Raw genomic sequence first — 72,089 nt, 5'->3', positions numbered from 1 at the left:
TATTGAGCGGTCTGCCTCTTATCATCTGATCCCTGGCAAATCCATGGTACCTTGGATCAGGTCGAATTTCTGGATGACTTGGATACCACATATATTTTACAAAATTCAAAGTGTGCGAAAATACCTATTTCTGTTTACTATATGCTTTCAATGCTAGTGCTTCTTTTATTTTCTCCAACCAATCAAAAATGTGGTTTCAAATATCCTCAAACAATAGTTGCGCGGCTTTTCCCGTGAGACGAGTTCCCACGCTCCTGCGCTCAACCCTCCTTCACAATGCTATCTCAGCTAGACGCCCGCTGTCTCGACCAATACGAGCACGTCTCTGAGTGACGTCAGCGCAGCTCCGCAACTGACTCCCTCCTTCTCAAGGTATTGAGAAAACGAATTTCTTTTTAATTTAAAGTGCGTTTCTCTTTTAATTAACAACGTAAAACATTCGCCACTGTACCCGAGTGACTAGATAGGAAAGATATGTTTCACTACAAGTAAATCCCTTCCGTTTACTTTACATATACTACGAGTAGATCCCTTCCGCCTACCCTTCACACAAGCATTAGAGAACCTGCTACTCCTTCAGACTTTATCCACTCTGGGATATACACTAAGACCGAAGTTTCACCAGCGAACCCCTTTGCTATCAATCAAGCTCAGACGAACCTGCTACTCCTTTCCTGTGACCCTTACTAGGTGATATCACAACAAAAGTTTTGCCAGCGAACTCCTTGCTATCATTTATTCACACATTCATACAGGAAAACACTAAATAGTGCTTCCGGTTCTGCCCAACCATGCACTAACTTCCTGCGGGTAAGCGACCTCACTGCGGCTTCTATTTACCACCCGCTATTCTGCCCCCGGGGATTCCAGACAAACATATAACAGGTATGAACAATTTTGGTTAATACATAAAATCAATATAGCAGCAATGAAAAAATTCAAAACATTTCAAATAACATCACATTTGATTGATCAGCGAAGTATGAATCATAACCAACTAACTAACTACCTATCTTAACTAATCCCTAACCATACCTCTGCTACCAAAGAAATATACTGATAGAGCGCGAAGGTCACCTGACTACAATTTTACCAATACTCACCTAGGCCATAATTCAATTCACCATATTTATTCAATCAGGTAACCCACACTCTGCCATCAGTCTATTTTATTTCCACTAATTCCTATACCATTGACTTACCAATCCTTGTCACTGGTACCTGTGACCACAATGGATCAGGGAGTTTAGAATAATAGGCAAGCAGTCAAAATTACCATAACATTTGCACTCATATAATAACCACAGACTCGGGGAAGTTTTAAATTCTTTATCTAATCTTCATCAAAAGTCATAAGCCATAAATTGAAAGCAATTAGACTATCAATAACCAAAATTAGAAACAGTGTATAACTATGCAAAAGATATATTATGCCAACCATTTAGTAAGTTGAAATAAAGGAAAGGAAAAACAAGGACCATGCTATTTTGAGAACAGACCCATCTGGCCCATCTGGAAGATCAACGTTGGTACCTCGAGAGCAAGAAGACCTCTGTTATTCACCATCATTTTCTGCTGCAAAACACTGGGCTTCCACTTTACTTATCACCGGACCAGACTAGCTATAGCAGAATGCTTTTAGCACGTCTGAGAATTGGAAGCTTCTTCAGGATGATAACTTTTCCTGTCCAAAATGACTGGTCGTCACAGTTACCAACTTGTCCGTGCGACGATCATTCCACTCAATCAACTATTTATTTTGGTTTATTTTGCAAATTTTCGAGTGGGGGCGGAAAATATATTTACTACCTCTTCTTAAAGTTTGGAACTTAAGACAAAGCAGACCTGCGTTATTTAAATTAATGACCCTAGTCGATGAAATGACTATTATTGCTATGTCCAGGTACCTGAAATATGTTATTAGATGCAGATTGACTATGGTATGATTGCATTTTTATTAACTGTTGATCTATTTTTGTATTTTGGTGTAAGGGGAGTTTTGATATCTGATATTCATGAATTATATATAGTTTACAGCTTCCCTCAAATCAATTGTCATCATTTTATTGTATGTAATCTTTCTATCTGCTTTTATGATTTTAACGTAAAATCGAATAAAGCTATCTTTGATTTGATTTGATTTGAGAACAGACCTTAATCACTTAACTAAAGGAGGGTAAAGAAAGGGAACATACTAAACCTAACAGCCGTTGCAATTATTGACAGTTTGGAAAACGGAACCTAATATGCAATATCGAAATTCAGTTTAGCACATAACTAACGGAAGGTAAGAAAAGGAGCACACTAGTAAATCGGATAATCAAACTTAATCACTTTGAGGGAGGGTAGAGAGAAATAGGACACAATTTATGCAATTAATTAGGCGTTTAGCATTTAACTAAAAAGGAGGGTAAGAAATGGAACATGCTAATAAACAAGGGATCACAAAGTTTCGTTTACCGAGGGAAGGGTAGGAAAAGGAACATATGCAATCAAAACTTTTGCAAATTAGGGAGGGGAAAAAAAGGACGCAAAGTATAATGACAATTACCCACACAGATTTATATTTACCTAGAATGGTGTGAAGACCAACCCTGGCCACGGGTCAGTTGAAAGGACAAAGGAACCCCAAAGAATGCAGTCGCCAGTAGGCCAGCAGGTGCAGATTAGAATCAGGACAGGATAAGCCAGATTTGGATCAGGAGAGGACCACCAAAGGCTAAGACCAGCACCCGCAGTTCAGTTGCAGCGCCTGCGCTACTCGTTCTCTGCAAGGAATCAGCCAAAACCCCGACTGGGTTACAGCATATACCAGCAAAGTGCTTCGCCAGCACTTCACCTCCCCAGAACCCCGATTGGATCAGCGAGTCTCTCGGACAGAGCGCTCCGCAGCCCTCTGCTCTTAGTCACCTATTGAGTGCGTTGGGTCAGTGTCAGGTCAGCTATTCGGACAAGTCGGACAATTTCTCTAGCTAAACCTACGCTAGTTTTACCATTTTTCAGGGAATGTACCAACCCCAAATGTTGCAAGTGTAAGGATCCCCAATTTCGATTAGACAAAGGAAGAGGACAGGTCATCACACCACCTAAATGTTAGACTTTCACCGTCTCCTTATTCAAATTTATGTCCACGCCCTTCAAATTCAGGTTCTCATGCCGATTTCCTCTTCCTAACAATGCATGTTCTATTGACAAATACATTTTAGACTTTTGCCTTTTTCTAGTGGGGTCAGGAGTGAACTTCCCAGGCACATCTTGGCTGCGACTGCCATCTGGCTTGAGTTCAATAACACAGAGTTCATCCTCTCGCTGCAGAGTGTCATGCACGGAAAGGACTTCCAAGATGGAGTAAATAGCACCTCCCAGGCCCAAAGATTACAATACATGAAAAGTAAAGGAAACAATTTTAGAACACAAAATAAAATGAATACACTGTATACCATGGATTGCTACACTATACCCATTACTTTACAATAAACTATAGCATTAGGATTAAGCAGAACGAACAGTTTAGCAAAAGCAGCGGTGCAAGCTTCTCGCATGTGAGAACACAGAGCAGCCATATTAGCACTAGTGCGCAGATGCGACAGAGTTCCCTCCAAAGTTGCGAGTACGTCATGCCACGTGGGTATGACAGACGCATGCACAGGAGAAATTCCCGCGTAGCAGCAGCCATTTTATTTGCAAGCATATTAGGATTAGAAGACACATAAGCAAGCTTCGCTCGGATACCCAATGATGAAGAAAAAGGGGCAAATTAGTAAAACAAACATATTGTTTAGTTAGTTAACAATATTCAAGGTTCTTGAATACAAGCAAGTCGCTATTCGTGCGAAACATTGCTCCATCAGCATGATATGGTCATTATGACATTTTATGATAAAGACAATAGTCCTGACTTATTTATTGTGAAAAGCATATGTTTAAGTCTGTTAGCATTTGGGAATGGATTGACTTTTTACTCTGTATTAAAGACCACAGATAGATGTTGTGTTGTGTGGAATATCAAAGATTACATTAGTAAGCAAGGGTTTTTTCTTCAGGTTACCCTCATGACAAACCACAAGTATAGAAGATTTGCATTGTGAGAATTCGTGTTAAGCCCTGTTAACAGAGATAGTATTTTGCTTTGCTAACTGTAATTTTGTGTACATTTCTTACTTTATACCTGTAGGGCAAATGATTTACTTGTGGAAAAGCCTATACACAGTACAATAGCGCTGAGTGGGTCATACTGACAAGCCAATGATAAAAAATGTAGGCTTGATTGGTGTACACGAAAATCTTATGTTGATGCCATTGGTCTTGGCTGCTTATTATAAAAAGTTATTACAAAGGCAGTAGGCCTGGCATATGTATTGAGAACAAGCAATTCGTAAAGTTAATAGGTCTCTAACAGTGGATTGTTATAACTTTATGTTATAGGCGATTGAAGGTTATAGATTACTATAGTAGAAAAAGGTTCTGCTGGTGGTCACCCACTCTGACAAACCGTGGGAGTCAAATAACTCTTATTAGGCTCTATTGAGAGAGGTTGTATATAGTTTTTCCAGTTTGCAATTTTGTACATATTTATAATTTTAAACATTTCATGCTTCACTTACCTATTGTGAAAAGCATATATTCTTTTAATTTATCCTGCATATGTTCTTGAATTTGTGTATGTTTTATTGTGGTTCTGCTAGAGAGTGAATGAAAGTAGGAGATGTATCTGTCAGACCACTTTGTGGGGAGGCTCTTCTCCTGTCCATTTTCCAAAAGCCAGTCTGATGCATTCTGAGATCCTGCATGGTGTGGAAGGTGGCAAGGTCAGACTGGACAAAAAAAATAGGCTGGGTATCAAAATAAAAGTGGCCCACATTAGCGAAGCATATACATAAATGACTGTATCCTCACGTAACGAAACTGTTGCTTATGTAATGTGCTCTGAATCCCAATGTCTTGGGTCTAGTTCAAGCTATGTAAAACTCTAATATATATATATATATATATATATATATATATATATATATCAAACAAGTGCAATCTCCCAGGCTCCGACCACAGCGACCCAGTAAATTACGCGGATCCAGTAATTATAAAGCACAGATTTTTTATTTAAAAGCTGAACCAAGCAATCTGACGCGTTTCGGGCATCCGCCCTTGCTCACAGACAGTCAGAGTTGGAAATGATATATATATATTCACTGAAACGTTATAGTTAGAAATTAGTATTTAAGAAACCTTAGAAATTCACAGAAAAAAACATAGGTTTCAGGGGTGTTATAGTTAGCTGGCCATTTCCCTCGTACAAAACCATAGAAATTCCTCCGTTATAGTTAGTTCTGCTAACTATAACTTGCGCGCCCGCAATGCACTGCTGATGATGTCACATATTGCATTATTCATGACATGGTCAGTGACATCACTGATGACATTATCCAGTGACTGTGGTTTAGTTTGAAATTTAAAAATGTATTTTATATCAATCTGTATTGAAGATTGAGTGGATATATAGCTGTCTGGATGGAGGATTTAGTAGCTGTTTGACTGTCTGTTTAAATGAGTAATTAAAAGTGTCTCACTTAATACATAGATTAGTAACTAAACTATATGAATGTGTGCATCACTGTCTCTGTTGTTGTATAACATGCTGCATCAGTTGGTCACTAAGTACAAGAGTGTGTATATTAGTTATTTGATTAGTTGGTTGAGTATTTGTATGGGAAACTGAGTTTGTGTGTGGTTGGATGGGGTGTATGTAACTCTATGCATAGATGTGTGAATGGTTGATTGACTAGGTGTATAGGTTTAAGAGTGTACATGGAAACAGTTGTTTGGGTGACTGAGTGTATTTATTTGTGTGTTTGTGAGCAAATATCTGTTTTAGTTGTACATCTTCAACAAAGTAAAAACATAAAAGGCATTGTATGTGAGAGTTACTGTATATAAATAAGTGTATGTAAGAGTCAGTGATTGTGAGAGTAACTATATGAATGAGTGTATAATTGTAATGGTGATGTTTTAACATACGAGCTATGAGTTGCTATGTGTTTGAATAAATGAGGTGTTGGATAATTGTATAAGTGAGAATGTAAGTGTGATGATTTTTTCATGAGTGAGTAGGATGACTGCATAACCGACTAAGATGACTGATGATGTGTCAATGTCTATATATGTGTATAAGTGCATTTTGATAGTGTTCTATTAATTAGGGACTGCATGTATAAATGATTCTGTTGTTGAATGGGTAGTTGTGTATGTAGACTTAGGAATCAGTGAGTGGGTAGGTAGTAACTGGTATTGGTGTGTCAATGGTTTCAAATATGGTACTCCGTATTTTACAGTGAGTGATGAAAGGTTATACTAGTGTATGATGAGGTGTATCAGATTGTCACGTGGATGTTGTCATCGGTGATGTCCTTTGAGATGTCATCAGTGATGCCATCAGTGATGTCACTGACCATGTCATGAATGATACAATATGTGACATCATCAGCAGTGCATTGCGGGCGCACGAGTTATAGTTATCAGAACTAACTATAACGGAGGAATTTCTATAGTTTTGTACGAGGGAAATGGCCAGCTAACTATAACACCCCTGAAACCTACGGTTTTATTCTTTGGATTTTTAAGGTTTTTTTAAATGCTAATTTCTAACTATAACGTCTCTGAAACCTCTGTTTTTTTCAGTGAATTTCAAAGCTTTTTTAAATGCTAATTTCTAACTATAATGTCTCTGAAACCTATGTTTTTTTTCAGTGAATTTCAAAGGTTTTTTAAATGCAAATTTTTACGTGTGATAGTAGTTATACCTTTTTGTTTTTACTGATTTTCTACAGTTTTTTAACAGTTTATTATAAATATTTTATTCATTAAATAACATTATATATTTTTATGAAAATTGCAAAAAAAAAATTTTTTTATTCATACTGAAATATTGATTGATATTTCATTTTATTTTAGTATATTTATATTATTTTCTTTAAAAACAAAATGTTTCCCAATTTTTTTGTTTGGGGTTGCGCACTCAAAGCGTACACATCACGGTAGGTGCGTGCATTCTAGCCGCCATTTTAGAAAAGTCGTGAAGGATCCGCGTACGGTGTGTGACGGCTGCGTGTTTTGCAGTTACATCATATACATTTCATATTACGTGATGTGCAAGATTAGTATGCGACCAGTCCGCGACTCCTGCTCCCGCACATTGACGATACATGCGCATTACGGTACAAAACGCTTGCCCAGTGGCGGGTCACGTGTGACGTCATATACGTGCTGGCGCGCGCTGGGTGCGTGACTCCCGCAAAAAAAACATGTGTGTTCCAAAATGATATATATGTGTCTTTAATATACATGTTAGGGCAAGAGATTACCTAAAATATTCATAAAAATAATATATTTGTACCTAAAATAAACATATATTATTTTTAAATATTTTTCCGCGAAGTCGGGTGCATGCATCGTGAGCGTAGAGAACCAGGTCAGCAGAGCTGCTGGAGAATCAGCAGAGCTGTTCTAGAGCCAGAGAACCAGGACAGCATACCTGCTCTAGAGCCTAAGAAGCAAATCAGCAGAGCTGCTCTAGAACCAGAGACCCACTTCAGAAGAACTGCTCTATAGCCAGAGACCCAGATCAGCAAAGCTGCTCTAGAGGCTGAGAACCAGGTCAGCAGAGCTGCTGTAGAGCTAGAGAAACTATGTCAGCAGAGCTGCTTTAGAGGGAGAGAACCAGGTCAGCAGAACTGCTTTAGAGACAGAGAACCAGGTCAGCAGAGCTGCTTTAGAGCCATAGAACTAGGTCAGCAGAGGTGCTTTAGAGCCATAGAACCAGGTCAGCAGAGTTGCTTTAGAGCCAGAGAACTAGATCAGCAGAGCTGCTCTAGAGGCAGAGAACCAGGTAAGCAGAGCTTTTTTAGAGGCAGAGAACCAGGTCAGCAGATCTGCTTTAGAGGGAGAGAACCAGGTCAGAAGAGCTGCTTTAGAGCCAGAGAACAAGGTCAGCAGAGCTGCTCTAGAGCCAGAGAAACCAGGTCAGCAGAGCTGATTTAGAGGGAGAGAACCAGGTCAGCAGAGTTGCTTTAGAGCCAGAGAACCAGGTCAGCAGAGCTGCTCTAGAGAAAGAAAACCAGGCCAGCAGAGCTGCTTTAGAACCATAGAACCAGGTCAGCAGAGCTGCTTTAGAGCAAGAGAACCAGGTCAGCAGAGCTGCTCTAGAGCCTAAGAACCAGGTCAGCAGAGCTGCTCTAGAGCCTAAAAACCAGGTCAGCAGAGCTGCTGTAGAGCCAGATAAACCAGGTCAGTAGATCTGCTTTAGAGCAAGAGAACCAGGTCAGCAGAGCTGCTTTAGAGGGTGAGAACCAGGTCAGCTGTGCTGCTTTAGAGCCAAGGGACCAGGTCAGCAGAGCTGCTCTAGAGCCAGAGAAGTAGGTCAGCAGAACTGCTTTAGAGCCATAGAACCAGGTCAGCAGAGCTGCTTTAGAGCCAGAGAACCAGGTCAGCAGAGCTTTTGTAGAGCTAGAGAACCAGGTCAGCAGAGCTGCTTTAGAGCCTAAGCACTAGGTCAGCAGAGCTGCTCTAGAGCCAGAGAACCAGGTCAGCAGAGCTGCTGCAGAGCCAGATAAACTAGGTCAGGAGAGCTGTTTAGAGGAAGAGAATTAGGTCAGCAGAGCTGCTTTAGAGCCAGAGAACCAGGCCAGCAGAGCTGCTTTAGAGCCAGAGAACCAGGTCAGCAGAGCTGCTTTAGATCCAGAGAACCAGGTCAGCAGAGCTGCTTTAGAGCAAGAGAACCGAGTCTGCAGAGCTGCTTTAGAGCCATAGAACCAGGTCAGCAGAGCTGCTTTAGAGCCACAGAACCAGGTCAGCAGAGATGCTCTAGAGCATAAGAACCAGGGCAGCAGAGCTGCTCTAGAGCCAGAGAACAAGGTCAGCAGAGCTGCCGTAGAGCCAGAGAAACCAGGTCAGTAGAGCTGTTTTAAAGGTAGAGAACCTGGTCAGTAGAGCTGTTTTTCAGTTACATCATATACATTTCATATTACGTGATGTGCGCGATTGGTTTGCGACCAGTCCACGGCTCCTGCGCCTTCGCATTGACGACACATACGCATTATGGTACAAATGCTTGCGCGGTGGCGGGTCCGGTGTGATGTCATATACGTGCTGGGGCGCGCTGGGTGCGCGACTCCCGCAAAACAAATGCATGTTCCAAAATTATATATATGTGTCTTTAATATACATGTTAGGGCAAGAGATTAACTAAGATATTCCTAAAAATATTATATTTGTACTTATAATAAGCTTATATTATTTTTAAATATTTTTTCGCGAATTCAGGTGCATGCATCGTGAGCGCAGAGAACCAGTTCAGCAGAGCTGCTGGAGAGCCAGAGAAACAGGTCAGCAGAGCCGCTCTAGAGCCTAAGAAGCAGGTCAGCAGAGCTGCTCTAGAACCAGAGACCCAGGTCAGAAGAGCTATTCTAGAGCCAGAGACCCAGATCGGCAGAGCTGCTCTAGAGGCCGAGAACCAGGTCAGTAGAGCTGCTGTAGAGCCAGAGAAACCAGGTCAGCAGAGCTGCTTTAGAGGGAGAGAACCAGGTCAGCAGAACTGCTTTAGAGCCAGAGAACCAGGTCAGCAGAGCTGCTTTAGAGCCATAGAACTAGGACTAATTAGGGACTGCATGTATAAATGATTCTGTTGTTGAATGGGCAGTTGTGTGTGTAGACTTAGGAATCAGTGAGTGGGTATGTAGTAACTGGTATTGGTGTGTCAATGGTTTCAAATATGGTACTCTGTATTTTACAGTGAGTGATGACAGGTTATACTAGTGTATGATGAGGTCTATCAGATTGTCACGTGGATGTTGTCATCGGTGATGTCATCAGTGATGTCATTTGAGATGTCATCAGCGATGCCATCAGTGATGTCACTGACCATGTCATGAATGATGCAATATGTGACATCATCAGCAGTGCATTGTGGGTGCACGATTTATAGATAGCAGAACTAACTATAACGGAGGAATTTCTATGGTTTTGAATGAGGGATATAGCCAGCTAACTATAACACCCCTGAAACCTATGTTTTTTCCTTGGATTTCTAAGGTTTTTTAAATGCTAATTTCTAGATATAACGTCTCTGAAACCTAGGTTTTTTTCAGTGAATTTCAAAGCTTTTTAAATGCTAATTTCTAACTATAACGTCTCTGAAACCTATGGTATTTTTCAGTGAATTTCAAAGGTTTTTTAAATGCTAATTTTTAAGTGTGATAGTAGTTATACCTTTTTTTACTGATTTTCTACAGTTTTTTTAACTGTTTATTTATAAATATTTTATTCATTAAATAACAATATATTTTTCTGAAAATTGCAACAACTTTTTTTTATTTCAAACTGAAATATTGATTCATTTTTTTCTTTTAATTTTTTATTTTAATACATTTATATTATTTTCTCTTTTTTTTTTAAATGTTTCCCAATTTTTTTTCGGAGTCGCACACTCAAAGCGTACACATCATGGTGGGTGCGTGGATTCTAGCCGCCATTTTAGAAAAGTCGTGAAGGACCCGCGTACGGTGTGTGACGGCTGCGTGTTTTTCAGTTAAATCATATACATTTCAAATTACATGATGTGCGCGATTGGTATGCGACCAGACCGCAACTCCTGCGCCCGCGCATTCACAACACATGCGCATTACAGTACGAAACGCTTGCGCAGTGGCGGGTCACGTGTGACATCATATACGTGCTGGGGCGCGCTGAGTGTGTGACTCCTGCAAAAAAAAATGTATGTTCCAAAATGATATGTATGTGTCTTTAATATACATGTTAGGGCAAGAGATTATCTAAGATATTCATAAAAATAATATATTTGTACTTTTAATAAACTTATATTATTTTTAAATATTTTTTCGTGAAGTCGGGTGCATGCATCGTGAGCGCAGAGAACCAGGTCAGCAGAGCTGCTGGAGAGCCAGAGAAACCAGGTCAGCAGAGCTGTTGTAGAGCCAGAGAACCAGGTCAGCAGAGCTATTCTGTTAATGTTAATGTTAATGTTAGTAAGTATTTGTTGAGCCCACTGCCACCGGTTGGTTTCCTGGCGCTAGAGTAGACAGAGAACAGATCCTGAGGAAAGCGGGAGGGGGGAGAGGATCAGTGATAAGCTTGCTTAAAAAGCCATGTGTTTAAGGCTCTAGAGCCTAAGAAGCAGGTCAGCAGAGCTGCTCTAGAACCAGAGACCCAAGTCAGAAGAGCTGCTCTTGAGCCAGAGACCCAGATCAGCAGAGCTGCTGTAGAGCCAGAGAAACAGGTCAGCAGAGCTGGTTTAGAGGGAGAGAACCAGGTCAGCAGATCTGCTTTAGAACCAGATAACCAAGTCAGCTGAGCTGCTTTAGAGCCATAGAACTAGGCCAGCAGAGCTGCTTTAGAGCCACAGAACCAGGTCAGCAGAGCTGCTTTAGAACCAGAGAACCAGATCAGCAGAGCTGCTCTAGAGGCAGAGAACCAGGTCAGCAGAGCTGCTTTAGAACCAGAGAACCAGGACAGCAGAGCTGCTCTAGAGCCAGAGAAACCAGGTCAGCAGAGCTGATTTATAGGGAGAGAACCAGATCAGCAGAGCTGCTTTAGAGCCAGAGAACCAGGTCAGCAGAGCTTCTCTAAAGAAAGAGAACCAGGTCAGCAGAGCTGCTTTAGAGCCATAGAACCAGGTCAGGAGAGCTGCTTTAGAGCCAGAGAACCAGGTGAGCAGAGCTGCTCTAGAGCCTAAGAACAAGGTCAGCAGAGCTGCTCTAGAGCCAGAGAGCCAGGTCAGCAGAGCTGCTTTAGAGCCAAGAGGCCAGGTCAGCAGAGCTGCTCTAGATCCAGGGAAGCAGTTCAGCAGAACTGCTTTAGAGTCATAGAACCGGGTCAGCAGAGCTGCTTTAGAGCCAGAGAACCAGGTCAGCAGAGCTTTTGTAGAGCCAGAGAACTAGGTCAGCAGAGCTGCTCTAAAGCCAGAGAACCAGGTCAGCAGAGCTGCTGTAGAGCCAGTGAAACCAGGTCAGCAGAGCTGCTTTAGAGGGAGGGAACCTGGTCAGCAGAGCTGCTTTAGAGCCAGAGGACCAGGCCAGCAGAGCTGCTTTAGAGCCAGAGAACCAGGTCAGCAGAGCTGCTTTAGAGCCAGAAAACCAGGTCAGCAGAGCTGCTCTAGAGCATAAGAACCAGGTCAGCAGAGCTGCTCTAGAGCCAGAGAACAAGGTCAGCAGAGCTGCTTTAGAGGGAGAGAACCAGGTCAACAGAGCTGCTCTAGAGCCAGAGAGCCATGTCAGCAGAACTGCTTTAGAGCCAGAGAACCAGGTCAGCAGAGCTGTTGTAGAGCCAGGGAACCAAATCAGCAGAGCTGCTCTGTAGCCTGAGAACTAGGTCAGCAGAGCTGCTCTAGAACCAGAGAACCATGTCAGCAGACCTGCTGTAGAGCCAGAGAAACCAGGCCAGCAGAGCTTCTTTAGAGGGAGAGACCCAGGTCAGCAGAGCTAATTTAGAGCCAGAGAACCAGGTCAGCAGAGCTGCTTTAGAGCCAGAGAACCAGATCAGCAGAGCTGCTCTAGCTAACACTGGCTGACACTGGCTGACTGACACTGACTGATTGACACTGACTGACACTGATTGACTGACACTGACACTGACTGACACTGACAATGACTGACACTGATTGACTGACACTGACTGACTGACACTGATTGATTGACACTGACTGACACTGATGATTGACTGATACTGATTGACTGACACTGTCTGACACTGACTGACTGACACTGACTGACACTAACTGACATTGACTGACTACTCTCTACTACTCACTCTCTACTACTCTCTACCACTCACTCTCTACTACTCCTTACTACTCACTCTATACTACTCTACTACTCTCTCTCTGCTACTCACTCTCTACTACTCACTCTCTACTAGTCACTTGCTACTACTCTCTACTACTTACTTTCTACTACTATCTACTACTCACTCTCTACTACTCACACTACTACTCACTCTTTACTACTCACTCTACTACTCTGTACTACTCACCCTCTGCTACTCTTTCTACTACCCTCTACTACTCTCTACTACACACTACCTACTCTATATTACTCTATTACTCACTCTCTACTCTCTACCTCTCTTTCTCTCTCTACTACTCTCTACCTCTTTACCTCTCTACCTCTACCTCTCTACCTCTACATCTCTACATCTCTACCTCTCTACCTCTCTCTACACGCACACGTATGCACATATATATATGCATATATATGCATATATATATGTATGTGGATTACCTACTGGCGGTCGCCAGTGGGTAGTTATAGTTAGGACCTAGTTTCCATAGGAAATCCTCAACATTCTATTTGGATTAACTTAGGCCCTGGTGGATGAATCTTTGCGAATTTCTCAAAGAAGATGGCTCGGTCCGCTGCGCTCCTTCCCTGAAAGTTTGGGGGGGATTGGTGAAGTGGGGGCTGAGATAAAAGGGGGGTCCCAAAACGTGTTTTCTCCATGTTATTTTCCATAGGACGTTTAGACACGGCTACAGGTCGAACGGCTGAATGGATTTATAAGAAATTTGGCAAAACTGTAGAGTCCGGCTCGCAGATTACGCTTTTTTTGGAATGGTGTAAATCCGTTCAGTAGTTGCTGAGAAAATTAAAGTTAAAGTCAATTATATATCTATACGCGCGCACTGGTGCGCGCACTCAAGCGGCTGCGCGCGAGCGGAATATTTTTTTTGCTGCGTGACGTCTGTTAACGTTCGATTCGAAGGAAATTAGGAAGTGTTGACCGCCATTTTGTCACTGCGAGTAAATATATTGTTCATTTCAAAGCGTTGGAACATGGAAAGGGGAGAAGGTAGAGATTGTTTTGCTGCGTAGGTTTTCTCAGGGTGTGCAGTAAGGTCCTTAAAGGCGAAAATATATATATATTTTTTTTTTTAAGTTGCGGGGTGCGCGCACTCGGGCGCGCACACCTATTTACAAGAGTGTGAAAATGGAGATAAATCAGAAGTTTCAGTGCTTTGATATAAGGTGGCTCTGAAAAGAGCCCTTGTGTTAATTGAGTTTTTTCTGCATTTATAAGTAAGTAGCGATGCAGAGCCAGATGTTGCAGAGGAAGATTCTGTTTCTGCCTTCCTTCTTACTTAGTTATGGTTTTTTCACTCCCACTCCAGGCTTTTAGTATGTGGATGGAAATCCATGAACCTAGACTCACCTATGAAAATCATACTATTGATGCTTGACTGAGGCCAAGGAGATCAGAGTGGATGTGTGTGTAAGGTGATGTAACTCTGGGGAGATGATGTTACGTTTAAACGTAGCCCCTGAGTGCTTAGTTCGGTTCTGTTCTCTGTCACTGTTGTTGATTTAGAGCCCCAAATACAAAGGCTTGTTGTTGCTTGTGAATCCCCAAGTGTATATTAGCTCATACTGATCCATAACGCCCCGGCGTATCCATGTCGTAGGCCGCAAGAGTGGGCGAAACTCAGCTGGCCGAGCAAGACTTGGGGAGGGGGCAGGAGCCAAGAGGAAACAAGGAGGGGTTTTCATCATTTGGGACAAAAAATATTTCTAAACCAATGAAAAGTTTTATTAACAAGTCACATGACCTGTTATGCTTACGTTACGCGCTCCGCGCCGCGCCCCGGATTGCTTCCGGGAAGCTGCGCTTCGCGCCTCGCGCACCGGAGCACTTCCGGGTACGCTAACGCGGCGTGTCATATGACGCATTATGCAACAACGCGATACGTCGTTGGGGCTCCACCGGAACTGATTGAATTGGTAGTCTACAGTGTTTCTGGAAGTTTCAGACTGAAGCTGGCGTCAGCATGAGAGCACCCCGTGGCTACGTCGTGGCCATTCTGCGAGCAATCATGGCAGAAGCTCCCCACCGAAACTCTGCGGGAGTCGGGGGCCCCGGTGACTCTTGTAGAATCTTCAAGGCTGATGGGACGCTTTTGGGAATGGGGCCCATGCCGTAGCAGTCAAGCGTCCGAGTTCCAGGGTTGTCCAGAGCCATCCTTGCAGGCCAGGCCCAAGTCTGTGGAGCCGACCGCCATTTCCTGAGCTCCGTGGCAGCCGCCTGTCGCTGTACCGCAAGAGTGGGTGCAATTCAGCCGGATGGCGGGTGAGACGCTGTAATAGCAAGAGCAGGCATTCCATCTTGCTGCAGTGTCTGAACAAAGCCGGGGTCACCCAGGAAGCACTGGGCTGGTTGAAAGCTTTCCTTACCAACCGCTGATTCCAGGTCCAGAGAGGCATGTACCTCTCTGATAGCATAGCCTTAGAACAGGGGGTACCTCAGGGCTCTGCCCTGAGCCCCACCCTGTTGAATCTGTACATGGCTCCTCTGGCTGAAGTGGTTCAATCGTTCGGCATTGAATTAGTTTCATATGCCGACGATACCCAACTTCTCATCTCCCTATCCCAAGCCCCCTCCATTGCCGCGGATAACTTTAAAACCTGCATGCAGGCTCTTGCAGGTTGGATGACCCAACACTGCCTGAAGCTAAATGGTTCAAAAACGGAGGTTCTGGTAATTGGAGGCAGGGATACGAGCTGGACCAAGGAGTGGTGGCCATCATGTCTGGGGCCGTTACCCACTCCCTGCAAAGCAGCCAAGAACCTAGGGATCTGGGTTGATCCCAAACTCTCTTATGACAGCCATGTGCACAAAGTGGTAGGGAAATGCTTCGGGGTAATGAAGACCCTTAACCGTACCCTAGACCTCCTCCCTCTTGAAGCCAGGCGCACTATGACTCAAGCTCTAGTGACCTCGAGGATAGACTATGGCAATGTGCTTCTCCTCGGAACAACGCAAAAAAACATCAGGAGACTCCAAGTACTCCAAAATACGGCAGCACGCCTAGTCCTTAGACTCCCAAAAAGAGCAGCCTCTAAACCTGCCCTAGCCACTCTACATTGGCTTCCCATAAAAAAGAGAGTCCTATTTAAAGCACTTCTCATGTGCTACAGGATCGTCTCACACAAAGCCCCCCCCCTACATGACCGATCTGGCTATCCCCTATGAGCCTATGAGAACTCTTCGCTCTGGGGGAACCGGATTGCTTAAAATTCCCCGTATCAAGAAAGCCAGAATGGGTGGTTGCTCTTTTCGTGTAGTGGCTGCCAAAGAATGGAACTCTCTCCCCATGAGCATCAGACAAGCGGATACTGAGACCATGTTTAGAAAACGTCTGAAAACCCATCTGTTTTCTCTATAACTTCCTCTCCTGGCCCTGACCTTCTCCACAGCGCGGGGACACGCCGGGATGGCGTCACCATGCGCTTTACAAGCCCCTTTATTATTATTATTATTATTAATTGAGCTGGCCGAGCGAGGCAATGTGCCGCAGGAGCGGGCGCAACTCATCTTGTCGAGTGAAGCGCTGGGGTGCAGCTGAGAAACCTCCACCTGGGGAGGTGGGGGAGGCTCGTTCGCGCCGCCTCTCCCTTCCAGTGCACCCCACGCCGTCTCCTGGCGCAGGTATATGTGATGGTTGGACCAGGGCACCGCAGGACGTGTCTTTAGGGGTGTAGCTGAGAAACCTCCACCTTGGGAGGTGGGGGAGGCTCGTTCGCGCCGCCTCTCCCTTCCAGTGCACCCCACGCCGTCTCCTGGTGCAGGTATATGTGATGGTTGGACCAGGGCACCGCAGGACGTGTCTTTAGGTGAAACCCTCAACTATGGCACCCAACATCCAGGACTTATGCCATTTGTGGAAGGTAGTGACATCGAAGCATCTCAGGGACTAAGCATATCCAGAGTCCTTCCTACAGCCTCTGCGTTCCTTCTTACCTAGTTATGGTTTTTTCACTCCCACTCCAGGCTTTTAGTCTGTGGATGGCAAACTATGAACCTACACTCACCTATGAAAATCTTACTATTGATGCTTGACTGAGGACAAGGAGATCAGTGAAGCGCTGGGGTGTAGCTGAGAAACCTCCACCTGGGGAGGTGGGGGAGGCTCGTTCGCGCCGCCTCTCCCTTCCAGTGCACCCCACGCCGTCTCCTGGCGCAGGTATATGTGATGGTTGGACCAGGGCACCGCAGGACGTGTCTTTAGGGGTGTAGCTGAGAAACCTCCACCTGGGGAGGTGGGGGAGGCTCGTTCGCGCCACCTCTCCCTTCCAGTGCACCCCACGCCGTCTCCTGGCGCAGGTATATGTGATGGTTGGACCAGGGCACCGCAGGACGTGTCTTTAAGTCAAACCCTCAACTATGGCACCCAACATCCATGACTCTGGATATGCTTGGTCCCTGAAATTCTTCGATGTCACTGCCTTCCACAAATGGCATAAGTCGTGGATGTTGCCGTCTCCTGGCGCAGGTATATGTGATGGTTGGACCAGGGCACCGCAGGACGTGTCTTTAGGGGTGTAGCTGAGAAACCTCCACCTGGGGAGGTGGGGGAGGCTCGTTCACGCCGCCTCTCCCTTCCAGTGCACCCCACGCCGTCTCCTGGCGCAGGTATATGTGATGGTTGGACCAGGGCACCGCAGGACGTGTCTTTAGGTCAAACCCTCAAGTATGGCACCGAACATCCAGGACTTATGCCATTTGTGGAAGGCAGTGACATCGAAGAATCTCAGGGACCAAGCATATCCAGAGTCCTCCCCGGGGTATTTGCACAACGGTCCTCTACCCCTAGGCCGCCAGCTATGCTACCTTGACAGGAACAGTGTCATGCATTTGGATCAATGTTGCAGCAGGCTGCCATGTAAATAGTTATTTAATGAAACGTTTTACCCTGTTACTTTGTTGGTGTGTTGTATATATTTATAATATTTGCATAGGGTTTGTCGTTATTTTGGGCGGGGTGGGCGGCGGAGCAAATTCACTGAAAAAACCATAGGTTATAGACCATATATAGTTAAATATCTCAAGTCCATCTGTGCACTCGATGGAGATACAGGTCGTCAATCAGAAAATGTGCTGGCCACCTCTAATGGTAATAGCGTGGCCAGGGCTTTTGTCGATGCCTCTGCAAATTGCACAGGGTGCACTTGTTTGACATGCCGCACCATGGTATGTATGGAAAAGGAATATTTTTTTGTTGGATTTCCTCTTGAGAGAAACAAGTCACATATCGTGCAGGTTACTTTTGGTGCATTTACTTTCTTTTGATCTTCAGGATAAGTGAAAAATTGCCAGATGAAAGATTCTTTTTTTCTTCTTAAAGGTAGTCGATCATTTTGTTCAGATTCGGAAGATGAATGAGATACGGTAGCCATTTCACCAAAGTCTTCCGAAAAATGTAGGACGTTGTTCTCTCTTGAGCGTAGAAAAGATAGTGAGAGAAGTGGGTGGAGTGCTGCGTATAAATTCCAGAATAGAAACTAGTAAGAACCAATTAGAAGTGTTGTTTTCATGTTGCAGCAGGCTGCCATGTAAATAGTTATTTAATAAAACGTTTTACCCTGTTACTTTGCTGGTGTGTTGTATTTATTTATAATATTTGCATAGGGTTTGTCGTTATTTTGGGCGGGGTGGGCGGCGGAGCCGAGCTATGTTGCAGCCATCATGGCGTCGAGCTCGGTTTCTCTTACTAGTTTCATATTTCTCATGAGGGGTTGTTCCTAATGTTTCTATTTTAGCGAGGTCAAAAAGAGATCCTATCAGTGGCCTACTGATTTTGCTCGATTCCTTTTGTTTTTTCTAACGATTTTTAAGTTAAAGTTTGCTAGCACGATACAGCGACTAGTCCGCATTTTATATATATGTCTTTTTTATTAGGGGTGTCCTCCGGTGGAGTCGGACGATCTACCTCTAATAAACGGTAAGTGTTCCTCTGAAGGAATGCGTCTTGAAAGTGGCTGACTGTAATGTATGATATTTCACTCAGTGACTTTCAGGCCCATGCTGTTTCAAAACTGTGCATGTGCTTGAAGCAGGCGTAGGTATTGACGCAGCATTGTGAATATAGTGCATTGGTGAGCCTTGCTGGAGCTGCATCACAGTTGCGATGCAACTCTAGCAATGTATTACTTTTTCAGCACAGATGTGTTACGCATGTATGGTGTTTTTGTACCATGGTGCGCCACATTTCAAATGTGGCACACCATGGGTAACGGAGCACTAGCATACTGTGGTGCACATTAACTGGTGCATATCTGGGTATGAAGTAGTTAACATAAATCTGCCCCATAGGTTACAAATCCGCGTTTAGTAGACTGTTTGGCCTTTGTAGTTTTATGTTTTTTCTGTTATTCTATGTAGGTATGTAATATTGCAATATTTTTGTCACGAAAAAGAAGCCATGAGTATTGGGTTTGTGAAAGATTGCAAGATTTTTAAAATTAAAAAGCAACAACCATGGCATTGTTTAATATAGTATTGTAAATACTTATCTTTAACAATGATGAGAGAGTAAAAAAAGGTTAACCTGATGTTTTAAAGTTATTCACAGGCTTCTTTAGAGGAAGTATTCTATATGATTGTAGCGTGGGTGTTTCACTTTTTTATAGGTAATACAATGCATTCTGTATGCTGTAGCAGGAGGAGTACTACATGCTTGAATATTCTTCAGTGCTTATTTTCATTTCGTAAGTGGTATTGAGACCGACACAGAACTTCAATGGATCGGAGGGGCTGTTCCTGTGCATCTGGAGGACTGCCAAGCCATTGCAGCAGTGGGAGTGAGGCCTCTCACGACAGAGAACTTCAATGGATCGGAGGGGCTGTTCCTGTGCATCTGGAGGACTGCCAAGCCGTTGCAGCAGTGGGAGTGAGGCCTCTCACAGGGGCGTAGCGCAGCTCCTTTTGATGCTCACAATTGCAGATAACAGGGTAGAGATGTCTGTGGAATTTATAGATGGTTAGTCACACTAGAGTGTGGGCGGCGCCCCTAGCACTTCATTACGGCACACAGGGGAGCCGCGTTGCACAGTTTGAGAATCAGAGACTTAGGAGATAAACCTTCATAATAGGAAGGCTTCTAAGTGATAAAAATCGCCGGTGTTCGGCGTTAAAAATATCACTGCTATCGGTGGAATTTTCCACGGTGTTAGTGCTTCAACAGAAATGGGAACACATATCTGATAGAAAATCCTGTAACAATCTCAGTATTTCACATTATCGCGTGAAAAGAAAGTCTTTCGAAAGATGTTGAACGTTGTTCTCTTTTGAGAGTAGAAAAGATAGTGAGAGAAGTGGGTGGAGTGCTCCGTGTAAATTGCAGAATAGAAACTACTAAGAACCAATTGGAAGTGTTGTTTTCAAGTCACATGACTTCACATGCGCGTCTCAGGACGTGTACGCGGTGATAGTATCTGGTCACGTACGCCATTTGGAAGTAGCGGTCTAATTCAGCGAAGTTTCAAAACGTGAAAAGGAGTAAATCCAAACACATCCGGATTTAATATATCTTCTGAGCTCGATTCAAGCATACAATTGTTAAAGTATAAAACCTTTTATATTTTTTTTTTTAAATATCAAGGTGTGTACATTCGGTCACGCACGAAAGTTTAAAAAGACATTCGGCTCCATTTAATGAAAATGTTCATAATAATAAAAAAGAAGCCTAGGTTTAGTGTCTTTGACGTAGTATAAGTTCTTTGATGGGTCTATGAAGAAATTTAATAAGTTGCAATTGCAAAGTTTTCACGAAATATATAGGCGGGTGCGCGCACACGGTCGCGCACGAACGAAAGCCAAAAAAGTGGAGATAAACCCCCTTTATAATATGCTCCTGGAGCTCTTTTTGGTAGAATGAGTTAGTTCTGAAAATAACTTTTTTTTTTTTTTTTTTAAAACAAGTGTTATGTTGTTTTTGATTTTTTAAACTTGCAACAACATTTTCATGTGTGACACAGGATCAAAATGAAATGAAGAAATTTATCTTTTCTCGGGGCATTTATGACTCTCAATTTTTAGTTTAGTAAGAATGAGGCTCTGCTCTCCGTACAGAAGAATTTCTCCACACTCGTTGCATTTCATGTGCACCTTTGCAAGATATGGTCTCAAGTCCATCACAGCACTCGATGGAGATACAGGTCGTCCACCAGAAGATGTGCTGGCCACCTCTGATGGTAATAGCGTGGCCAGGGCTCTTGTCGATGCCTTTGCAAATTCCACAGGGTGCACTTGTTTGACATGCCGCACCATGGTATGTATGGAAAAGGAATATTTTTTTCTTGGATTTCCTCTTGAGAGAACCGAATTGCATATCGTGCAGGTAACTTTTGGCGCATTCACTTTCTTTTGTTCTTCAGGATAAGTGAAAAATTGCCAAATAAAAGATTCCTTTTTTCTTTTTAAAGGTAGTCGCTCATTTCCTTCAGATTCGGAAGATGAATGCGGGGCGGCAGCCATTTCAGCAAAGTCTTCCGAAGGGTGTTGAACGTCGTTCTCTTTTGACAGTAGAAAAGATAGTGAGAGAAGTGGGTGGAGTGCTCCGTGTAAATTGTAGAATAGAAACTACTAAGAACCAATTGGAAGTGTTGTTTTCAAGTCACATGACTTCACATGCGCGTCTCAGGACGTGTACGCGGTGATAGTATCTGGTCACGTACGCCATTTGGAAGTAGCGGTCTAATTCAGCAAAGTTTCAAAACGTGAAAAGGAGTAAATCCAAACATATCCGGATTTAATATATCTTCTGAGCTTGATTCAAGCATACAATTGTTAAAGTATAAAACCTTTTATATATTTTTTTTAAATACCAAGGTGTGTACATTCGGTCACACACGAAAGTTTAAAAAGACATTCGGCTCCATTTAATGAAAATTTTCATAATATTAAAAAAGAAGCCTAGGTTTAGTCTCTTTGACGTAGTATAAGTTCTTTGATGGGTCTATGAAGAAATTCAATAAGTTCAGATTGCAAAGTTTTCACGAAATATATAGGCGGGTGCGCGCAGTCGGTCGCGCACGAAAGCCTGGAAATGCGCTATCCATTTTATTGAGAACTGTTGCCGAGAGTGCGCACACCGGGTCGTGCACGAAAGTTTAGAAAGGCTATTTTTATTTACAGGCAAATTTTAATGCGTTGAAAAAAAGGCAAGGTACAGACTTTCTAATTCTGTATCGCTTTACAAGGAGTCTCTATGCAACTTGAACAGTGAAGAAAACGGCTTGTTTCCGAAAAAAATATTGCCAGAAATTTATTGACAAAAGTATAGGTTGTATACACGAGATATATCTGAATTAGCATTTTAAAAACCATTGAAATTCACTGAAAAAACCATAGGTTTTACACACTTTATAGTTAGGAAGTAGCATTTACAAAACCTATGAAATTCACTGAAAAAACCATAGGTTTGACACCAGTTATAGTTAGCTGGAAATTTTACTGATATAAAACCAATGAAATTCCACGTTATAGTTGGTTGGACTCACTATAACTTGCGCGTGTAATGCACTGCTGATGACGTCACATATTACATCACTCATGACATCACTGATGACACCATCCTTGTGACACAGTGACAGACCTCCTTTCACTGTAATCTAACCCTTGAAACACATATTCAAAAATAGAAACTAAAATTTTCAAAAAAATGGAGATACCCATACCAGTTACAACAACCAATTCAATAATTCCACCATCTATATACACATGCACTAATTCACCAACAGTTCTATATAGTCACTCATACATATATTCACTAATCATATGTAGTGATACACCTACACATCCTGTTACACACCGACAGTCATCCAAAAGTTATTCACACACATACTCACACATGCAAATAAACTATTGAACATCCATTTATTTGCATAAACAGCTATACACACACTACCACTTTACTTCTAAGGAAACTTACACATACTTACTCTCTTAAAAAATCACTTATAGAAACACATACTAATTTAAACAGGAACTCTTACAATCCCTCACTCTCACATATACTCACTTATATAAATCAATATTCACATATACTAGATTAAAACATATGTAGTTACTGATAAAGACACTAATAAGACAGTCATTCACTCACTAACACAGACATATACACACTCATCCACCCATACAGTCCTGCACATATGCTGTCTTCAAAACACATACAAACAGAGACTCAGTCATTCTTGCATCTATGTACTAAGTAATACTCCCACCAAAGCATGCAAACACTCATACTGATACTAAGAAAAACATCTAATAACCTATATACATACACATGTACCTACTCATCAACCCATGCAGCCACTTATACACAAAGTCAAGCACTAATACATATATTTAAATATTTAAGCATTACTCACTAATATATGTATTCACTAAGATATATAATATATACATATATAACACATATTTATTTTTCAGAAAGACACACATTCACTGGATGGTGTCATCAGTGATGTCATGAGTGATGTAATATGTGACATCATCAGCAGTGCATTACACGCGCAAGTTATAGTGAGTCCAACTAACTATAACGTGGAATTTCATTGGTTTTATATCAGTAAAATTTCCAGCTAACTATAACTGGTGTCAAACCTATGGTTTTTTCAGTGAATATATATATACATACATATATTGACATATATATAAAATACAAATCTATATAAATACAAATATAAATGCATGCATACATACACATATGCATATATGCATACATATGCACGGTATGTACATGAAAGTTTGAAAAACACTAATACAAGCAAAGCTAGAAAGCCACCTAATTGCAAACAGAATTGCTTTAACTTAAACGACGGCGAGACCTATTTTATTTTCAATGCTTGTTTACTTTGGTTCCATCAAGAAGGCATTCAGAATTTAACTGGTATGTTTCTCTTTTTTATCATTTCTACATGCCAACACAATATTTTATGACACTTTTTATGTTTGTATTGTGTCTTTTATGATTGCTGTTCGAGGCAAAGGTCATTTGCTGAACTTTCTCCTACCTGCCACAACTGAACGGGAGACTTGCCGATTTTGGAAGCTGTTGCCTGCCTGTTTCAGACGCTGTTTTGGGGCCATATTCACCACCGCTGCGGGACTGCGAGGACCAGGTAGCCTAGCGCCGCTGTTACCAGCCGCACCTGGGTCCTCTTCCCGCCCCACCCCCTTGGACTGTACAGCCCCTCCCGGCCCCCGCTTCGCGGGTGCCGTTCGAGGCAAAGGTCATTTGCTGAACTTTCTCCTACCTGCCACAACTGAACGGGGGACTTGCCGATTTTGGAAGCTGTTGCCTGCCTGTTTCAGATGCTGTTTTGGGGCCATATTCACCACCGTTGCGGGACTGCGAGGACCAGGTAGCCTAGCGCCGCTGTTACCAGCCGCACCTGGGTCCTCTTCCCGCCCGCCCCCTTAGACTGTACAGCGCCTCCCGGCCCCCGCTTCGCGGGAGCCGTTCGAGGCAAAGGTCATTTGCTGAACTTTCTCCTACCTGCCACAACTGAACGGGGGACTTGCCGATTTTGGAAGCTGTTGCCTGCCTGTTTCAGACGCTGTTTTGGGGCCATATTCACCACCGCTGCGGGACTGCGAGGACCAGGTAGCCTAGCGCCGCTGTTACCGGCCGCTCCTGGGTCCTCTTCCCGCCCCGCCCCCACAGCCTTCCCTATTTAGACTTACACTCGCACGCGCACCCGGGACGCGCACGGGCGGCCGCCGGGCGAAGCCCGGGCCAAGGGCGGGCCCTCTGTGGCACTCAGAGACCGAGTGAGGCCGGGCAGGGCTTACTCTCTTCCATCTATTGATTCTTATTGTCATTGGTCCACTTATCCTCAATTGCCCAAAGTCTGGGCCAATCACTTCCTGAGAAGGCTGGGTGTAGTTTTAACGGCCCCCTTGTCAATTATTTCACAAAGGCTCTCATTGATCCAGATAGGGAGACGACTCTGGCAGAGCGTAGGGCAGAGCGCCGTCGCTCTGTCGAAAGCTTGAAGAATAAGGTTTCCGCCGATTCCACGCTCAACGCCCTTCCCCTTACTGTTCGATGTATTCCCAGCAATGAAGATCTTTTATCTTTGGAAAGCTTCCCACTTTTGTTACGAGACTGCACTCCAACACCCTTGGTCCATATAGACCAGCCCGTAAGTGACATTCCTCCCTCTAGTCCGATACGGTTCGATGCTGATTTAACTACCCGGACCTTGGCCCAGGCTAAACATGTTCAAAATAAAATGAAAAAACCAGTGCAGGCAAAGATTCATGGCCCATCACCTGCAAAAAGAAGACGGAAGGGGGGGGACCTGCAAAAGCCAAAGATTAGTCATACTGATTTTGGAAAACTTTCTAAGCTTATCATCAGAACTGCTCTGATCCCCGTGGCCGCTCAAGCTAACACGCCAAATCCGGCTCCTTTGCCACCATTGGTACCAGTTGTACAATTTGTAAACACTAATGTCCCAATTGATATTCCTGATGACCCCTCCCTAATGGATGTATCTACTGCCGCCTCACTGGATAACATGGAACACCTAATAAGGTCTTTCATCTTACCCATTATAGAGAGGTTGAGGAGGGTGGAGAAAAAGCTTGAAGACATTGAGGCTGTAGTTAATAATCACCAGGGACCATCCAAGGCATTGGTGAGTGGGGTTCCTCTACCACCAGCCGTAGTGACTTCGTGCACTCTCGGCGCTTCGAAAGGTACTTCCCAATCCATTAAACTAATGAACCCCAAGCAACAGAAGGTTCCTTACCCCAAGCAGAATAACAACTTGGGGCCAGATGTAGGTAGGCTTTTACCGGTCGGTAACGGCCGATTTCGGCCGTTACCGACCGGTAAATGGATTTTGAGATGTAGGGGGCATATTTTTACAGAATCGGTAAATTTACCGATCGGTAAATTTACCGATTCTGTAAATTACCGAATCGGTATTTTTACCGATTCGGTAAATTTGAGATGTAGGTGGGACTCTTCTGAGTCCCACAAGCCTTACCGAATCGGTATTTTACCATCAAATCCAATTTGATGGTAAAATACCGATTCCGGTGTGCATGCACATGTGTGCATGCACACCTCTGCCATGTGACAGGCAGACCTGCCCTTGGGGCATGTATGCCTGCCACATGGCACCCGAGGCTGTTTTGGGGGGGCCAGAGGGTGTCAAAGTGACACCCCCTGCACCCTTGTGAAATTCGGTATTTACCGATTCGGTAAATACCGAATCGGTAATGCCCATTCATTCCTATGGGCTTCAAAGCCCATAGGAATGAATGGGCATTACCGGTCGGTTTTTACCGAATCGGTAAATACCGAATTTTACCGATTTCGAAAAAAAACATCTGGATTGTCCTACATCTCCCCCCTTCATATTTACCGACTCTTAAATACCGAATCGGTAAAATTCGGTATTTTAAGAGTCGGTAAATATTATTTACCTACATCTAGCCCTTGGTCTCTAAACCAGTTAGTGCAGCCATGACGGGACCTGGAAAACCTTCTGCTGGGAATCCACAGCAGACCACAAGGGGTTCCATCAGACATACCAGGTCACCCTCTCGTAAAAGTCCTCAAGCAGAATTGCCTCCTGAAGCTGCCCCGTATGTGGTTGTTCTGACGGGGGTCCCTACCTTGCCAGTTAATAAGAGGGAGGGGTTTTTCCAGCTCAAAAACAAAATTATGCACTGGCTTGCCCAATTTAGACCACTCACACATAACATCAATGGTGATATTGTGCACGTTAGACGACTCTCTTGGTTGGGTAGTAGGGTGAAGGACAACGATGGAGATCTAGTTGTCATAAATTTTAGAGACCCTCGAGCAGTCAATTATATATTAAATTGGCCCCAGGGTGGAGGCAGCAACTCCATTGTTCCGCGCCCCTTGACTTATTTCTACCCCAGATCCCTGGTATTTCCCCCCACCTATATTGGTGGTCATGCACCTAACCAGATCGTCCCCCTAATGTCCTATAACACTGGGTATCCGTCACAAGCCCCACACCCTCTTCATGTTGCTGACCCCTTCGGGTGGAACACGGTACCTCCCAGGTCTAATAGAAACCCTAACAGGAGAATGGAACATCTGAGACCTTTCACACCCCTGGAGTCAGTAAACAGGTTTGATGTCTTCTCTGGTCTGGACGACTGCGATTGAAGCTTACAGTCTGTCCAGTGCACGGGTGGCCAAATAAATGTAATGGGCGAGGGTGTGATCGGTGGGGAAGTCCAATCTATTGAACCCCTTCCCGAGTTGTCAGCCATTACTGTGGCTGCATTATCTGATTCCCCTGCGACGTCTTCCGGCAAGCGTATATCCTGTTTGTCTATTCTCTCCTGGAATTTAGCCGGACTCCAGGGCAAATTAGACTCCCCAGACTGGGGGTCTTTTATTGACACTCAGGACGTATGCATGTTTCAGGAGACATGGGCGCGGGAGGACAAATGGCGTTCAGGCTATGCAACCTTCTCAATTCCAGCCAAATGGGAAGGGAGAGGACGGCCCTCGGGGGGCCTTTGCATTTGGGTGGCATCCCATATGGGATGCATGGCTAGGGCCCTTAAAACCAACTCACTGGATGTTCAGTGCGTGCTGTTGGAATGGTCGAACCATACACAACTCGCCCTGATAAACGTATACTCCAGACCGGTGGGTATAACAAGGCCATCACCCACCTTTGATGAGCTCTCCTTATTCTTGCCCACACTATACAAGGGTGCTAGGATCGTGGTGGGGGGAGATTTTAATTGCCAGTTTGAGCCGTTAACCCTGACTATGGAGGGAGCACTTCTGGAGGAGGATGACCAGTGGGGAATTCCGCAATTAGTTGGTCCCCCAGCTAAGCCATGGACTCCCCTAGCAACACAAATTCTGGCATTTACTCTCAGTAACTCTCTGAGGGCTTGCAATGGCTGATCTAGGAGTGACATTCCTTCAAAACCTACTTTCAACAAACCCGGGCAGGAGTCTCATTTGGATTACATCCTTGTTCAGACCTTGGACTGGAACAAGGTCTCGGACTTTGAAGTAGTCCAAAGAAGTGACAGCGACCACAATGCGCTGATTCTCTCGCTGGTTTCGCCCAGTGATTCTACGGATGACCAGCCGGTTGAGGCATCTTCAGATCACAATTTAATTTTAACTAACGATAGGCGCAGAGTCCGATGGACTATGCTCTTGGATAACCCTGCCCACATCTCCGAGCATTATGCACGGATACTCCCCACATTTGAACGCGCAGGGGCCCTCATTAATCAATCCTCTTCAGAAGATCTCTTCCCCAAGTTGGGTACCCGCCATACGGATTTGGTGGATACCCTTGTGGAACTCTTAAATCCAGTTGTGAGGAAAGGGCCCCGTAGGGAGCAAAGACCCTCATGGTTCAATTCAGCTTGTAGGAAGTCAAAGGCCAAACTGCTCGCTGCATTGAAGCACCCCAGGGACATAGAGGTAATTAAGTCGAGGAGGGCGGAGCTGAAGCAAGCCATTCACCATGCAAAGGTGGATTGGGACTATTCCAACTGGGAAAATATGCTGGCCTCCCTCCAGGCTAGAGACGCTCGCAAATTTTGGCAGATAGTGAGAACAGGATCTCCCGAGCCGACTCAAGCTGTGGAGGCCAACATAGCGGCTTCGGTGTGGGAAGATCACTTCCGCAGTCTTTACGAAGAGGCTGGCCCGGGCCTGCACAAGCCCCAAGCTGGGTCACCGTTTGAACATCTTTCTTTCCCCGGTGGGTCAACTGCGCAAGTTTTAACTTTGGAAGGCGCAGAGCCACTGCAATTTTCTTTAGGGGAGGTCTCTAACGCAATATCCAAACTGCCACCAGGGAAAGCCCCCGGATTAGATAATATCCCGGGTGATCTATTTAAGCACCAACCTAGGGTTTGGGCTCCCTACTTACTAGTGGTTTTTAATGCAATCCTTGGGGGAATGGCGGTCCCCAGTACTTGGCTGGGAGCAGAGATTGTACCTATCTTTAAGACGGGCTCTCCTCTGCTCCCAGCCAACTACAGGCCAATCAGCCTCATTGATGTTTCACAAAAAGTTTTTGCGAGGCTGATTCTTGACCGCCTGCAAGAATGGATGACGGACCACTCAATTTTAAGCACATTCCAAGCGGGGTTTAGGAGTAAGGTGTCAACCATGGATCAAATCTTTCGTCTGGCCCTTCTTTTCTGGAAGACGGTGCGGGTGGAGGGGGATACATTATATACCGTCTTTGTCGACCTCCGTGCGGCATTTGATTTGGTTCCGCGGAGCAAACTTTGGAAGGTACTCGCCAAACTCGGAATCCCCCCCCGCTCTCCTAGACATCATTGTTCGCCTACATACACATAATTATGCACAGGTTAGGTGTGGGAGGATGGGTTGCCTCTCTAAAAGATTTCCCGTTGGCAGAGGGGTAAGGCAGGGCTGTGTTCTTGCACCGACCCTGTTTTGCCTCTTTGTCAACGGGGTAATCGACTTTTTAAACAATGTTACCAACACAATTATGTTTGCGGACGACACCCTGCTGCAGTCGAAATCCCCTATGGGGATTCAGCGTATCCTGGAGGGGTTTGAGGCATTTTGTGGAGAGCACGGTCTCGAAATAAATGCCATGAAAACTAAGTATATGATCTTTAATCCCCCCAAAAAAACACGACCCAACCCATCTATAGGCCTGAATAGATTAGAAAGAGTCTTTACATTGGAGTACCTGGGCGTGACCATTAATGATAAACTGGAATGGGGTGATCACCAGGTTAAGTCCCAGCTCAGATTGGCTCAATTAACAGGGGGAATAATCAGGCTAGTAAATTCCAATAGATCATCCGTCAGGCCGCTAGCCCCCTCGTTGGAGATTTATAGACTCCAGGCCAGAGGAGCGATCCTCTATGGTAGTGAACTCTGGGGATATGCCTGTAAAAAAGAGTTGGTCATTCTAGAAAACAAGTTTCTTAGACAACTCCTAAAGTTACCGGCAAGTACACCACTTCTGCCTCTTAGGGTGGACCTGGGTTTGAAGCCCTTGGACGAAGTGGTGGGTGTGAAACCTCTAACTTTCTGGAGAAGACTATGGTCCACTCCTGAGTTAGCCAATTATAGGCAGGAATTGCAGGAAATCCTTGCTCTTTCTGCTATAGAGAATATTCCGTGGTTTAAATATATAAAAACTGAATCTGCCCGGCTGGGCCTTCCGTCCCTGTGGAGCGATCCTGAAGTGGCTTGCCAGGGTTTGTCCCGTAAACATCTGGTGGCAACCTTCTATGCATGTAACCTGGCATCCCATACACAGGGTACTCGTCCAGATTCTTTGGCTAACATTTTTCTCGGGGTGAAAGACTTCTATAAGTTCGAGTCAGTTTTCGATGACATCTTTCCAAATTTGGCCAGGAAGTTATATCTCCAATGGCGGTACAGTACTCTTCCGCTAAGAGCATTCACCAGTAAATGGAAGCAGCAGTCCCTGGAAAACTGTCCTGGTTGCAATTGTAGGCTTGAAGATGAACTTCAAGCCTACAAGCCTTCAAGCCTTCAAGTCTTCTTCTGCCCTGCCTACACTGCGGCCAGAAGGTTTTGGGTAATTCCTTTATGTAAAAATCTAGGATTTCGCAAATGCTCTAAGGCCTTCGGAATTCTTAAAACTGATCTATCAAAATTAACTGTGTTCGCAATGGCCAAATTTTTAGAAGCAGCATGGCATAAGAGATTGCTCCTAATTCCTAGGGTACCTTATTTCTGAGCCTCTGTTTGTGCTATTCTGTGTAAAATTCTGTGTTAGGCTACTATATGTAAGATTTTAGTTTTACTGCTACATTGTTTTTATTTGCTAATTTGTAATATTTTAGACTGTTTTAAGGAATCAGTAGTGGCTTACTGGATCGTTATATAGAATAGGTGACGCATTCTCTCTTTGTACGTATGTGCTATTTCATTATTGATGTAACACTGATGTCTGTTTTTGTTTGTATCAATTTTATGCCTATCTTTTATGGCAAATTGCCAAAATAAAGATCAATGAATGATTGAAATTATCGAACAAAGACTAACTTGAACTGAACATTCAGGTGTGTTACACATTTGCAATAAAGTCTGAATGTTAGCACGCTAGTTGCTCATTAGATCACTGTAGTAAAGCTACTGCTCACCAGGGAAGTCTGCTGCTGGTATTCAAAGTGCATGTTTGAGTCTGCATGTCAGAATTTTTTTATGAAATAGAAGAGGATTTGAGAAGTCAAAATGTACCCTAATTTTTCTTTCTTCAGCACTAATCATAATTTCTATGGCAAAATGAACCCCCTCATTTTGTTCCTTTGCAAATTAAATGTTTTAAGTGTTACCACTTTATTCCAATCAAGATGACTTCAGGTGTGCCATACTTTTGTCATAAGTAAGACTGTTAGCGCTCTAGTTGTTCTTTAGAACACTCTGGGACATTCTGTCATTGGGCTATACTTGGACTACATCTGGGGGATATTTGTGCTACATTTGGGCTCTTTTGTCTCTGGTGGCCATCTTGGGAGACTTATTTGTTATGAAGTTTCCTAATTTCCTCATTTACTACAGTCTCTTCAGTAGGAAATACTTTCAGATTTCTACTTTGATTCCATCAAGAAGGCATTCAGATGGGACACACATTTGCCATAAATTCAGAATGTTAGCACGCTAGTTGCTTATTAGATCACTGTAGTAAAGCTACTGCTCACTAGGGAAGTCTGCTGCTGGTATTGAAAGTGCATGTTTGAGTCTGCATGTCAGAATTTGTTAATGAAATAGAAAAGGATTTGAGAAGTCACTCAAAAAGTGCCCTCATTTTTCGTTCTGCACCACTAATCATACTTTCCATGGCAAAATATACCCCCTCATTTTGTTCCTTTTTAAATTAAATGTTTTAAGAGTTACCACTTTATTCTAATCAAGATGGCTTCAGGTGTGCCATACCTTTGTAATAAGTAGGACTGTTAGCGCTCTAGTTGTTCTTTAGAACACTCTGGGAAGCTGCAGTAGAACACAAAGGAATCAACTGACAGTCTCTGTCCTTGTTGGATGTACATGTTTTATTGAGAATGTCAGACTTCATTCTCACATGACTGAGAAAGATAATGTGAATTTACAGAAAATATGCTTTCAGTTTAGCTTATAGATCCCCTTCCAAACCACTGTGGGAAAAGCATGAGATAATAGTTTTCTTTCAAACATGATTAATGATATCCCAGCAGAAGGCTTTTTCACATGGTAAAATCACCTTAGAACACACCACAATTCCTACAATGAGTATGGTACCATCAACAAATGATTTATAATGTAACTACAGTCCTAAAACCTTCTATTAACTGCAATGTTTTTAATGAGGTGCTATCATGTATATTGGTCCCAAGATGGCTGCCAACACTTCTTGGATGAAGTGCTGACAGCCAATCATATCTCACGATGAGATGTGTGGTTAGGCTCCGCCCAGATATATAATTTTTTTTACATTTGATTTTCTCAGGAACTACTGTAGGGATTTACACCATTTAACCAAAAGGGCGATCTGCGTACCAGACCCTACCATTTTCCAAAATTTGGTGTAATTCCGTTCAGCGGTTCGGGCTGTAGCCGTGTCTAATCGTCCTATGGAAAATAACATGGGTAAAACACGGTTTGGCACCCCCCTTTTTTCTCAGCCCCCACTTGACAAATCCCCCCAAAACTTTCAGGGAAGGAGCCGAGCGGAGCTGGCCATCTTCTTTGAGAAATTGGCGAAGATTCATCAACCGGCGCCTAAGTTATTCCCAATAGAATGTTGCGGATTTCCTATGGAAACTAGGTCCTAACTATAACTACCTACTGGCGACCGCCAGTAGGTAATATATATATATATATATATATATATATACATTTGGAAAAATAAGTTTTGCTACAAGAATAGCCAAATACAATGTGCTATGGGAAAGTTATAGGAACAATATATTTTTCTAATTTTTAAACAATATTTATATTGTAAATAGACGCTGTAAATAGTCATTTGTAAAGTACTGGCACTTATCATTTTGGCTAATTTTTGTGGTAATACCATTTGAAATTTTAAAACATGGTTACTGTTCCCACCGAGAGCAATGTGTAACAGACAAACCACTAGCTATGTATAGATAATGATACACTGATTTGTGGGACATTATACATAGGGGCCATCAATGTATTCATACAGTTGAAAATTATTTGTATCGAGTTTAGAATAATGTTACAAATATAAAATGCATTTTTAACTGCAATTATAAACATGAAATAATGCATAAAGTAACTTGCCATGTATATAAGTATTTTCTCACTCTCTATGAAGGTGGTCATGTGACACATGAGTGGGAGGGTGTATGCAAAAAGAGAGAAAAAAAGAGTTTAAAAGATATGCTGGCGTGGTGCTCTGCGTGTGAACAAGAGCACTTGTTGCTTGAAACGCGTCACTGCTGAGAGGTTGAATTTAATAAAATCTGCCTAACCTGAGTACACTGTTGGGTCCATCTCTTCATTTCGCCGTCAGGAGGTTTTGAAGATTGTTTTTGCATATATATATATATATATAAGAAGAAGAGGCGCAATGCCTCGAAACGCGTCGGCTTTACTCATGAATGTAAGGGGCACAGAGAGGCGAGCTGCAGCGAGGCTGACACTGACAGAGCGCCGTTGAGTGCCCTCCCGCTGCTGAAGGGCAATTTGTTTTTCATATATATATATATATATATATATATTCAGTCAAATTCAGGAAGCACAAAGCGAGGAAGCCACCGGAAGCCTTTTAAAGGGTGCAATCCTTTATTTGTTCGATAATCTTGCCAGCAGTCACCCCATAAGAACAGGCATCTCTTGCTTCAGCCAGACGCGTTTCAGGACAGAATGTCCTTTCACCAGTGGCAGCAAAAAGAAGTAGAAAATCTGCACTGCACACGCACAATTTAAGTTCCAAACACCTCCCCCAGGGGGCATGGCGCTACTGCAGCCTTCTGGTGTTCGTAGTCCGTGTACTCTGTAATACCAAATAGGTGCGCTTTCACATTCTTAAAGTTCGTGCAAATAGTATTCCCCATGTGGGTTGGTGCCTGCTTCTCACGTTGTGGCTGCCCTGCTTTGTAGATAACCGAAATGCACCTGTGCTCACTCCAGCCCTGAAATGGAGCAAGCACACCTTCCTCCCGATGTTCCCAGCTTGTTGCAAAGCCGGGACGGGCCCGCAATCCAGCAGTGGACCTCACCTCACGGCCGTGCAAGCCGTTTCAATTCAGTCAAATTCAGGAAGCACAAAGCGAGGAAGCCACCGGAAGCCTTTTAAAGGGTGCAATCCTTTATTTGTTCGATAATCTTGCCAGCAGTCACCCCATAAGAACAGGCATCTCTTGCTTCAGCCAGACGCGTTTCAGGACAGAATGTCCTTTCATCAGTGGCAGCAAAAAGAAGTAGAAAATCCGCGCTGCACACGCACAATTTAAGTTCCAAACACCTCCCCCAGTGGGCGTGGCGCTACTGCAGCCTTCTGGTGTTCGTAGTCCGTGTACTCTGTAATACCAAATAGGTGCGCTTTCACATTCCTAAAGTTCGTGCAAATAGTATTCCCCATGTGGGTTGGTGCCTGCTTCTCACGTTGTGGCTGCCCTGCTTTGTAGATAACCGAAATGCACCTGTGCTCACTCCAGCCCTGAAATGGAGCAAGCACACCTTCCTCCCGATGTTCCCAGCTTGTTGCAAAGCCGGGACTGGCCCGCAATCCAGCAGTGGACCTCACCTCACGGTCGTGCAAGCCGTTTCAATTCAGTCAAATTCAGGAAGCACAAAGCGAGGAAGCCACCGGAAGCCTTTTAAAGGGTGCAATCCTTTATTTGTTCGATAATCTTGCCAGCAGTCACCCCATAAGAACAGGCATCTCTTGCTTCAGCCAGACGCGTTTCAGGACAGAATGTCCTTTTATCAGTGGCAGCAAAAAGAAGTAGAAAATCCGCGCTGCACACGCACAATTTAAGTTCCAAACACCTCCCCCAGTGGGCGTGGCGCTACTGCAGCCTTCTGGTGTTCGTAGTCCGTGTACTCTGTAATACCAATTAGGTGCGCTTTCACATTCTTAAAGTTCGTGCAAATAGTATTCCCCATGTGGGTTGGTGCCTGCTTCTCACGTTGTGGCTGCCCTGCTTTGTAGATAACCGAAATGCACCTGTGCTCACTCCAGCCCTGAAATGGAGAAAGCACATCTTCCTCCCGATGTTCCCAGCTTGTTGCAAAGCCGGGACGGGCCCGCAATCCAGCAGTGGACCTCACCTCACGGCCGTGCAAGCCGTTTCAATTCAGTCAAATTCAGGAAGCACAAAGCGAGGAAGCCACCGGAAGCCTTTTAAAGGGTGCAATCCTTTATTTGTTCGATAATCTTGCCAGCAGTCACCCCATAAGAACAGGCATCTCTTGCTTCAGCCAGACGCGTTTCAGGACAGAATGTCCTTTCATCAGTGGCAGCAAAAAGAAGTAGAAAATCCGCGCTGCACACGCACAATTTAAGTTCCAAACACCTCCCCCAGTGGGCGTGGCGCTACTGCAGCCTTCTGGTGTTCGTAGTCCGTGTACTCTGTAATACCTTGTGCTCAATATCCGAAGTGACTTGGAGTTCAGGCGATCGAAAATTTCGTGAAGATTCGTCAACCGGTGTCAAGGTTATTCCAAATAGAATATTGCGGATTTCCTATATATCTTTATTGCAGATAGGGCCGCCTCAATGGGCGTGGCTTGGTCGAGGTAACCAGCAATGAGCTGGTATTTGTAGTCCTGTAGCGGTAAGGTGGAGTTGACGACCTGAGTGGGCTCCCACCCTCTGTCAATCATCAAATTATATTTCCTTTAAGTAAGGCAAAAGTCTTTACTGCACGCTTTAATTTGCACTAATAGCGCGGTTGCCCTTGGCCGTGACAAGAGGAGCACCACCTTCCCTTTCGAATTGGACGTACAATTGAGAGAGAAGAGGCCGTAGAAGAAAAACTGTTTTTCATCTAGCAAGCACGAACTGCCGATGGAAATTAAAGCGTGCAGTAAAGACTTTCGCCTTACTTAAAGGAAATATAATTTGATGATTGGCAGAGGGTGGGAGCCCACTCAGGGCGTCAACTCCACCTCACCGCTACAGGACTACAAATACCAGCTCAATGCTGGTTACCTCGACCAAGCCACGCCCATTGAGTCGGCCCTATCTGCAATAAAGGGCAGAAAACGGAGTTGCGGTGAAGGCTTTCTTTCCCTCTGTGCATAGTCCCTGATGAAAAGGCGCTGATGCCTTGAAACGCGTCGGACATCGCAAATCCAAGATTGAAGGTTAGAGCTGCATGCATTACAAGTAGGGCTCCCGGTTTTATGGTATCTATTTTTTTGCCATTTCCGTCTGTATTTATCCATATTTATTTTTTGGGCATTTTTTCTGTATTTATCCACATTTATTTTTGCCCCAAGCAAAAGACAAGCTACAGCTAGTATTTTTCCACATTTATTTAAATTGACAATGCACACCTGCGCCCGGTTGTTATTGGTCAACACAATACATTCAATTGAAAACTTTGCCATTGTAGTACAAGCATTTCAAGAGAATTTGCAGACATTAAGGCTCTTTCTGGTTTGTTAATGAAATCACTACAGCAATCTAAATTGTATCCACTGTGCGAAACAGCCAACCGACTCTCAGTATTGTATTATCGAATGAAATGAAACTGCTGATACTGCCGCTAGGGCTTGATAAGATTCTTTGAAATAAACACTGTTGTAATACTGAACTAAATGAAGGCCAGAAGCTGCATTTAAAATCAATTCATAGTGACAACCACTGTATGAATGCGATAGCCTGCTGCAGGGTGAGGATTGAGTACATGTTCAAAAACTTCACTATACAGTTGATTCACAAAAAAGCGATTGCATTGTGCACACAAGAAGGCAAACATCCCCAGTGCTGCTAACGTCAACTCATCTTGTAAAAATCTTATGACCGAAATATCAGGCTAATAATTTCAGCGGTTCTATCTGTCACCCCACCTGTCTTTTTGTTGTGTGTGTGCTCAATGCCACAGGGTGCCTTAGTTTATCACGATGGTGGAGGGAAAGGGCCCGCCGTCGCGCCATTCCACGATTGATGGCCTACTTAGCATGAGGTTAATCCTAAATGGGCCATCAATCGTGGAATGGCGCGACGGCGGGCCCTTTCCCTCCACCACCGCGATAAATTAAGCCACCCTGTGGCATGTGCACACAAGAAGGCAAACCTCGCCAGTGCTGCTAACTTTTCATTTTCCAAGGCCCCCACGCTATTGCAAGAATACTATGCATGCACAGCTATGATCTGCGCATCTAGATGTTTCCGTTTGCATCTTTGCTGTGACTCGTGTGCTCAGTCCGGGTAAATATCACGCATATCAGATTGCGTAGACTAAGTCAAGTGAACACAAACTGATTGCTCTTTGTCCCCCCCCCCCCCCAGCCCCAGACAATTCTGTCACCCCAGCTGTCTTTTTTGTTGTGTGTGTGCTCAATGCCACAGGGTGCCTTAGATTATCGCGGTGGTGGAGGGAAAGGGCCCGCCGTCGCGCCATTCCACGATTGATGGCCTACTTAGCATGTTAATCCTAAATAGGCTATCAATCGTGGAATGGCGCGACGGCGGGCCCTTTCCCTCCACCACCTCGATAAACTAAGGCACCCTGTGGCATTCAGCACAGACAGGAATTTCAAAATAAACAAAAGTCCCCACCTCCCCCTCATGATGACGGAAGACGATCCTCTGCTGATGCTGGGGCATGGGGGGGCAGGGGAAAGCCTCTTACCTTGCCTGCACAAACGGCAGCCGGGTGGTGCAGAGCTTGACTGGTGGAGCCCTGGAGATGTGCCGATTTGTCCACACGAGGGCGCCAAAAGACTGATTTGAAGGGATTTAAAATGAATGAATGCAGGCAGCGGCAGCGCGGCAACATTTGCCAGTGTTTTGCCGTTTCTATATATAAATACAGACAAAGGAAATATAGATTTCCGTCTGTATTTATATGTAAATATCCGTAAAAACGGAAAACCGGGAGCCCTAATTACAAGGCACGAAAACCGGATGGCTGGCAGTGCATCGTGTGACCTCTTAAAGTTCGAGGGCTTTGCTTGATAAACTAATACCGCGGTTGCCCTTGACCGTGACAAGAGGAGCACCACCTTCCCTTTCGAATTGGACGTACAATTGAGAGAGAAGGGGCCGTAGAAGAAAAACTGTTTTTCATCTAGCAAGCACGAACTGCCGATGGAAATTAAAGCGTGCAGTAAAGACATTCGCCTTACTTAAAGGAAATATAATTTGATGATTGACATTGGGTGGGAGCCCACTCAGGGTGTCAACTCCATCTCACCGCTACAGGACTACAAATACCAGCTCAATGCTGGTTACCTCGAACAAGCCACGCCCATTGAGGCGGCCCTATCTGCAATAAAGGGCAGAAAACGGAGTTGCGGTGAAGGCTTTCCCTCCCTCTGTGCATAGTCCCTGATGAAAAGGCGCTGATGACTTGAAACGCGTCGGACATCGCAAATCCAAGATTGAAGATTAGAGCTGCATGCATTACAAGGCACGAAAACCAGATGGCTGGCAGTGCGTTGTGTGACCTCTTAAAGCTCGTAAAAAGAGGTGTTGTAATTATTTATCTAATATGTTATTTTGTCGCTTGAGAAGTTGGCAATGTTTGGTTCAGGAATATGCCTAAGCTTAAGATTGGCTCCATAAACATCAATGGCTTGAACGATTGGAAGAAGAGGGGTAGATTTGAGGAATATCTTAAAATAATAGATATAGATATTTTGGCGATACAAGAGATTCACTTGCCATGGAAGAAAAAGCATTGGCTTATGTTTAAAGGGTTCGAGATTTTGTCTTGCTCCTCTCAAACGTCTACCATAAGGGGGGTGGCCATCATTGGGAAGGCGGGCCTGGGTGGCAGTAAGCGCTGTAAGGCAGATGCCCTCGGCAGGTGGGCTGTATGTGAAATGAACCTGGGATTTACTGTCTGTTCAATCTATGGAGCTAATTCGGATGATCCGGAGATCTTTGATTTTATTGAGAAAGAACTGACAGATTGGCCAGCCCCACTAGTAGTCTGTGGAGATTGTAATATTTCGGCAAACTTTACTAGTGGTATCCCCTATACTGGACGTAAACCCAGGGTATATAGAGCCATATCTGCGCTGTTGTTGTCACATGGGTTGAGAGATGTTTGGGGCAATAAAGAAGCACTGGATACTGGGTTCACTTACTTTTCACATCCCTTTAATACATATTGTAAATTAGATTACTTTTTCGTATCAGCTACAGAAATGAACAAGGTTAAAATTTCCAAACTTCCAATGATAATGTCTGACCATAACCCCTTGGTAATGATAATGGATGTTAACCGGCCTACGAAAGGACCAAGACCATGGACTTTTGATAGGAAATTATTAACCGACAGCGTCTACATTGAATATATTAAAATTTGGTCAAAGGCCTTTTTTGATGCCAACAGATATAGTGCCTCCCGGGGGGTGGTATGGGACAGTTATAAGGCAGGGCTAAGAGGGGAGACCATTAGTTATACTAGTAGACAATGGAAAAGGACCAAGTTGGAAAGGGAGCAATTACTGGAAAGCCTGAGTGAGGCAGAAATGCAGCATCAAAGGGATATATGTCAGGGGCGGCAAGGATTGGAAAGTCTTGAGAAGATCAATACTATAAAAGCGGAACTACAGATCCAATTGGCCAAAAAATCAGCGGCAGAATATCATACAAATAGAACTAGGTTGTACGAGACAGGGGAACAGGCCGGGAGGGCATTAGCGCTTCGTATCAAACAGGTCACGTCAAAAAATATAATTACAAAAATAGAGGACCAAGGGAGAGTATATGAGGAACCAGCCGATATTTTAGAGGTCTTCAGAAGGTATTATCAAGATCTATATCGGGAGGAGGTGGTGACAGATGCCCCAATTAATAGCTGGGAAAGTATAGGCGTAAAACTGGGTTAGCAAGAGAGGGAGGATCTGGAACAGGCTATAACCATGGAGGAGGTAATAGGAGGATTACAAAGCCTGGCATCAGGAAAGGCGGTCGGCCCGGACGGGCTACCACTGGATATATTTAAATGTCTGCGGGAGGAAATATCCCCTCTTCTTCTAGACCTATTTAATGGGATCATGATATCTGGCAAGATACCGGAGTCATGGATGAGCACCAATATCGTGGTGTTCCACAAAAAGGGTAAGCCCAAAGAAAATCCAGGGTCCTATAGGCCTATCTCCCTAGTCAATGCCGACAACAAGCTGTATGCCAAGATCTTGGCTACCCGATTCGGGAGGACCATCGCGGCTTTGGTCTCACCCTGGCAGCATGGGTTTATCCCAGGAAGAGGCACGACGGACCACATTAAAAGAGCGATCACCGTGTTTGACATCTGTGCTGCTGGGGGGGAGGGGGCCGCGATGGTACTCCTCGATGCGTAAAAGGCATTTGACCGGGTAAGGTGGTCTTTTCTATGGAAGGTGCTAGAGGAGAGGGGGTTCGGACCAAGGTTCCGACAGGCCATACAGGCAATGTACTCTACTCCCTCAGCTAAGATCCAGTTGATGGGGGGGAGCTCTGGAAAAATCAGTATAACGAGGGGCACTCGGCAGGGCTGCCCCTGCTCCCCTATCTTATTTGCACTGTACATAGACCCATTAATCATACAAATTTTGTCTAATAGGGTGATAAAACCAGTGATTATAAAAGGATTTCAAACAAAACTGCTCACATATGCGGATGACCTTGCTGTTATTACGAATGATCCAGAATCCGCTATGAGGGAAATAGTGACCATGACAAATCTGTTTGGGAAATACTCAGGTTATCGATTGAACGAAGCCAAGACCCAAATTCTGTGCTCCAAGAATATAATTAAACGAGATGCTAGGTACGTCAATTCAGTGGTGTACCTTGGTATAACACTCAATTCACAACCAGGGAATATAATCGGAGATAATTTCACACCGCTTTTGAAATCAATGGAACAAGATTTAAAGAGGATGAATACACTTCATCTATCAATAATAGGCAGGGCTAACGTCATTAAAATGACTATGTTCCCCAAGATTTTGTATAAACTTAGATCTATCCCTTTTAAAATAGAGGATAAATTAATAAAGGCAATTGAAGCCATCTTTATGAAATTCCTATGGCAATATGGCAAGATCAGAAGATCAAATAGGTGTATGTCTTTACCCCAGGAAAGGGGAGGGCTAGGTATGCCTAATATTAGGAATTATCAGTGGTCCTGCCTTCTCACAGAAATGGCAATACTTTTTGATCAGGAGGGGGCGGCTCAGGAAAGGGGCATTGATGCTATCCCATCTATATTTCAGCTGGCATTGGGTGACGAAGCATTTGGGATACTCTTGAGAAGAACGGAAAGAAGGTACTATAAGAAATCACGGTATAAATTACTAGAAGATATAGGGTGGGTGTGGGCATCGGTGCAGAAAGTAATGGGAATTTCAACGTATAACCATCATACTCCTCTATGGAATTCTGGAGTTTTCCCAAATTTGTATATGGATGGATCCTGGAGACATTGGGAGCATCAAGGCATTGTAACACTTGGGCAAATAATGGTGAATGATGGTTGTAGATCACTGATTGACCTAAGGATGCGATATTCATTACAGGAAGGGCAAGAATATAAATATCTTCAGGTGGTAAACACAATTAGATCAGTAAGACCCCGAATAAATTTGGGAAAAAGGAGTACTCTTCTGGACTATCTGAAGGGGGGGGCGCAGAATTAATGGGCTGTATAAAATGCTTATGGAAAAATCTCCAGATGATATGCTTAAGACCGAGGCAGCCTGGGCTTTAAAATTGGGGGACCCAGAAACTGATCTGGATAGAGCCCTTACATTCGATAAAAGATTTTTGCGCTCCTCCAATCTTAGAGCTCAACATTTTAAAACTTTATTTAATTTGTATTATACCCCATCCAAGCTGTTTGATTGGGGGATGAGGGTTGACAGCGATTGCCCTAGATGTGGCAAAGGACCCGCAGAATTTGTACATATGTTTCATGGGTGCGAGAAACTGAAACTAATTAAATCGAAGATAACGGCTTTCTTAGAGGGGCTCCTAGAAGTCAAAATAAGTTTATCTCCAACATTATTGATTATCGGATGTGATAGTAAACTAAAATTAAGGATTGAGGAGGAAGCCTTAATTTTCATAGCAGCAGCAGTACTCCGAATATTAATATCAGCCGCCTGGAAAGATGCAGAGGCTCCAACATTTCAAATGTGGCTATGTAGGTTGCTTGGTATCCACAACATTGAGGGGGCCCTATATGAACTTAAGGGCTTAAAAACAAGAGAGATGGGGCTACGGTTGTGGGCACCAGTGGCCAGATGGAGAACTACAAGGATGAGGGGTCAGCTGAACGGGAATTAATGCTGTCGTGCTTTAAGCCTCTTCTCTTTACAGTTCCTCCCATCCAAGTATGCCGTTAGCTGAGATATGGAATGTTAGTATGGCCAAGACTTAATGTAATCTAAATATGTAAAATCTTTTCCCTTTTCATCTCCCGTTTTCTTTTTCTTTTTATACTCACACATGCTCATAATTTGTTTATGTTTGCCGGCCTCGGACTATTGTATGTTTGTCTCTGGAATGAAATGTATATGGTTTTGTGATATGAATACACGTACTCTCAATAAAAAAAATTCAAAAAAAAAGCTCGAGGGCTTTGCTTGATAAACTAATAGCGCGGTTGCCCTTGGCAGTGACAAGAGGAGCACCACCTTCCCTTTTGAATTGGAAGTACAATCGAGAGAGAAGGGGCCGTAGAAGAAAAACTGTTTTTCATCTAGCAAGCAAGAACTGCGGATGGAAATTAAAGTGTGCAGTAAAGACTTTTGCCTTACTTAAAGGAAATATAATTTGATGATTGACAGAGGGTGGGAGCCCACTCAGTGCGTCAACTCCACCTCACCGCTACAGGACTACAAATACCAGCTCAATGCTGGTTACCTCGACCAAGCCACGCCCATTGAGGCGGTCCTATCTGCAATAAAGGGCAGAAAACGGAGTTGCGGTGAAGGCTTTCTCTCCCTCTGTGCATAGTCCCTGATAAAAAGGCGCTGATGCCTTGAAACGCGTGGGACATCGCAAATCCAAGATTGAAGGTTAGAGCTGCATGCATTACAAGGCACGAAGACCGGATGGCTGGCAGTGCGTTGTGTGACCTCTTAAAGCTCGAGGGCTTTGCTTGATAAAATATATATATATATATATATATATATATATATATATTTTCTCTCCGTTTCCCAACAGTTTGAGACCGCACTCCTAGTAAGGTAAGTTTCCACTTCTTTATTCGTTATGACATGCAGCTTTCCATCCCCCGGTCAGTCCTTGCCTTACTCGTTTCAAAGCCATTAGTGCTTCTCATCAGAGGCCGATGTCAGTGGGCTGTTTCAGATGTAACCACCATTCTGCTGCGCGCTTTTCTTGCTTCATTATGCCTCAGGTGTTCCTCATTTCATTTACATTTACGCTGATGCACGCTGGGAGTGTTAGTTCATTTGCATTCATTTCATACCCTCCATTAGGTTTGCCTACTGCATCTTTTTATGGGACAAAGTTTTTCGGCCCTCCATTGGGCTTCTGGATAGAAATTTGCATGCCAGCAATCAAAGAATCCTTACTGCGCCTTTACACGAGTGCAAAGTTCACTCTTGCAGGTCTGTTTGGTTTTACAGTGGTGTGTCGTCTCATGCGACATTGGGAGTGCCGCTATTTATTTTCTCTCTGTTTTTCAACAGTTTGAGACCGCACTCCTAGTAAGGAGGCACAATTTATTTTCTCTCTGTTTCCCAACAGTTTGAGACCGCACTCCTAGCCACTTTTGCGCCGCCGGTGCGTCACTTTTTGTGACACACCGGTGGCGTAAAAAATGTGCTGCGTTGCATCATATTTACAAAGTGACGCAACTAGGTAGATGCGTCACTTTGTACACCCCTGCGCCACATTATACCTGCGCCAGGTATAATGTATGGAGGGTGGGCGTTTTGACGCAAGTAAGCCTTGTAGAAGTGACGCTGTGAAATCTATGAGATTTCACTGCGTCACTTCTAGGATGCAAATGCGTCAATATCTTATGCCTGCCTCATTGCAGGCATAAGACTGACGCAGGATCATTTAATATGCGACTTGCCCATGTGTAATGACCCATTGCTGGAGTTGCATCACTTTTTTGACACAATCCAGCAATGCGTCATTTTTGCTCCTGCAGATACGTCTGAAATACTGACATATCTGTAACTCCTTGCAACATGATGCGTCATACTGTAATCATTGGTGTCGCAAGGAGGACACAATGAAAAGTGACGCATCGCTGTTTTCTCGCAGCGATGCACCACTTTTCATAAATGAGGCCCTCAATGTTTTTCCTTTGTTTGCTGAAAAGAGTTCTCGCATGGCTGCAATCAGTTATGTTTGATATGCAAGCCCGAAAATGGAGTATCAAAAATAAATACATTAAGGACATGTTTAGGTAATGTGAACACATTAAAGTATGACTAAAGTGAGCGTGCCCAACAGCTTACAAAAAGCACAATGAGAGACTTAAAAAAAGAGTATAGAGTGTCCCTCGGCAACCAAGACAGGTAAAAACCCTTCATAAAATAAAGAAACTGCAGTGATTACTGATCACAGCAAGTCAGAATCTGAATAGTTCATGCAAAGGAATACTCCCTCCTGCCATTTTCCCATCCACACAACCCAAGCGTGCCCCTTAATCAGAAAGCAGGATTGAAACAGAAAAAACATACCGCTTTGGAGCCACCCTTCATCTACTGGACCCGCTGCAGATGTTTGCAGCCTCTGAGCCCCTGTAAAAGTACACTTGAGTAAGGCATGGAAAGGGCGGCACAGAACAGTGCCCCCATCATAACGTTCCTACTTAAAATGTGAGCACATCCTCAAATGAACCCCCTCTAATCAATATACAGCACACTAGCATTCAGGAAATATGTGGGAAAGAATATGGCAGAGCTGTGGTGTGGAGAAAGAGTGAGAATAGCGAACGAGAGATTGGCCTAAGAAAGGGGGAAGAGAATATAATGATAACAAACAAAACAGCAGTGGTAGAAAGGTAAAGCAGTGCAAGAGCGATAGGGGAAGGGAAATGTTGGCTTGATGGCAATAAACACTGGGGCGGGGCTCAGGGGGGTGGGAGGGGTGGGGGGTAGGGAGGGGTGGGAGGTCCACCGATTACAGTTATCTGGGTTTTCCATGCCTTTCTTTTTCCTTCTTTCCTTCTCTTCCTATATCATCTCCAGCCTAGTCGGGGTCGGACACAAGCATTTACTATGCCATCACACAAGACAAAAAGTACACCACATGGGGGTAACAACCAAAGGAATCCAGGGTCACCAAGCAGGGCGCCCAAGATTACATCAGATCTTCACAACACTTAGCGACACGATATCTAAGGGATGACACTAAATGCACACAACCAAACACCCACAACCATTAAGGTAGTCTCTTTCAATGTCAAAGGGCTCAATCACCCGGTTAAGAGGAGGAAAGCCATAGACTATCTTGGCAAAACAAAGAGCGATGTCTGCGTGCTCCAAGAAACTAAACTGTCAGTAGAAGATGCACAGCGACTGAAGGCTAACTGGATAGGCCAATCACTATGCGCGCCAGTGGTTCACAAAAAAAGGGGAGTCATTACACTTATAAACAAAAATTCTAGACTAATAGTACAGGACAACTACGCTGACGAAGACGGGAGAATCCTAATTACCAGTGTCAAGAGGGGGGAGGACACGATACACATTGCCAACATATATGGACCCAACTCAGAAGACAATGACTTCTGGAACAATGTTGAGAACAGACTGGGGAAGCTTCCACAAGACGACCTCCTAATAGTAGCTGGCGACCTCAACCAAGCACTAGATAGCACAATAGACAGACACCCACAAAGAGTTAGCCACGGCTCGCCAGGACAAAACATCCTAGGGAATCTATGCGCCAAGCTCAACCTAAATGACCAATGGCGGCTACAACACCCAGACAAAAGAGACTACTCCTTCTACTCTCACCCTCACAACTCATATAGTAGAATTGACTACATCCTCATCTCCGCCCCCCACAACCACCTCATAGACCACACAGAAATTGCTCCTAGAACAATATCAGACCACTCACTCATCAGTCTAACACTCAGGGGGGAGACACAACGAACAGCCTAGCCGGAAGTGGAGATTCAATAGCGACATCCTTAAAAACCCGAATAACGTGGCCAAAATAGAGGAGACCATAAAGGAATACCTAGATTTCAACGACAGCCCGAGCACTGACAGAGGCACCCTTTGGGACGCCCTTATAGCCCCAGTTAGGGGGAAAATCCTTAGCATTAAAGCAAGAATGAACAGAGAAAGAAGCAAAAAAGTAACAGACCTCGAAACCCAAATTAAAGACCTAGAAAAAGGCCACTGCACGAGCTTAGAAGACAAAAACACCTTGACAGAATTAACCAAGAAAAAAAATGAGCTCAACAGGATCCTTATTGAAAGGGCCGGTATGTGGATAAATAAATACAGAGCTATAAATCTATGTAAAGCGAACAGGGCAGGGAAAGCATTAGCCTCATACCTCAAGAGTAAACAAAGACAACACACTATTGCAGCGATAACTGACAGCGAGAAGGTATTGCAAACGTCAAACGAAGAGATCCTCAAGGTTTTTAAAGGCTTCTACGAATGCCTGTATAAAGAAGACAAAAACCTCAAAGTAGACAAAGGGGCCAGCCTCCTAGACAGCCTGAACCTACCCAGTTTAACGGAGGTGCAGAGAACATCATTAGAACAAGATATCACGGGGTCAGAAATAGAGAGAGCAGATGCAAGCCTCAAAGACAATAAGGCTCCCGGGCCAGATGGGTACACAGCGGGATTCTACAAACAATTCCTCCGTCAAATCAAGCCCACAATGTAGGAGGTGTTCACTCACTGCTTCCACGGAGGGAAAAAAAATATATAATAGTCATCCCAAAAGAGGGCAAAGACCCACAACATCCACAAAACTACCGCCCCATTTCTTTAATTAATGTTGACTGTAAGATCTATGCTAAGATCTTGGCAACAAGGCTAAACACGCTACTTCCAACACTAATCCATAATTCTCAGGTGGGCTATCTCAAAAACAGGCTGTCCCAAGACAACACAAGGCTTTTATGTCACTTAATAAACCATGCCTCCTCTAAAAGCGAACAAACAGTGATGATAGCACTGGATGTCGAGAAAGCATTTGACAGAGTGTCATGGCCCTTCCTGGACCAATGCATGCGCAGGTTTGGTCTGGGAGGAAACTATAGAAGAATGGTGATGGCAATATACAACAAACCAAAAGCCTGAGTAGTAGTCAATGGGTGCACCTCAGAGAAGCTACTCCTAGAAAGAGGTACGAGACAGGGGTGCCCACTATCCCCAGCACTCTTCCTACTCTCCATAGAACCACTGCTGTGCATGATTAGAACCAACACAGAAATAAAAGGAATCCAAATCAAGGGTAACACAGTCAAGTTAGCTGCTTACGCAGATGACATACTCATCGCTACAGACAACCCTGGACACTCAATAGCAGCCCTAATGACTACCATTGAGGAATATGCACAGGTCTCGGGCTACAAACTCAACAGGGACAAATCAGAATGCAAACCCCTAAACGTGCACACAACCAAGGCAGTACTAGGGAACTCAGGCTTAGCATGGCAGAAAGGAGCTCTGAAATACCTCGGGCTACACTTTGAGAGAGACCTCAAAACAACACTGGATCACAATGAAAAGACTTTTTAAAATAAAGTGAAAGAGAAACTTGCAATGTGGACACCAAAGTTTGTCAGTTGGTGGGGCAGAGTCGAAACAATAAAAATGATGATAGCACCTATGATCAACTACATGCTCAGCATCCTCCCGCTAATAACCACAGAAGACTTCCACAAAAAACTAGACACCATGATCAACAAATTCCTATGGAGGAACAAGAAACCCAGAATAAGCCTTCAGAAACTAAGGCTGAGTAAAAACCTAGGAGGCCTCAACATCACTAATTTCAAAACATTCCAAACGGCATGCCTAGCCAAACAAGGGTTACACTGGCTTTCGACACACCGGCTTGGCTAACGCTAGAAAGAGCAATCCTAAATAGTCTGGATCCCATAGCCCTACTCACAACCAACAGACACCCCGAAGCCAACAGCACCATATTCAAAAACACTAAAAAGTCTCTTCTTAAAGTGGACAAAAAAATGGAGATTAGCATTAAAAACACAAGGTGGGAATACATTTGGCTGAACACAAGAATAAAATACAAGGACAAGATACTAAACATGAACTCTGGGTATGAACGGGGCATCTCCACCCCCAACCAGCTAGGAAAACTAAGCACCCCACTCACATTCGACACCCTAAAACACCTCCACAACCTACCAGACATAGATTTCAACAGTTTTCTAAAAATAAGGGCGGCACTCACCAAGGCAGATCTAAACAATGAAACCCCATCAATCCTGCAATACTCGGCTAACCTAAACAAAGTTGGCCACCAAACGTCGCATCTGTACAAACTGCTAAGCCCAACCTCAACAAAGCTAAATGCCAAGACACTAGAGTACTGGGAAGGGCAACAAAACAGGTGCTTCAATGCCAGGGAACAAATTTGCCTGTGGAACTCAGTAAGCACAAACAATGTCACCCCAATACTAGCACAGACAAAATACTGGCTCCTACACAAAGCATACTGGACTCCGGCCAGACTAGCGGCCGTAGGGATCCAAGACAACGACCTATGCTGGAACTGCCACAAACAAAAAGGTGACTTAGCTCACCTTCTCTTTCACTGCCCCAAAGTCAAAACATTCTGGAACAAAATAAGAGACTTCATAAATAGCATTATGGGATTCCCACTGCAAACAGACTTCGTAGGGGTAGTCGCGGCCTTCATGACTCAAGAAACACAATCTAAGAGCGACAACGAGCCAATAGACATCCTACTAACAGCTGCAGTCAAAAAAATCCTGGCAAACTGGAAAGACACAGGGAAGGCATCCTTCAAAAGCTGGTTTAACTGGATCACCTTCCTTAGAGGAGCAGATAACATAACATCAAAACACACACCCAACTCTACCACGAAAGGTGAGATGTGGCACACCCTGGACAACTATCTGGGATCACATAAGCCACCATAGGCAAATCACGGAGACCAATACCATAACACACTCCCCACACACACACGAGGTGTACTCCAGTGGGTTGGCACTGAGCAAGAGGCGCCAATAGCAATGTCCGCTACTCTATTTCTCCTTTCCGACCTTTTTCTTTTCCTTCCTAGGAGGGCAATATATGAACAAGGCCAAGTCATAATACGCCTAGCCTATGACAATGTATATCAGTCGTTTGCGTAAGCTAGCCGGAACGAGTGACGCCAATTGTAACCCCACCGGCATACATCTACAACAATATTGCCTTCACCATATCTGTACTGTACCTACAAAATTGTCTAATAAAATCTTTTGAAATCAAATAAAAAAAGAAAAAAAAGAAGTGGGAGCAAGGAAAAACAGTGCAAGAGTGATAGGGGAGGGTAATAATGGCTTGATGGCCAAACCCGGGCGGGGCTGAAAGTGAGGCTTTGAAAACGATCCATCCAAGTCTCGTCTTAAAAATATAGCTCCAGAAAAGCAGATGGCAACAGTATTTCAGAGAAGGGAAACTGATAAGAGAAGCACATGAGGAACAATAGTAAACAGTGTGCTACAGCCACTAGAAATGGAAGAAACATAGGTGGCAAGCACAGGAACCAATGACAAGCAAGGAAAGCAAGGGAGCAAGATGTAAGCCACTTTTAAGATGTATATTAAATACTATAGCTTTCACAAGCACAGTGTAAGCACTGTACAAGTGAAACCTCAAAAAGTGGTACTATATGGGAAATAAAAAGGCCCACCTGGCGATAAAACTGTCCCAAAACTGCGTAAAATCTGACCCACAAACAGATGTCTCACTCAGACCAGCCCACCGGGCCCTGCCTGATTGCCCTATATGCCGGTCCAACCCTGTGCAGCAACAAGCTGTCTCATCAAGTTTTTGGGCTAATTAATCAGTACCAGTCAGAAGAGAGGCAGCCTGGTTCCAGGACACGCATCAATAAACTGCTCTGCCTCATCCATGCCTCTATTAAGCTTGTCTCCTCAGCGAGAGCCTGAAAATAGGGGCTCAAACAGTACCGGTAAGCACACTGCACTTGATCTGAGAGTGCGTTCGCTGTGCCCTTACATGCACAGGACCATACTATTTAATAACCCTACATACGTCAGACTGACCGGACCATTTAACATAGAATAGAAAAGGAATGGTCTCATCAACTGGGTTAACGCCCCCTCTCCTCTGTACTCTCTCAGAGACCATGGAGACAGCATCCAAGCAGCAGCCACCTATGTCTCGTTATCATCCCAACACAGCTGGAAAACAATTGAAAGAAGCTGCCGCACAGTCTGAGACTGACATAGCAGTTCAGTTTATTTTTGGACAATCTTAGGTGCTTGCGGTGATGTGTTGAATATTAGTGAAATGCTTTACTCTGATCCTAGATACATGGCAGAAGTGACTACAACCAGTGGCTGAGGGGACTGATCTTTTGCGCCTTCCTCTATAAAGATTGCACAATGTTCGTTGCTATAAATGCCATTACACCCCAATCATAGTTAGCACCGAACCGAGCCTTTTCAGAAACGAGAAGAACATGCTCAGGAGGAATTGTTTGCCTCTGGGTGTCAGCCTTCACTTAGAGCCATGTTTATGACCCGTGTGACACAGGGCAGATCAGCATGTCACAGGGAAAGAGCAAGAATGACCCATATTTATCCAATAGAGTGCATCCCTGTCCTTTCCCCTTGCAGTGGCACCGTTATGGCAACCTAGCGCCATTGCAGGCACCCTTGCACCATCGTGCACGGGTCCTATGTTGTAGGCAGGATTGCTTTTGTACAGAATGTGGTGCCGTCCTGCACAAAAACAATCTTGAGAGGTTCTTTTCTCTTTTTATGGGGCATATTTACAAGCCCATATCACCACCGGAACGTCACTTTTTCGACGTTCCTAAGGCAATATGGGCTTTGTCTTATTTCCAATGCCGTGTTAAGCCACTTAATGTGGCTTAACGCTACCTTGTAAATAAGGCACCAGTTCATAGTGTGAAAGGGGTGGGCAATGGGTGTTGTGGTGGGCGTTCCGGTGCAACACCCATGAATTTTTACACTGCCCCATATTTACAAGGGTGGAGTAAATATGGAACTGCGCAAAGATTAAGACCAAAAAAAACGTGGTCTTAACAAGGCACAACAAGGAGAAATGCTTTATCTCTCCTTGCTTTTGCTATTTCTATGTGTGCTGCATTGTGCAGCACACATAAAAAGAGCAAAACGCCATGCACGATTGTTTATGTGCAGGAAGGTGTCCCTTCCTGCACATAAACAATCATTTTAAAGATGAAGAGTTGCAACTTCTATGTCTGCTGCACAAAGCAGCACACATAGAAGTTACAAATCACCATTTAAGATTGTTTATGTGCAGGAAGGGACACCTTCCTGCACGTAAACAATTATTCCCACAATGCGAAGCACCTTTGCACTATGGTGCAAGAGTGCCTGCATTGGCTTCAGCTTTAATCAGCGACAGCGCAGGGGGAATCAAAGGGCTGCACTGTATTGTTGTAAATTCGTTGCAGCTTTGCATTTCAAAAGTTGCGGAGTGTGGCGTTAAGCCAAGAAGGCTAATGCTAAGCTCTGTCACTTTTCTTCTAAATATGCCCCTATGTGTGTTGCAGAATGCATAAAAACACATGGAATAACGAGGAGAAATAAAGCTATTTCTCCTCATTATGCCTCACCTGTGGAGGAGTTTCTTTTTTGCGCATTCCCAGGTTCTCCAGGTTTAATATTACTGGGAATGCTCCAAAAACCATGAGAAATGCTTGGGAACACCCACACAACTCCCACAGAATGCCTCCTTTGTGCAGATCAATGCATTATTCGTTATTTTTTAAGCCATTCAAAAGCCACGTACAGTGGCTTTGCGTGGCCTTAAAAACTTTTTGATTTGCGTCGCTCTTGCACCACCTTTCGACGCAAACTGGGTCATAAACATGGCCCTTACTGATTAAACTATTTTGCCAAATTCCTTTAAACAAGAAATTCACACTCCTACATAAAAAGTACGAAGCTTTGCTTTCCTCCTAAGTGTACTTTTGGGGCACCTACATGAGAAGTAATTTTCTACTGAGACATCAAAGCTTGAACCAGCTTTAAAATAGAAAAACAGAATCAGGAAAGATTAATGTTTCAGTAAATATGCTTGTCTTTGGTTCCTATGAATATTTTCTCCTATCTTGTTTTTTTTTTTTATTTAATGTTATTTACTGACGAAAAACCCTAATAGAAATTGATTAAGAACAAAAAGACCTTGCAGATAATTCTGCTCCTTGATTTCAAGGAGTTGCCATTAAGCAACTGCACTGAGCTTGTCAAATAACAGGGACTGTATCAGGCAACTGTCACATCACCTCAAAGGTTAATAAACACAACCCCTTCCTGTTGTGCAGTGATTTAAATGGGAAAAAATAAGTGCAGGTACTCTCCAAATTGAGCTGCAGACTGAGGGTGGAGTTTGGAGCGGAGTTGGGGGCAAGGCTAAGAGGAAAGCATTTAATAACACTTACCCACCTAACGTGGTACTAGTCAGTTTAAACGTTACAAAATAATGAAGCACATTGATGTAAAGTATTTGAAGAACTAAAACAAAAGTTGTGGAAATCCAAGTGTTGCTAGGAAAATAAGCATGGGTGATTTATTTAATCATCCTAGGTTGCCGCAAGCCACCCAAGTTCATGCCAACATTGAAATGTAATTAAAAGTTTCTCCAGTGTGCTTTTCTTTATAATTGAAGCGTCTTCTAAATATTTACCATGAATATAAGTCATTATTGTTTCATGTTTCCGTCATTTCAGCATTTAAATTTATATAAGGAAGAATTGCATTTTAATGAATTTTGGAGTCAAGCTAGGACTTCTTTAATGTAGATCCCCTCAACAACTGCGCTTTTACTATGTCCTTTTCCCTCATCCTTCCTTCTGCGGTCTCATCCTTTCTTATCAGTTCCTTCCATTCCACTTTCTCCAACTATATTTCTGTGATTTGCTGTCTAAATCCTCCTTTCCTGACATTGCTCTTGTCTTGACCCCTCGTTCTTTCATCTTTGTGCCTCCTTTTCTTTCTTACACATTTTATTAGTACCATCATTTTACTCCTTCCTGTACTCTTCTACTCATTTCTATTTCTCCTTTATCACCCTACTCCAGTTTGTCTCTCTTCTCCAATCTATCTGCCATGATAAAACCAGTGGCACTTAACCGCATCGGTGCGGCTCATTTTCCCACTGTGCGCTGAAGTTTTAAAAAACCCGCGGTTCATGACGAACGGATCTCTCTCACAGGGTAGAGTTCCGGACAAACTATAAATAACACATGAAGGTCCAATTGCTGTAACCTCCTTGATGGCAAAAGATGATGGCAGCCGACACGTGTTTCGTTACAAATATAGCTTCTTCAAGGCTTGGAAAGTTGGAGATGTAGATCCACAAAGTCGTGTGGTCAGCCCGACAATGAAAACTATTTAGGATTTTTCCATGAAAATTCTGGTAATCACCAAAAGCGGGACGTGAAAGCTGTACAACAAATTTTCCAGGTCACACGGCCAGTGTCCTAGAAAAGGCGTATCTGGTATCCAAGTGATTGCAGTGGCTTCCTAAAAAGGTCTATGCTGGGATACTGTCCTAGTATCAGACAGGAACAATGTAGTACTCTAAAATTGTGGTTTATGATAAAAACCCTTTTATGCTGTATCTTAATAAAGACGGGCTATCTTACATCCCTTGCTGGTTCAAAGGGGCGGTTCGTAAAAAATGGGGGCTGTGGTACACCCCTGATTAAGTTAGTCAACCAACTTAATCAGGGGTGTACTCCAGCACCCATGGTCTACGTACCGCTCCTTTGAACCAGCAAGGGACGTAATATAGCCCGTATTTATGAAGATTCAGCACAAAAGATTTTTATCATAAACCATCATTTTAGAGTACTACATTGTTCCTGTCTGATACTAGGACGGTATCCCAGCATTGACTTTTTTAGGAAACCACTGCAATCACTAGGATACGAGATACGCCTTTTCTAGGACACGGGCCGTGTGATGTGAAAAATTTGTTGTACATCTTTCACAGGCCGCTTTTGCTGATCACCAGAATTTTCTAATTTTCATGGAAAAATCTTAAATAGTTTTCAATGTTGGGCTGACCACACGACTTTGTGGATCTACATCTCCAAATTTCCAAGCCTTGAAGAAGTTACGTTTGTAACGAAACACGTGTCAGCTGCCATCATCTTTTGCCATCAAGGAGGTTACAGCAATTGAACCTTCATATGTTATTTGTAGTTCAAATGTGACCAATAGTTGTATGTTCTATATCAAGAAATTGAATGGTTTGCTAAGTACAGGGTGGAACATTGTCATAAATTATTAAACAGAATACTTTAGAAGTACCTTCTAGACCGTTGTTTCCTGTGAGTTGTCAAAATAGATCTAAATAGGACGTTTTATTGGCATATCGACTATGGCTAAAGGTATAAACTTTGAGAGTGCTGAGGTACAGATCCTGTTTTAGTTATACTACAGTGGTTACATATATGACATTTTTACAAATTATCATATTTATTAAGTTCTTTTCATAGTTTTTTACCAAAGTAGTTCATTTACAAATTCAAGGATTGTTTATATAGTCTAGAGATTCATTTCAACAGTTCATTCGATCTACTGTGACAAATCTGTTCAACCAAATGTCTTACATATTTTTAAGTTAAACAAACTAAAATTGCAAATAGATGCAGTTTCCCTCATAACACATCCTCTCATTCTAACATAAATTCACACTAAAGCACTAGCCTACTACACACTCAAACTGATGCCCCACCAACCTACACATACATGCAAGCAATGCTCTACGATAGTATTTTTTAATGCGATTTTATATAGCGCGAACATTACCCGAAGGTGTCAGAGCGCTTTACATAAGAACCAGTTGCGATACCTCAGGAGTCAGGATTACGGGCGTTGCATAAAAGATAGAAACAGAAAAAAATTGCAAATGTACAAGTTATAGTCACACAAGGAGGAGCACTCAAGGAAGGGATACGAATGGATATACTCTTAAGAGTCACATAGGAACGGTAGATAGTACAAAGGTCGACTGCATATACTAGTGATTAGAGTTATCTCTATATACATAGGGAAGGGATACAAATGGATATACTCTAAGAGTCACATAGGAACAGTAGACAGTACACAGGTCTACTGCATATTCTAGTGATTAGAATTATCTCTATATACATAGGGAAGGGATACGAATGGATATACTCTAAGAGTCACATAGGAATGGTAGAGAGTACAAAGGTCTACTGCATATACTAGTGATTAGAGTTATCTCTATATACAACGATATACAAATAGTAGATTTTCTCAGGTCAAGACCCAAAAAACCAGGAGAGCAGAGTTCTATTAAGTGGGGTCGGAGGGGGGACCTAGTCACAACACCAAGGGAGGGTGGGAGGGATACAAGGGTATGGAGAAAAGGCAAACCAGAAAAAGGAAGAAACATTTAAGGATCGTCAAGGTGGAAACGAGGGAAAAGGAGAAAGGACGAGGGAATGGACAAGATTGCGGGTCAGGGTCCAGAGAAAAGCGGCCGTGAACAGCAACAAAATGGCGGCCAGGACAGAAAAAAAACGTAAAGAAGTCCATGAGGGTGACCCAGTGAGTATGGATCAGAGTGCCAGGAGAAGTCCAGGGTGTACATAGTTCAGAAATAAGAGTCAGGAAGCGCTCTCCCGAGTACAGGCTCATGGCCTGCATGTTGCAGTGGTAGCTCCCTGCGCTGGAGCTGCTGTTCTGGCTGCAGGACGAGCTGTAAAGGGAGCCCTTTCCGGGCGAGTAGTTGAGGGACAGGGAGGGAGGGATGCCAGTCCTGGGTGTGGCAAGGGGATCACACCTCGCCCCTTGCGGGGAGCCCCGCAGCGAGGTCATGATGTTATCCACGATGAAGCCCTGGCCGTGGTGCTGCCGGTGCTGCTGCTGCTGGTGGGGGTCGGGCCCTCCAGGCTGAGGGAGCCGCCCGAGGGACTGCCGCTTGACATGCTACTGCTACTGTCCGGGCTCTTGATCTTGGGCACGGGGTGCTGCGCTGGGGAGGCGGCTTGTGGGGGTGACAGGGCGCCATTCTCCGTCTTGATGTCCTGGATGCGCAGCAGCTGCGGGGCACCTGGCTCCGACTGCTCCTTGGCCAGCAGGCCAGAGGCGCTGGGAGCCCGGCGGAAGTGGACGGCAGTCCGGTGGAGGGCAGCCAGAGACGGCCATACTCAGAAAACGGCTCTTTTCGAATCCGACTCCCGGCATCCCTGGGTCATTGAGAGGGAACCGTCCCTCCTGCTGCGGGGCTCGGGTTCGGATCTCTATGGCTTGGATTTGGATATTCAGGACTTGTTATCGGATCTTCTCGCCTTGTGCCCCTTGTTTTGTGTTTTTGTGCAGTCGGGCACCAGACTGTACTGCTCAATCCATGTTGCTCCCCTTTTAACCTCCTTAGTGCCGGAGTTCGCGCCAGGTTTTAATTTTTTATTTTTTTCCTTAAAATGGCGGCCCCCCACTGCTCTGCTTCAGTTTCGGTTTCACCTTCCCGGTGTTAAGAGGGGTGGCTTTCCTCTTCTGCCCTTACTGGGAGTAACGCGGCGGTCTGCGAGGGGGTGGGGGATGCAGCGGGTGGCTCCAGCACTGACCTTGTTGTCTCCCACACAGTGCCTGATGAACCAGGGACTTCAGACGCAGCGGCCGTGATCACAGTTAATGGTCGCCATCTTGAGCTCTCTTCTCCTCTTTGAATCCTCTCGGAGGCTTCACCGGGGTGGCTTTTGTGTCTATGCCGGTGTAAACTGTGATTCCCGGAAGCCGGTAATAAATGGCTCGCTTGCCGTGTCTCGTTAGCTAGAATCCTCACTGCCCTTGTGTACCGGGAGCCGGGTTGATGCTGAGGCTCTCAGCCTGGAAGCTACTGCGGTGTGTCCCTGGTTACCCACTGCAGACTGGACCTCGCACCACAATAACAGATGACCATTTTCCCTTGGCCTGTGCCGCATATACATTTCGCACGAATATGAAACATAAATGGATGGATGTCCGTTGTGATGTTGTGAGCTGGGATCTTTAATCCATTAGGGGTTCCCTTTTTTGCAGGGGGCTCAAGTGATATCTCACATATTGTTTGATTGAATAACGTGTTTCAAGGGGCATATTTACAATAGAATGTTGAAGCGCGGAGCTGCACCAAATCTAGCAGCTCGCGCTCTGACATTTCCAAAAGGCAGGGATGTGCAGTATTTACAACAACACGGCCCACCCCTGTGTTTTCCCTAGTGCTGACCCTAAGATTAGCTGCCTAGTGCCAACACCAGCACCCTTGCACTACACCCTTGCACCATAGTGCATGGGTGCCTACGTTGCAGGGAATGATTGTTTATGTGTAGGAAGGTGACCCTTCCTGTACATAAGCAATCCGTTATGGCGAATTCTTCTATGTGTGCTGCAGAATGCAGCACATATAGAAAAAGCTAAAAGGAGGAGAAATAAAAGAGTGCTGCAGTGGATTGCCCACAGCAACACTCATTGCACACCCCTTATACGCTAAGTGATGTGTGTGAAGTGGTCGTATTTACAAGGCGACATTAAGCCACAAAAAGTGTCTCAACACCGCTTTGTAAATATGGAGAAAGGCATTGCGCCCCCAGAACGTCACCAAAAGGGACATTCTGGTGGCGCTTTCCCCTTGTAAATATACCCCTAAGTGTTCTCAAATCCCTTTACTGTGAAATTCATTTCTCATTTGCTTTCAGTTATATCTTTTTCTCTTGCTCACGCTCCCTACTTTCTTTCTGTGTCTACTCTCACTCTCCTGTCTCACCTGTTTCTTTCTCCTTTCATTTTCTGACCCTTTCTGGCAAGACACTGAGGTAAACTGAATGCAATTTAATTATTTGGGTAAAAGTGTGCCCGCACAGAACTCGTGTTTTATTTCACACTGTCTCTTGTCTTCTAACTTGACTGTAGCGCCAAGCAACTGAGCTCTGCAAAAAAAAAAAATAATAATAATAACTTCCCACAGCCTGGATATTTTTGTCCTGAGTTTCACGTGGGGCAGGCAGCACTCCCACATCTCCCGCCTAAAATGTGATTACCGGCTCAGAGTCATTGGACGCTGCACCTTGAATCACTGTGCGATGCGAGCTGTCCACACCCATGGGCAGCCCTGATAAACTAAATGCGATGCTGATGAATTATTCACCAAAGGCTCAGCTCAGAGCAGCACTGGTGCACAGCTGTAGAGTGCCCCGCTAGCAGACTCATGCCACTGATCCTGCCATTGGGTTCCTGAGTATCTGTACCCTCCTTGCTGATACTCAAGGGGAGTCAATTGGAAAGTGCCAGTAAGTACAGGCCCATTTAAAGCACTACCGTCATGTATTGGGGGAGAAACTGTGTTGATTCATGTTACGAAGTAGTACTAATTGATATGTAAAAGCAACTTCAAAACATAATACACACCAATGCGAATTGACCAAAGAGTTTGTCAGTAACTTTGTGACATTTCCTTACTGTGATTCCAAATAGTGAATCTCAAAAGCTATGTCCAAAGATTTGCAATATGGGAATGGTCCTAAAAACTGCATTTTGAGCTCACCAATTGTTAAGGGAGGCCAGTAGTAATCATGTACAAAGTCTAATAAAAAAAGGGACCAGAATGACCTTTCTTTAGTCCAAATTGGTAGCATTTATGCAATTGTGATAAGAATGGGCATTGTGGGGGCGTAGCAGGGTAACAGAAAGCACGATAGGGGATATTTAGAGTGAGAGTAATACTAATTGATCAGATTGAGCAGGTGATCGATGGCAGATATATACTAAGCAGACAACTTATACTAGAGCTCACACATTACCTGGACCCAGGAGTATATTTATGTAAAGGTCATGCAGCACAGTAAGTCACCTTGCTACTCTGCGTTGCATGACATGGAAAGGGCGGTAATAAGCCGTATTTATACAATACAATGCATTCCTGTCTTTTCCCATTGCTGGAGCAAAATGTGCTGCCTAGCGCCACTGCAGGCACTCTTGCTCCATGGTTCAAGGGTGGCTGTGTTGTAAGCAGGATTGTTTTTGTGCAAGCATTTCCTCTTTCTATGTGTACTGCAAAAATACTTCTTCTCATTATGCCTTCCCTGGAAAGGCATAGTATTTTGCAGCATTCCCAGGTCTACTAGTAATGGTAAATGAGGGATTGTGTCAAAATCCATGGGTGCTGCATGGGAACACCCACGCACTACCCACGGAATGCCTTCCTGGGGTAGAAGAATACAACGCAGTGATTTGTGCTGCGATGCGTTACTCTGGATTTATCAGGCCATTCACGGCCACGCAAGGTGGCTTGATAAATTGCATTTTAGTTGAGTTGCGTCATTCATTTACTCATACATAAATATAGCCCCTGTGTAGGAACAAACACACCAGGCCATTACCACTCATGTGCAGGGACTGTGGTCTGTACATCTGTAGCATCAGTTAGCTACCATGGCATTGTAACTTTGACTGTTCTACAGAAATTTCCTAGGTGCCCTTTTATCGGTGATATGTAGTTCTTTGTAACCTTCCCTAATAAAGAGTGGAGTTTCAGGACACCAAGATGAGTTTTAACCGTATTGTCCACTTTCCACAAGTCAACTATTGTGTGATTGGGACTCACCTATTGCTATGTCCCCTATGAGGGATTACATGCCTGACTGAAAATAAGAAGATCCAGATTTCTCTGACACATAGATGGCATGCAACTCTGAGTACCTTGCAATAAACCTTGTTGCATACCACTCAAGCATTTACCATGATTCATATATGTTTCTGCACAGTGCACTGCATGACCACCTAGCAAGAGGAGAGCTTGGAGAAGGGTAACAACCACTTACTGAATCTTAATACCTCCAACATGTATGAATATACCCCACCTCTTGCATGTGACAATGGATATGCCTTTCAGCCCTAGCTCTTGAAAGCATACGTCCAGCCACAGTCACCAAGGAAGAAAGGGAATAATATCACACACAGGCAAACACGATTTGTGAAGCAGTTTTCAGCCTTTATAAAAGTGGGGTGTGCCCTGCAGTATGCACTAGAGACTTGCTGTAAAATCAAAGCATGTTGTACTATGTTGTATGGCATCACAATGAGGAAAGGTCTACCAATTGAACTAGAGTCTGATGATGCTGACAATGAAGATACCTCTTCCCCTATCATGCAAACGTGGACCAGGATGCCCTTAGAGCTGTAGAAGAAAGGGCACGGTGACAGGTATTAAAAACAACCATTTCTGAGGCAAGTTGTAAATAGGTCATATATATATTTCTGTGACACTTGCATGCAGTTTATTTTTATAACATGAATTTCCTGCTTGACAGGTGAAACTTGAAAATGAAACCCAACAACAGCCAGTTCTAGCTTGTACTCAGCCATGAATGTCACTGATGGCACGATTACTAAACTTTATAGTCACAAGCAGGGTGCAATCTGCCATCAAACTCCTTCCTCTTCTGCCCTCAACCTAACTTGTCCTTTCTGTCTTTGTATCTTTCGCAGCACCATATGCCTCAGGACCATAGCTCCTTGTGCTTTATGTACTTATTACCTAAGCACAGATAACACACTTTTTGGGCTGAAGGCCTCTTCACTCTCAGAAACAGCCACTTCCCAGTAGCTACATGAGCGTATTGTAACTCTTTCAGTGCTGAGGTCATCTGCACCAGGCCATTGCATAGGTTTCTACTGATATGCCCCAAATCAGCCTGTAAGTTGACAGTGCACTGAGACAGGACAGCACAAACTGTGGCTCTCCACTAATGTCCTGAAGCCATGAAGTCGGTCCGCAAGGTGTTATCGCCTGTGATGTTATTTAAGGACCTCATACTGGATTGCTCCACAAAGAGGGATCACTACACCGGCATGTGCCTCCATTTTATATGATATTTATTGATGTCCTTCCCTAATAAACCTGAACCCTTCCTGCTTTGATTTACCCAGGCTGTCTAAAATGTTTCCTAGGACCCGCATTGTCTTCAGTTGCTGATGCTGGAAAGTCAGCATTAATGTTTCAAATGCTTTGAAGTGTGTAGTGGTTGGGGTACATCGCTCTACCTCATGACCAATGGTGGCCCGTATCCTCATAGGGGCTCTCCGCCTTACACTGAGTCTCTTCAGGAGGAGATGTGATCTCACTGCCACAAGGTTGTCCAGTTTGAAAAAGCACTTCTGGTTGAGTGGATCTTAGCCTAATTGGCAGACCTCCATGAGCTAGTCCAATCACTGTCCCATCTGGGATGTTCACGGATGCAGGTGTTGCTGGGTCTTCGATGGAAGATCCCTCATGCTCCAACCCTATACTGCTTTGCTCTTCCTCCTGTTGTGATGGGATCTCTGTCGGCAAAAACACTACTTAATCTTTATTTATGGAGGAATTGTATTACCAGGTATGTGCATTTCATGCATACAATGTTTACAGTGAAATGGGATCACATGTAAGTCTATATGTAAGTGGTACTTGTAGCGCATGAACCTAGCCAAAGACAGCACACTGTACACTGTCAAAGTCAAGTGTTGTGTGGTTCGTACTAATTTGTAGGATCTGCGCGTTTGTTGGACAACATAAACTTTGGGTGAGGTGCCTAGACTGATTCCGAGCACCCCTGCAGGATATGTTGACCTAGAGACCAGCTAGCGCACAGTGCCACCGTAAGCCCCCCCCCAAACCTCACCAGGGAGTGACTAGTTTCTGGCAACAACTGAAAAAGACAACTCTGACCCCTCAGTGATTGTGGTAACAGAACAGGACCTTTCGCTCAGTCACTCGTGCTTACTAGTGCTCAGAGAAATATACAGAATACACAGTGGGACGTTTCAATATACTTATTGAACCAACACTTTTCTTGTATAGAATACATGTGCTGTGATGATCAATAGACAGGAGCCACTGAAAGTGATTTCAAGCAAAAAAAGAGTAAATAGTAAATACAGTTCTACCATTGTGCAACATCAGTGTATGTATGCAGGCATATAATACAAAGCAGTAATCAGGAATACTCCTAGTATGCAAACCATACTCAGAGTGTACCTAGAGTATGTGTAGGTGTGAAGCCAAGATTCCCCCCATGGGATGATCCAACCTCATTACCTGGCAGGAGAGAATGTAGGGGCCTGTCTTGGTCATGAACTGGACACCCCCTCACGGAGATGTCAGACCACTGTGTCACAACATGCAGGGTCCCTCTGTGTCAGCTGAGGTGCCACCTCTGGTAATCTTTTGGGATGCGCTTTATTTTTAATAGAAACCAGTATTGTGATGTGCGTATGAATTAACGATGTTATCGATATGTAGCTAGCCCTGTTGCCCTATGGATGAAGATAGAACGACATTTGTACATAGTGCATAGAAGGGCCTTGTACATGATGTTCGAGGCGGTGCAGAGCAGGAATATCAACGGGGAAATATCGTGGAACAAAAATATCGCTGCAGAAATATCGTCAGGAAGAAATATCGACCACAAAAATATAGATGACAAGAATATCGACTGACAGGTAAGTAATATTGATTACAAAAATATCGTTGTATTAAATATCGTTTACAAAAATATAGTTTACTAAAATATCGATTTTTTTTAATAATGTTATGTATTTTAGTGTTTTTACTAGGAATTGTTTGTCATTTTATTATATGTTTTAGAATTGTTCTACTTTTTAATTTATTTTAAGTTTAGTTTTGCGTTATTAGTTCCGTAGCGGGTTGTGGGTTTATAGGGGAATAGGGTGGGAAGTAATTTAATGATGTAAAATTAATTTAATAAATAATGTGTTAATTTATTAATTAATTATGGTTTAATAATTAGTTGTTAATTAATTTCAATTAGTTAATTAATAATGAAGTATGTTAATTGTTTAATTTATATAGGTGTTTGTTGTGGTGTTTATGTATGTAAATGGTGTGAAGAGTGATAAGTAATTAATTTCTTATTGATTAATTATTAAATAGTTTAAAAATAATTTCTATTCATTAATTAGTCATTAATAATTGTAATTGTGTAATTAATTTTAGGAGTGTAATGAGCTGTATATATGTGTAAATGGTGTGAAAGCTGGTAGGTAATTAATTGTTTAATTAATACATAATAACAAATTAATTTTAAATAATGAATTAGTAATTATTAATTGTAATTATGTAATTAATTTTAGGTGTGTGTTGTGGTGTATATATGTGTAAATGGTGTGAAATCTGGTAAGTAATTAATTGTTAAATTAATAAATAATGAAACATCAATTTTAAATAATTAATTAGTAATTATTATTTGTAATTGTATAATTAATTTTACGTGTGTGTTGTGGTGTTTATATGTGTAAATGGTGTGAGTGCAGGTAAGTAATTAATTGTTTAATTAATAAATAATGAAAAATGTATTTTCATTAATTAATAAGTAAATATTAAATGTAATTGTGTAATTAATTGTAAGTATTTGTTGTGGATTTTATAGTGCTAAATAATTTGTTTTAATCTTTGTTAATAATAATATATTTATATTTATATATTAATTATGTTAAAATTAGAAATTACATTTATTGATTTGGGATCCTGCACTTTCCCTACTGTTGCACTCACTGGAGAGGGAATAGTAATTTTTATCCCTCCACTATCCTGCGCTTTCCCTACTGTTGCACTCATTGGAGTGGGAATAGTAAGTTTTACCTCTACGCTATCCAGCTCTTTCCCTACTGTTGCCCTTACTGGAGTGGGAATAGTAAATTTTACCTCTACGCTATCCAGCGCTTTCCTTACTGTTGCACTCACTGGAGTGGGAAAAGTAATTTCTACCCCTACGCCCTAGTAATTCTTACTATACAGCACTTTCCCTACTGTTGCACTCACTGGAGTGGGAATAGTAATTTTTACCCCTACGCTATCCAGCGCTTTCCCTACTGTTGCACTCTCTGGAGTGGGAATAGTAATTTTTACCCCTACGCTATCCAGCCCATTCTCTACTATTGCACTCACTGGAGTGGGAATAGTAATTTTTACCCCTACGCTATCAAGCGGTTTCCCTACTGTTGCACTCACTGGAGTGGGAACAGTAATTTTTACCCCTACGCTATCAAGCGGTTTCCCTACTGTTGCACTCACTGGAGTGGGAACAGTAATTTTTACCCCTACGCTATACAGAGCTTTCCCTACTGTTGCACTCTCTGGAGTAGGAATAGTATTTTTTACCCCTGCGCTATCCAGCGCTTTCCCAACTATTGCACTCACTGGAGTGGGAATAGTAATTTTTACCCCTACGCTATCCAGCGCTTTCCCTACTGTTGTACTCACTGGAGTGGGAATAGTAATTTTTACCCCTACGCTATCCAGCGCTTTCCTTACTGTTGCACTCACTGGAGTGGGAATAGTAATTTTTACCCCTACGCCGTCCAGCGCTTTCACTACTGTTGCACTCACTGGAGTGGGAATAGTAATTTTTACCCCGACGCTATTCAGCGCTTTCCCTACTGTTGCACTCACTGCAGTGGGAATAGTAATTTTTACCCAAATGCTATCCAGCGCTTTCCCTACTGTTGCACTCTCTGGAGTGGGAATAGTAATTTTTACCTCTACTATTGCTCTCACTGGAGTGGGAATAGTAATGTTTACCCCTACGCTATCCAGCGCTTTCCCTACTGTTGCACTCACTGGAGTGGGAATAGTAATTTTTACCCCTACGCTATCCAGCGCTTTCCTTACTGTTGCACTCACTGGAGTGGGAATAGTAATTTTTACCCCTACGCCATCCAGCGCTTTCCCTACTGTTGCACTCACTGGAGGGGGAATAGTAATTTTTACCCCGACGCTATCCAGCGCTTTCCCTACTGTTGCACTCACTGCAGTGGGAATAGTCATTTTTACCCCAATGCTATCCAGCGCTTTCCCTACAGTTGCACTCTCTGGAGTGGGAATAGTAATTTTTACCCCTACTATTGCTCTCACTGGAGTGAGAATAGTAATGTTTACCCCTACATTAGCCAGCGCTTTCACTACTGTTGCACTCTCTGGAGTGGGAATAGTAAATTTGACCCCTACGCTATCCAGCGCTTTCCCTACTGTTGCACTCACTGGAGTGGGAATAGTAATTTGTACCCTCCCGCTATCTAATGTTTTTATTTTGTTATTAAATGTATGTATTTTTTTATAGTTTAATGTGTTAATTAAATATAGAATATAATAAATATTTGAATTTATTTTTAATCATGTATATATGTGTTTATTTTGTTTTTATATAATTAATAAAGTTTATAAATTAAATAAAGATAATAGTTAATAAAATATATTTAAGTAAATATATGTATATGTACACTTTTTTGTGTTTATATTAATTACATTTAGTTTATTTGTTATAATTAGTTAAAATATATATTAAAATTAATTTAATTTATTAATAATAATAATATTTAATTAATTTAATTAAAGTTATGTTAATTTTTTAAAGATGATATTTTTTACATCTATATTTTTTACATCGATATTTTTGAGTCGATATTACTGTACTTACCTTTTTAAGTATAGGGAGGCGATATTTTTGTTATCGATATTCTTACATTGATATTTTTTCATCGATATTTTTGATATCGATATTTTTACATGGATCCGTTCGAGGCATCGTAAAAATGTTGTGTGAAGCTGATGTTAAACAAAGGAATGTATGAAGGGATTCCGAATGTGTTTTCCATGCATGTCTTCGGAACTCTGTCATTTGAATGAATGAGTCTTTAGCACGCATTTGTTCTGCACGCAAGTTGTTTTAATTTATTTATTTATTTATTTATTTATTTTATGTTCTTGTATCGCGCCTGAATAGACCCCCGAAGGGGTATCTCCGCGCTTTTGCCTGGTGAAGGAACATAGGATACACAGATTCGTGCTCAGAGGTGACTGAGTGGGGGAGGTGTGTTTTAACTATTAATGAAAAGATATGTTTTGAGGGTTTTTCGGAAGGACAGGTGGTTGGTTATTTGTTTTAGTGTCTGGGGGAGAGAGTTCCAAAGAACGGGACCTGTGTGTGCCAGGGCACGACCCCCCTGTCTTGCCTTGGGGGGTGCACTGGATATTGGAATAGTTTAATTCACTATTCCAACCCAGTCTGCGCAACAGTAGGGAAGGTGTTGGACTTTAATTCCAATACCTTTTCACCATTACGCCCCCCTAAAGCAAGTTGTTGTAAGGGCTTACATGCAGAATGAATGAGTGCTAAAGACACATTTGTTCTGTTGCTGGCACTGTCAAGGCACAGCATGATTCCAGCTTCGTCCTAAAGGACATTTCCCGAAACAAAGTAGTTTCAGTGAAACGAATCCAACAATGTTGTGCACACAAATATCTGCAAAAGGTCATTTATTTAACAACATTGTCTCCAAAAGTGAGAGTTTGTCATTGTAAAACAAAAGAACAACCGTCATCTTGAGAGTTTTTGCCCAGGGTTTGGAGGGTAGTTTTAAAAAATTTCAGTTTGGCACCATCCGGCTTTCCCTGGCAGTGATCTACAGAAAAGGGTTGGGTGTCTGCTCCAAATAGGGCTGATGGTCTGAGGTACTCCATGACCTGAACTTAATCAAGCCATCAGACTAGGTTTTCCACCAGGAGAACCTGCATAGACACAGCTGGTGGAGAAAAAAAACAGTCCACCCGACCTTTACTAGAGTGGGTGGACTATCAGTTTGTTAGACAGGTTGCTTGTCTACATTTGTAGATAAGTACCCTGTCTGCCAAACTCTAATTGAGGGCCTATGTCCTGCACGCTGCTTTTTAGCATTTTATTTAGTTTTATGTTATTTGTAGAGCGCAACACTCATCCCGGGGGATATCAAGGCGCTGATAACCAAATTTCCTGGTGAGTCTGCAGAGCTGAAGTTTAAAACTTAGGGAATAGGTGTGTTTTTTATTTTTTTCGGAACTGGATATAGTTAGAGGTGAGTTGTAGGTCTTGGGGGAGCTCATTCCACCTCTTGTCTGCTAAGTAAGAGAATGATCGTCCTCCTGTCCTTTCTTTCTTAATACACCTTTTTCTAGCAAAGGCTAGTTGAAGCGACCACAGACTCCTTGTAGCAACATAGATTTCAATCTTCTCCTGAAGTATTCTAGGGCCTGTTTTGTAAAGAGCTTTATGAGTGTGGCTAAGTAGTTTGAATACTGCTCTTTATCGCATCGGCAGCCAGTGCAGTTTCTTCAAACACATTGAGGCAGAGTCAAACTTTCCCTTATTGCAGACAAGTTTTGCAGCCGCATTCTGCAGCACACCTGTAGTCGTGTAAATAGGTGCTCATTCATGCCTACAAATAGTGCATTCCCATAGTCCAGCAGACTAACCAGCAGAGCTTGCGTCACAGATCGTCTGCAGTCCAATGGTATCCAGGGAAAAAGTCTGGCCAGAAGTTTCAAGATAGCAAAACCTTTGCCACAGAGGGACCGCACGTGTTCCTTCATGGTCAGGGCGTCATCGATAATGATGCCCAGGTTTTTGGCATGTTGTTTTGGAGTTGGTGCATTGCCTAGAATGGGTGGCGACCAGGTAGCGTCCCACACTTGTTTGGCTCCACCGAACAATAACATTTCAGATTTTCCTGCATTCAGCTTTAAGCAATGTGTGTGCATCCATTGGGCCATCTCAGAGAGACAGTTGTGCAGCTTTGATTTAATAATATCAGGTTTTTCGTCCAGGGCCACCATCAGTTGTGTGTCATCCGCGTAAGAGCAGATGCCAATGCCCCACTTCCTGCCAATTTTAGCCAGTAATGAAATATAGACATTGAATAGGGTGGGGCTTAGTGAGGCCCCCTGTGGGACACTGCAGCCGATGGGGCTGTTTTTAGATTGAAATTGACCGAGATGCACTGATTGCGTTCGGTTGCTTAAGAATGAATGTAGCCAGCTCAGTTCATTGGAGTAGATTCCTTTTTCGTAGAGGATATCCATCAGGCTGTCATGAGAGACCGTGTCGAACGCTGCCGACAGGTCCAACAGTATCAGAGCAACTGCCCCTCCTTGGTCAGGTTGTAATCTGACACTGTCCGATACTGCCAGCAGCGTTGCCTCTGTACTGTTGTTTGCTCTGAATCCTGTCTGAGATGGATCAAGAAGATGATTTGTTTCCAAGTACTTGGACAACTGTCCATTTACCAATTTCTCCAAGACCTTGGAAAGGTAGGGGATCTGGGAGATGGGACGATAGTTTTCAGGATTGAGGACATCCGTTCCTGCTTTCTTTAGGAGGGGGATCACTGAGGCATGTTTCCATACATCGGGAAAAGTGGCAGTTCTTAAGGAGTTGTTGAAAAGCTGGGTAATCAGTGGGCATAGCGTTGGGGCGATCTGTGCAAAAATGAAGTGGGGGCAAGGGTCTAACGGGGATCCAGATTTCACTGTGCTCATTGCCTTCAGGACCTCATTGTCTGTGAGGGGTGTAAAGTTGCCCATAACTGATTTGGCTTCCGGATGGGGAGTTAGAAGAGCCTTATTTATTGTATTAGTTTTACTATGGGAACTGAAAGTGGTGTAGATCTTTCTTATTTTTTCTGTGTAGAAAGCGCAAATTCTATCGCAGGCCTCTACGGAGGGAGTTAAGCTTTGGGACATGCTAGGCGGCTTGCTGAGTTCTTTAACAATTCTAAAAAGTTCTTTAGCTGAATTGCAGCTCTTATTGATGCACAGGGAGTAGTATTTTTTTTGTGGTTTTTATAGCGAGATTGTAAGATCTAAGATCGGACTAATATCTTAGTTTGTTTGCTTCATTTTTAGATAGCCTCCATTGGTGTTCAAGTTTCTGATATTCCCTCTTAAGACTTTCAAGTTGTGGGGTATACCATTTTTCCGTGTGGGGCCGTTTCTGAGATTTCCGAGTGGGGGCCAGTTTTTCCAAAGTTCGGTAAATCTCAGTTTCAAGATTGACTTCTTCTAAACATACTGTGGTGTCAACTGAGATCCCTGTATTAGTGCCTGAGAAGTGTGTTGCAAATGTGGATTCAGTGACTAACCTCCAGGCTCGATTTGATGTGTGATAGATTTCCCTGGGCTTAGTTGGTTTAGCAGGTAGACCCAGCGTGAAAACTAAGAGCGAATGATCTGTCCAGAGTAGTGGCTTGATCTCTTGAATGTCTGTAGCTTCAATGTTGGAAAAGAGTAGGTCAAGCGTATGACCAGCTATATGGGTAGGTCCCTCTATCCACTGTTTACGATTGAGAATCTGCATGTCGCTTTCCAATTGAGAGACAGCTAGATTGTCTTTTTTCTCATAGTGTATGTTTTATGTTTTAGGCAGGTTGGAAGAAGTTGCGTAAACAACTTAGTACTGAGGTCGACTTGGTGACCTGGGGGGTTATAAATTACTGCTCCTGCTAAGATAATAAGGCGGTCATGGAGTAATTGGAAGGGGAGAATTTGGTGTTCATTGTGAGAGGTTGCTTGCCCAGGAGACAGGTCAAATAGTCTTTGAATATGATAGCAACTACCCCTCCCCTGCTTCCGACTCTATCTTGTTTAATAATTTTGTAATTGCTGGGCAGTGCAGTGGCTAGATCTGGAGAATTTGTATTATTCAGCCAAGTTTCGGTTATAAAAACCAAATCGGGTTTCTTTTCATTCAGGAGGTCCCAGATATCGATGGCATGCTTAGAGAGGGATCTAGCGTTAAAGTTTAAACATAAAAGTTTCAGGTGGTCACGGATATCACGGCTGCCTAACTGATATTGTCCCATGCTTGACCATTTGCAAGCGCGACAGGAAATTGGGCCATATGAGAGTCCGGGACAGGCTAAAACACACTGTGCATAGTTATTATGTGGATTGGGTGCATAGGCTAGCAGCTCATTACGTGAATACCTAATGGCGGTATATGGGGCTGGAGTACCACCGACAGGGGTTCTGGCCCCTGGCCCCTGGCCCCGGCCAGTCACGGACGGGTGCAGACGGGCTTGCCTTAGGCGCGCCTTTGGCACACCAGCGGCGCGCCCGCTGCGCGCGTCAGCTGCGCGTCCGCTGGCACATTGATTTAAGTAGCCCTCCCACTCACCGGAGATGCACAGTGATTGGTCTGCCTTCTTCCTGTTTGCTCTCCACTCAATCGGCACTCAGCCATGGTGGACAGGAGCTCGGAAGTCGGCAGCCAGGGAAACACGGTAGGAGGAACCAGCCTAAATCGTTGCCTTCCTTTTTCCATTAAAACACATATACTGACATTTAAAAATAGGAGATGCAGATATAGCAGCAGCAGGGGGCGATGTGCAAGTGAGCAAAAGTTAAAATTTGTAAAGAATATTGTGCAAATAGGCGAGTCTAAAAAATATGGCGATTAACGTTGTGTCTCAGCGTTCAGCAAAAGCAGCCTTACCAGTGGCATGCTGCGCGTCCGCTGGCACATTGAGCTAAGTAGCGAAAAGCGCGGGCTCCTGGCTCCGCCCTCCCGCTCACCTGAGATGCACAGTGATTGGTCTGCCTTCTTCCTGTTTGCTCTCCACTCAATCGGCACTCAGCCGTGGTGGACCGGAGCTCGGAAGTCGGCAGCCAGGGAAACACGGTAGGAAGAAGCAGCCTAAATCATTGCCTTCCTTTTTTCCATTAAAACACAGATACTGACTTTTAAAAATAGGAGATGCAGATATAGCAGCAGCGGGGGGCGATATGCAAGTGAGCAAAAGTTAAAATTCGTAAAGAATATTGTGCAAATAGGCGAGTCTAAAAAATATGGCGAATAACCTTGTGTCTCAGCGTTCAGCAAAAGCAGCCTTACCAGTGGGTGCCCTGAAACACCCAGTTGAAGCCCTCCTACCTCCTCCACTTAGCCCCTTCTGGGATTCAGATCAGGAGCATCTAATCTTCAACTGTGCACTGTAGTGTCACACCAGCGGTCAATCATGAAGAGATGTACTGGCTCAGCTCAGAGCTTTGCACCTGTTGTTTTCAATTTTAGTTGTGGTGTTTAATGTTCATAAATATAACCAGTTATTTCTTCAAGTTATAACATGAAACACAGACAATACATCTAAGAAAATGAGAGCAGCGATTGTCTCTCTCTGGTCCTGACTTATTCTGTCATATATCAATTCTTAAAAACTTCTCTAATGCCAAAAAAAAAGGAAATGAGTGATCTCTCCACTGATCCATCAAAGCTCTTTCTAATATAACTCCTGGACTGTTAATGTCAATGCAGACCCAATCAAAACAATTGAAAACTGAAAAGATACACTCACAGAGTACTCTGGACTGCTCACACCACCCCCACACACTACACCTATTTGCATATTTTGTTATGAACCCATGGGTGTTTCCCTATGTTTAAAATCCAACCACGTAGCAATATGGAAGATAGGAAGAGGTGTGGCGCCGCGGCCAGGGCGACTGACGCTGGAATCTGGGGACCACGGTTCGATCCCCGGCTCCGGCGGCAGGTTAGCCCAGCACCATGTGACTCTGGGCAATAGCTCGCTTAATCTTCCCGACGGCCCCCAGCGCCTAGAGACCCTTACGGGTGATTGTGCGCTTTACAAATGTGGACTTTATGGTGTCCACTGAAACAGGGAGCCAGAGTATCAACATGCTTGGCTGAAACATTGCCATTCCCGGATTGCTATAGTATTAAATCTGTACACTGCCTTCCTGTGATGATCAAAGGGCAGAAGACTAATTATTAGGTGTCTATATAAAGCACTGATGAAGATTGAGAATACAGTGGTTGCCATGGTTTGTGATTATCTAGCTCTTCCAGTTGGAAACTACAAAGAGCTGATTGAGCTCTTACCTTCTTGTTTCAGTTATAGAGAAGTATTGTACACTGTACCCCCACAGAACTCCCACCTTCTTTTCACCTTTTGTACCCTCACAAGACACATAGATATTTTACTGATACTGTTTTACAGAGGGATACATTAATACTTACTAAGTAGGATCCCCTGTTTGGATCATCCTGGTCCCACTTCTTATAGCC

This window comes from Lissotriton helveticus, chromosome 4_1 (genome assembly GCF_964261635.1).
Source record: "Lissotriton helveticus chromosome 4_1, aLisHel1.1, whole genome shotgun sequence".
In the NCBI taxonomy this organism is placed as follows: Eukaryota; Metazoa; Chordata; class Amphibia; order Caudata; family Salamandridae; genus Lissotriton; species Lissotriton helveticus.
This window is presented reverse-complemented; position numbering follows the sequence as displayed.